The 72,089-nt window shown below is 41.5% G+C and overlaps 1 protein-coding gene and 2 long non-coding RNA genes across 7 annotated transcripts; 1 reads left to right on the top strand and 2 right to left on the bottom strand.

Moving 5' to 3' along the window:
• Positions 1-6,513: 6,513 nt before the first annotated feature.
• LOC148641872 (uncharacterized) lies at positions 6,514-7,975 on the bottom strand. Its single transcript, XR_015929541.1, has 3 exons — positions 7,837-7,975; positions 7,096-7,182; positions 6,514-6,614 (listed from the first exon to the last, which is right to left on the bottom strand). It is a non-coding gene; the product is annotated as an uncharacterized LOC148641872 (long non-coding RNA).
• A 155-nt stretch (positions 7,976-8,130) lies between these two features.
• LOC148641873 (uncharacterized) lies at positions 8,131-11,165 on the top strand. Of its 2 annotated transcripts, none has more exons than XR_015929539.1 (4): positions 8,131-8,196; positions 9,456-9,603; positions 9,691-9,804; positions 10,508-11,165. It is a non-coding gene; the product is annotated as an uncharacterized LOC148641873 (long non-coding RNA). The 2 variants fall into 2 exon arrangements; XR_015929540.1 differs by lacking the exon at positions 10,508-11,165 and adding an exon at positions 9,913-10,278.
• A 20,624-nt stretch (positions 11,166-31,789) lies between these two features.
• LOC148641874 (uncharacterized) lies at positions 31,790-57,331 on the bottom strand. Of its 4 annotated transcripts, none has more exons than XM_088616819.1 (5): positions 57,171-57,331; positions 55,498-55,739; positions 52,391-53,158; positions 51,355-51,526; positions 31,790-34,132 (listed from the first exon to the last, which is right to left on the bottom strand). In XM_088616819.1, exons 2-5 carry the CDS (start codon positions 55,724-55,726, stop codon positions 32,428-32,430), a joined length of 2,874 nt encoding a protein of 957 aa, XP_088472945.1. In that variant the 5' UTR covers positions 55,727-55,739; positions 57,171-57,331; the 3' UTR covers positions 31,790-32,427. The 4 variants fall into 4 exon arrangements, with proteins under 4 accessions (XP_088472945.1, XP_088472943.1, XP_088472944.1 ...); XM_088616817.1 differs by having other exon boundaries at positions 55,498-56,754; XM_088616818.1 differs by having other exon boundaries at positions 56,662-57,331.
• Between the last annotated feature and the right edge of the window lie 14,758 nt (positions 57,332-72,089).

The raw sequence follows: 72,089 nt of genomic DNA on the forward strand, positions 1-72,089 counted from the left end.
TAATGCTGAAGTATCTTCAGAAGTACTTTGGTGGAATGTCAGCTCAGGAGTGACTGTGAGTGAAACCTTGTTGTCAAGATGCACAGATCTGTTTATTCATCCAAACTTGCAATACAAAAGGTAAAGATGTAACAGATGTGAACACGGGGAAAGGGAAAAAAGACCCGCAGTGCTCTTCCAGGATTTCCTCGTAAGAGCCCGGGAGTCCTTCACCTTCCTTTGTTTGCTGGATTTCATTCAGGAGGGCAGGGCAACAGGATCAACTCTAATGCAGTAATTCATAAGGGCGTCCTCATCATCCCTGTGGCTGAGCGCTCAGATGAGGTGGAGTACATCTGCAAAGCACTGAACATTCACGGAGAGCACACAGCACAAGCTGCGCTTTATGTGAACAGTAGGTCTTTAGGGAACTGGAAAGAATAAAACAGAATTTGTGTTAGATAAGATAAGATCACTTTATTGGCCATAAACAATTTCTTTTATTAGGAATTTGGCATTTCACATACCCCAGCTCGCTCTCCATGAGACACACAGACAGGGAGAGAAGCGTGGGGTCAGAGCACAGGGTCAGCCATTTTTATACAGCACCCCTGGAGTAATTGGGGTTAAGGGCCTTGCTCAGGGGCCCAAATAGAGTAGAATTCCTCTGCCAGCCACGGGATACAAACCAGCAAACTTCCAGCCACAGGTGTAGATCTTTAGCCACAGAGCCACAGCACCAGCCGTTAGGGTAGAAGAGGCACAATCTAATAAGAAATAGGTTTTTTTAACTACAGTTAAAAAGGAGTAATTTTTGGTCAATATCATTATTCCAGTGAATTTCTTGGTCATTGGGTGTAAAATTATGACAAACTCTGGTTCAGTATTAATGCTTACAGGAGACTCAAATCAAGGCCATTAAAGGGATTCGTACTGAAATTCTCATGTGACCTCCCAGGACAAAATAAATATAAAAAAATAAAAGGAAACGAAAAATCCTTCTGTATTCACTAGTTTAGCCTTTATTCTATTGCTACAATATCGACAGAAGTGCAGTTACAAGGAACATGTTTTTCATTGACAAAAAGTAACACCACACTCTCTTGTTTAACCAAGTGTTTTGTTTCTGGACAGACTGTTAATCACTGTTAAACACAATGCGCCTAGAATAAAAAAATGCATTAGAAAGTTAATGAAATTAACTGAACTGAAAACCCAGGTGTGATTTTCTCTCCTAGCCACAGCAGCAGACAGAAGATAATTGTTTTCTTCCTTGATTTGCTGATCTGTAAGGTTGTTAAGTGCAGTGAATGTGAGATCTGTCTTGCATTGTCAGATTGTGAACAAATAAAAGTATTTTATGAAACATATGTTTGTGATTTTAATCAAGATGAGAGAGAGAGGGAGAGAGAATGCATTTCTGTACGGAATGCATGTTAAGTTTACAAAATTAGTGTTTCAAATGTTTAATTAAAAAGTAAAAAAAAAATTACAGCCTACACAAAGATTCTAAGATGATCACAAGGGAGTGTATTGCATGTCTAATGGTCTAACACCATTACCCCCATTATGATTAAAATCACAAACGCGCATTTAATTAAATGCTTTTATTGATTCACAATCTGACAATGCAATGTAAATCGTTATCTTTGTCTTCTAAGTCCCTTAATAAACTTTGAGCATAGCTTTCTCACCATTTAGATTTATTTTTCATACCATCATTAAACAAAGCAGGAGCATATTGTACTTCCTCATGGGATTGCATGTGGAAAGATTAGATTGTAATCATTTTTTATAAATTTAAGAAAAGTGTCATCTATACAGAAAAGTTGTCTTTATTTAATACCACTTGATAGTTATATTAATAGAGATAAGAATTCAAGTTGTATACTGTTTAGACTTTTAATCATTTTAAACTGTATAACAGTTCGAGGTGTATTTATATAGTTGGTAGTATTACTGTACTAAAATCTATACAATTGGAGTGAAGGCCGTCAAAACATTTGTCAGTTTGTCCATGGGGGGAAGGTGGACTGTCTTTCATTGGAAAGTTTGCCTATTCTGCTCTGAGAATGTAGAGGGGGAGAAAAAGTGCTTGCGGTCATTTTTTTCACTGACAAAGCTGTGTTGTGTTAACAAAAACTCCAGTATGCTTAACAGCTGACCTTCTAAAGCTACGAGACCAGGTAGATTCAGATTCCAAGCTGATCACGTGGAAGAATAATCACCCATTTTTCATGCATAAAACGTAACTTTTTTCTGTATTTTCTCACCCCCTGCGATTCTGGTTTTAATAAAACATGTTTACAAAGAAAGTGGAATACAGTAATACTGCCACCTATATAAATAGACATACAGTATTAAGATCCTTAAATTAATATAGTTATAACTTTAGATACTAGATTCCATACGTGATACTAGATCTTCTTTATGATAAAGTTATACCACTGGGCAGTGGCTAGCCTCAGAACAGGACAAGGACAAGCTGTAAGCGATTCGGGCACAGAAGGGTTAAAAAGAGATCAGACAGGCACAGGGGAGGGGGAAGAGCGAAACTGTTACTTGTCCTGGATAAAGCAGTTAGAAAATAGGTGGATTTACACCTGTGAAAAGCATTCCAATTTCAATGCAATATGGAAGACAATATTCATAATTGTTACGCATTCCACTCGCGCCGCTCTTCCTTCTTGCATTCCCACGCGCACACCCTGTAAAACAAGCTCACGCCGCAAGTAAACGCCAATCACCTTTCTCTCCCGTCTCTATTTTAGTTCTCCTTTTTCTTCACTTCCCCGCTCACTATTGCGGATTCTCTTCGAGCTCCCTAGTGTGCGTTTACCTCTTGCTTCTCTCCGGTTTTCGATCTCCTAGTCTGCTTCTCGTTTTCGGTTTCGCCTTGTGATTTGGATTGCTGCTTCCTCGTTTGTGCTTCCGTGTTCTGATCTACTCGCCTGCTTCCTGGATTCGATTTTGCCTAGTGTTTTTGGATTGTTGCTTCCTCCTTGTCTCTCTGTGTTCCGACCTACTCACCTGCCTCCTGGTTTTCGTTTTTGCCTAGCGTATCTGCTCAGTGTCATTCTCTAGTCCTGCATAGGATCCTATTGCCCTAGCAGCCCTATCTTACAATAATAAATGATCTTGGACTGTCTGTAAACAAAATTTATAGAGGAGACACGTTGTGTATCGCCTCTTTTTACACTTAGAAGAAATTTCAATGTTAATTCTACACTGAAGATATTATTAATAACCTTTTAAATCTGAAGCTGTTAACTCTACTTCAGATGTGGACACCTCCATGTCAAGATCATGGTTCCTCATGCGTGAATCAGTCAAATTATAAATTAGGTGGGTAGCTGCGTCAGCATGCGTAGGCTGCAAAGAAACAAGTAATAGGTTTATTCCATGCTGAAAAAAAGAAGAAAGAGAACACAACGTTTAGGCCGTGGAGCCTTCTTCAGGTGTGAGGGATTCTAAATTATAAATTAGATAGATAGATACTTTATTGATCCCGTGAGGGAAATTGCAGTGCAACAGCAGCTTTACACAGACAACACAGCCACAGTGTAATGAATGAATACAATCAGTACAGTGAGGGGTGCACTAAAAGAGCTACTCACAGTCCGGACTCACAAAGAACAAACTAGAACAGAACAGTACGCAGAAAAATTGTATCACACATATGAATATAAATATAGATGTAAATATAGATATAGATATAAATATAAATGTATTGCACGGGTCCCTGGCATATATTGCACAAAAAATGGCTGTAAATGGGAAAAGAAAAGAAAGAGAACAGATGTAGCAGTAGATGTGTAGATGCGTTCAGTCCAGAAACAGGTCACTGTCAATGTTGCCTCTGCCCAGACGCAAGGTGGATGCGTTGTACAGTCTTATGGCAGAAGGGAATAAATTAACATGTTTACAAAGAAAGTGGAATACAGTAATCAACTGAGGACTCGAACGTGGGCCTCTAACATCACTGCTAGCTGTGCAAGCCAGCTGAGATAAAGGGAGATCTCTCTTCAACCCTACTGCTAAGGTCCCTGCTAGCTATTCAGAAGGAAAGGCAGTGACGTCGCCACGCTGGCAAGCCAGCTCTTTAGTTACGAGAGAGAGCATATTCGCAGAAAAGGTTAAAACATTATCACTTTTCACAAAGTATATAAAGGTAATATGGTCAGATGGAGCACGTAAAAACGTTTCCAAAATAACCAAATGTAAGACTTTGATGCTTAAAATGTTTAGGAAGAAGGTGGAATACTGGTGTGTATTTTTTCTTTAAAATATAAATAACAGCCATATACAGTTTGTAATGTTTGTAATGGCCTTTATATGGCCAGCAGCCATATCACCCTGCAACTCACAACTGGCAACCCACTGAAGCTAAGCAGGTGTGAGCCTGGTCAGTACCTGGATAAGAGACCTCCTGGAAAAAACTAAGGTTGCTGCTGGAAGAGGTGTTGGTGGGGCCAGCAGGGGGCACTCACTGTGCTGTCCATGTGGGTCTTAATGCCCCAGTATGGTGATGGGGACACTGTACTGTAAACAGGCGCCGTCCTTTGGATGAGACGGAAAACCAAGGTCCTGACTCTCTGTGGTGTTTCTCCCAGGGTGTTTCTTGAAAAGAGTAGGGGTGTAACCCCGGCATCCTGGCCAAATTTCCCATTGGCCCTTACCAATCATGGCCTCCTAATAATCCCCATCTATGAATTGGCTTCATTACTCTGCTCTCCTCCCCACTGATAGCTGATGTATGGTGAGCGTACTGGCGCACTATGGCTGCCGTTGCATCATCCAGGTGAATGCTGCACATTAGTGGTGGTGGAGGGGAGTCCCCATTACCTGTAAAGCGCTTTGAGTGGAGTGTCCAGAAAAGCGCTATATAAGTGTAAGCAATTATTATTATTATTATTATTAATGTAGGGATTTATATATTCATGTCTTAATTTAGTGGTTACATTAATGACAAAGTCTAAACGTTTAGCTTCAGTAACGCATACGCTGTATGGCCGACATTACATACATGTTTGTAATGACAAAATAGTGTCAATAATATTTATTTTCAGTAATAATACCAGTAGCAGTTTGAAATGTTGCGTTGTTATTTCTAAATGACTTAGCTTTGAACATGTTGTGATATTTAGAAATATAAAAAATGTCAATATAGTGTCCATAATATTTGCTATTTTAGTTTTTCAATTAAATGTTTGTTAAAAGAAAACTCATGGCAACAACAAGACTTGACCCACAGACTTCAGGCTTATAATGCACCTGCTTAAGCAATCACGCCACAGACACATGGAAAGTAGTGAAGTTGAAGTACATATATCCATAGAAAGTGTTTTATACTACCGTTTGAGCTACAGTATAGGAAAACCCAACTCTTTGTGCATTCGTTTAACATTTCCCCATCGGTACAACCGTCATTCAACAAACCGTACACACACCCGGCGAAACACAGATTAACGCCCGTGTAATGTAAGTCGATAAGGTGCGCTTTTTTCTGAGCAATAACCCGGCTGTACAGAACGGAATTAAATCTTCGGCAGGCACCCCCCTGCATATTCCTAACTATCGTCACCACTAATCGGAGGCTGTCATCGGTGAGAACCTCTGTGTGGCTCTGTAAGAGGTCTGAGATGTGGCTTAAAAAATCGGCAGCATTTAATTCTGTGGGGTGTCTCCTACGTGAGAACAAGGGTTTGTTAAAACCAACCGCAGTCAAACGCAGCTGTACAAAATCATTCCCCCCGATGTTTGGAGAAAGTTCATCCAATATTCTCTGGACTGCACCATGCACAGCATCTATAGCCTGTACATTCTATAGCCTGAGGTTATTCTGTCGAGATTAACAAAACGAAATTCTTCATGGTGCTCTGTTGCTCTAAAATTATTATAAGACTGTTATAACTACGTATACGCTCCAGGAAAACTAAGGGGTCTCTATTCACCCCTGCACCGCCACCAACCTGATTCAGATCGTTCAGTACAACCGGTTCTCGGTTACCGACATCCTGTTCTGCTACAACACCCTCGGGCCTTAAGTTATTTTCTACCACTGCATTCTCATTGCTTGGTTCGGGCGGCCCTTGGGAAATCTGATGCCTCTCTCTGAATCTTTGACGACGCAACAAACATGCTTTTGCCAGTTTAATTCTTTTATTTATGTACAAACGCTTGATGGTGGCAAGCGGTCGGTCTTTGAAACACTTTTTAGACCGCATACTTAGTCATTTATCACCGGGGATTTGCACCAATGAAGCATGAAATATCATCATCATGGTCTGAAATCCAGAGCTTAGAGCGGCATCTTCTGTAGAAATTATATCTAAGAGGTTAACGGTGAAAACCTGGATCTGTTTTGGAAACAAGGTCTGTACACTGGCTAAAACAGCTCTTAGACGCTCTAAAGCTCGTTTTTTGGACACCTCATTAGTGATCGCCGTTGATAGTGACTGTGTAATACCGCGCACTGAATCTAGCACATCACCCAACACCAAGTCTTTAGGCGCGTTATGATTTCTTGACACGTCTGGCTTTGGTCACCGTCTTAACAGCCGTCTCCGATGCAGTCACCACCTTAGGGTCTGACGTTTCCGCCACATTTGTTTCGCCGCGTGTCGATACAGCTGCTGTGTGAAAAAATAAAAGACTTTTTATTACCATGCCAATGCTCCACATCTCAAAATCAGAAAACTACACTGTGATAAAAATAAAAGACTTTTCAACACAACAATCAATGAAATCTAAACTGTCAAAATCAGAAAACTACGATGACTATGATAAAAACGCCACACATGTGTGCGCATCCTTACACAAAGGGCTGCGGGTGAATGGAACAAGTTACCTGGACATGTTGTTACACCGGTTTCCTTTACGGCTGTGGTGGCGCTACTGGGTCAAGCGGCATGGTTAACGGCCTATAGACCCTCGCATAGACCAATCGCTTTTAACTTTAAAAGCTAAGCAGTTTTAAAATAAGATTTTTTAACACTCCCAAACAGAAAACTACGCGAAGTAGGATCTTTCAGTGAATTAACATCCTAACAAAAGAAGTAACGTTTGCCGTAAGTGGATCATAACACATCTTGACCACGCTTAAATTATATTAACCTTTGCTTGTTGATTTCAGACGTTTTGAGCTCGTTGACCCAGTTAATGTGTTGGCTCGTCGCAGTTTATTTTTTGAAGGTCCGGGGTCTGCACGGAGTAGGAAAATACCATTAGTGAAAGAACTCAACACCACAAATTACCAAAAAATAGAAAAACGGTGGGGATTTTTATTATAGACACGTTTAAATGGCCATGCTAAAAGAATGTTTTATATTGTAACGCAACGGGGGCTCAGGCGGGCGCCCTTGCCGCATCTGGTCGGCCCCATCCCGACTGGAGGCGTCTCTCTGCAGCGACCTAGCCCCGTGAGCTAAAGAGAGATCTCTCCACAGCCCAGTAGCTGTGGTCCTGCTATCACAGGGAAGGGCGGTGACATCACCTGCTCTGGTACGCTGGCTCTTACACAGTGCCTGTCGGCCGTAAGCGTTACACTCTCCCCCGCTTAAATCGCCGTCCCCGGCGAAGGGCTATCCCATCCCACTCTGACACCAATGTAACGCAACGGGGGCTCAGGCGGGCGCCCTTGCCGCATCTGATCGGCCCAAAGTATAGGTGGCTCGAACCCGGGACTTCCGCGTCTCTCTGCAGCGACCTAGCCCCGTGAGCTAAAGAGAGATCTCTCCACAGCCCAGTAGCTGTGGTCCTGCTATCACAGGGAAGGTCGGTGACGTCACCCGCTCTGGTACGCCGGCTCTTACACACAGTGCTTGTCGGCCGTAAGCGTTACAATATAATACCGACCTCTTCTCTCAGGCGATCTGATAATATGCCCCACACCCTCTGGTATGACGTGAACATCTGCATGTGTCTCCACAAGGTTTTGCGGTGGTATTGTAAGCCCCAAACGAGGTTTTTTAAATGTGTAGCGATTTGTCCCTTCTCCCGCATCTGCGGAATAGACACATACGAGTTTTGGTGTGGAGTATATACCCCGGTGTCTTTAAGACTCACATGGTCGTAAAGCGTTATTCAAAACATTGTCGTAATTACTCACCAGTGTTGGGCTGCGCGGTAACTGGCCTTTTTACAGTTGTGGTTTTCGTGGCTAATGGAAATGAATGGATACACACAGTCACGACCACATTACGGAACAACTCCCTGGTAATTCCACTATAATAATTCAATATTGTCTAGTATACAAATATTATACAACATTTTGTAACTATAGCAAACATGAGACATGCACCGTGACGTTGTAATTGTCTCACAAAAAGCCGGATATACATACCGCTGAAATTCGTGGAGTCCTGGTCTTCGTCTATCAAGTCGAGAAGTGTTAAGTCTGTAAATAGAATATCTTCAGACTTTTGTAATTGATCGGCGTGATCCATTCTGACGAGTTAGGCGATAACGTGAGACTGTAAGAATTGGAATCCAGCCAAAACTTCGCCTGTTAAACCGCTGGTACTTATACACAAACCGATAAACTCTTCTAAGAAACCCCCCCACATAAAACCATTAATCTTAGGTATCGTTGGGGGTGCACGTACTGGACTGTAGAAATTATTTTAAGAAACATTTTAGAAAACGTTTTAGACCGTTATAATGTTAAAATCTATATTATTTTAAGGCATACAACGGTGTCTAAATTTCATAGCTGTTAAAATGTGGTGAAAATGTGCCACGGTGTCTGTGTTTGATTCACCAACAGACCGCTAAGAATATTATCAAGCAAAATGTTTTTTATTAACGCTATAAGAAAATGTATCTGTTCTTTATAGGGACGTGTTCACAAACCAAGCTGACGTTTTGATGTTTTATTTTTTCGATGCGATGCGGTTAAGAACATTTGTGCATGAATTTGTGCATGAAATACATGGGGTGCTTGTAAATTAGAAAACTTTACATGAATTTAAAATGTTTGTAAACTTTCCCTGGGGTTCCCCCCCCCCCCCATTCTGCATTCCAGAGCCTTTAACTAACCCCCACACACCCCCCGTCTCCAACAACATCACAAATTATCTCTACTGGGTAATTTTAGAACTTTAGGACCAATCCGTTAAAGTATGAAAAACAACACCCCATCATTTGTTGTCTGTTAATACCTTAAAGACTTTTACGCTTGCGATGTGTGGAAATTTATCTCAAACTTTCGAAAAAGCTGTTGCGAATGTGTTATTAAAAATAAACTGTGTCTTATTACGTTATTTTAAAAACTTTAAGACCAACCCCGCGTGTTTAAAATTTCTTTTCTGGGGAAACACAACATTTGTGTTTGCGTTGTGTGTTAATACTTTAAAACGTATAAACTGATATGTGAATACTTTTCGCTCTCGATAAATCAGGGGGGTCATCACAACCAATGTTGTGATGCGTTTTAAAGCATCACAACCAATTGAAAAATGCCTTGTGTTATGTAGGCGTGTTACACCATTGGCGCATATTCTTAAACGCTCCAGCCTGACAGGGTCACAGTGCATGCTTGGAGCTGTCAGACACCGCGGAGCTGCTGAGATGGCTTCTTTGTGTGGAGAAACAACGGGGTCCGCTACTCTACAAAGTGAAGAGGTAGGCGGCTAAAATATTTTTTCTGATCGTGGAATTGTTGTATCGGTGCTTAGCGTATGTCATTTTAATACTTGGTCTTCTTTTTAGCAAAACCCGACCCCACCCTCTGCACCTTGCGACAGCGGCGGGGGTGTGAGTTCAGCTGGGGTACCAGATGTTGAAGAACTGCTGGGTGCTAGCGATGATACCACGCTACAAATGGTAAATATTAACGAAAAACCTTAGCTCAAAAGTGTGTTAAATGCTCGATATTTTAGGTACAAAGCATGTCTATTTTGTTAAGCCTTCCTTTTCTTTTTCCTTTAATAGAATAAAGAGGATGTGGACGGGTCAATCTTCAGCTTACCGGCACAAGTGAATGTCTCGTGTCTATGCTTGTGTGTTCGCCCAAATGTTAATAAAGCTGATGCCCATGTCCCTAATGAGCCCGATGTTATGCCCCAGATTGTGAAAGCAGTAGTTTATTGCATCTTCAAACACTGTTTAAAGGGAGTCCTGGTTGATGACTGCCTGGCCTGTTTGATTGACCATCCCGGGCAGCGGGGTCACACATGCCTGTCTGGCGGCTACACAGATGGGTCTGAAGACATGACGTTTGCCGCTTTAGAAATTTATAAGTCTCTCAGTTTAGCCCGAATTTTATTGGCTGTTCTGTACACCGCCCGGTGTCTGGGTTCGTACACCATTACAAATGACTTTGAGCGGTGCATAAAACAGTTGCTAAAAAATATAATTGAGGACCGCTCCCCATACGAGCATGTACACACCACACTTGAACAGCTGGATGAAAAATTAGTAGACGTGACTTTTGATGAGTTGCAAAAGAAACACTATTCTTATTTTTACAGACGCAAAAAAAAAGATCTATGTAAAATGTGAATACAGATTTCACTCTGTTTTACAGACCCGGGTGTGCCATCGTCCGAAGAATGAAGAATTTCGAATGTATACGTCTGAATTCTTACTAAGAGTGCTTTACACACTTCTCTCTACAAAGCTTGATGTACAAAACAAAGAGTCGAATGCTAATGTCCTTAAATTTGTTAGAGATAGATGTGTATGTCAAGAACTTGAGTGAAATTATTGCAGATCTGATGTTTTCAGATCAGAAAAGGAACCCTGGGGGGTTCTACAGTGTGTATTCCAAAATACAGCGTGTTTTGCACAGAACCTGTGGTAACACCATCCCGCTGATTACGCAGGCAATTTTTTTTGCCCTGCTAGATCAGATCGCCCAGTGTGGTTCGCATGGCTTTGGACACGGGGAGCGGAAGGGGGTTATGAATGCTTTTTCAGATGCCGCAAAGTTTCTCAGCAATGTTGGGGTGGTGGTTACGTGTACCGAACTAATTTTCCGCACCAACATTTAATTGTTGAATGCAAACAGGAGCCGGTAACGCATGTGTGCTGCGTTGTTTCAGTGTTTGAAAACCCCCTGTTGAAATAAAGCGGTTCACATTTCACATACTTGCAAACTGGAGTCTGTAACTTGTGTAAAAAGTGCTGCTGCGCTGTTTTTGTGTTTGAAAACCCACTGTTGAAATAAAGCGGTTCACATTTCACATGGTGTTTGTCCTGCGAATTCTTTCCGTGAGACTTTACGCAGTCAGTGTGTGTGTGTGCTTACACCCCTGCTGCTTTTGAGACACGGCTTGTGCAGCATATAAGCAGCCTGGCCGGACAACCACTCGGCCACCCAGCCGCGGCTGGCGCCGCTCACACCCCAGGATCTCGCGGCCCACACCAGACTCCCCGCGCCGCCTTAACTACCCGATTTCCTAGGGTTATAATAGAGCACACTCAACCCCACGGCAGACATGGTCCTCTTCCAAACCAATACACACTTTCAGACACCTAAAGCGCGGGATGCGCCGCCTTGGGGCTTTGGGACCCTGAGGATCCAGGACTGACCGGCCGGGGGTATTTTATGTAAACCATGTTTGCTATTAATTCATTTAGGGCTAGAATATGTTCATTGTCTTCCAATGAAAGAAGGGTTCCTTTCGCCGTAGTCCAGTTGACATTAGAAGCTTGCCACGACTGGACTGTTACACCAACGCATTAGCATGTTAAAGTGATTTCATTGAGGAGCCTAGCTTTCTTAACTAGTAAGTACTGTACTTCCTTGGTTTTGAAGGGGGGAGGTGTCTTTCGCTGGAAATCTCGCCCCCTTCTACTTTGAAAATACCTGTAAAACCGGTTTAATTCGTCACAGCCAGTACTCCTGCTGGCCGCCCACGTGTTATGCTCTTCATTAATGTCTAAGCCGGAACACATCATTATATCTCATTTTGTATTTCTTTAAAAAAAATCGTTTGCCCAGCCTAACAGTATTGTTGTTATTGTTTTTATCCTGTAAAGCGCTTTGAGGAGCCAGCTTTAAAGGCGCCATATACAATAAAGTTCATTATTATTACTATTGTTAATTTGCTGGACAGAGAGGTGAACATTATTACGCAGAAGACAAAGATAGCGATTTACGTTGCATTGTGCATTGTGCTGCTGTAATACAGTTTTAAATAATTAAAAGTCTAAACAGTATCAGCTTTATTTATGGGTTTTAAATAAAGGCGATTTAAACACGATTTAAATCAATATAAATGTTTATACTGTAATGCCTAGATGTCTATTCATTGTTATTAAAATGACTTAAATTCGATCATGTTGTGATATTTAGAAATATAAATTTGTTTGGTGCGAGTGAGGTTTTATTTAATCTCTGACCCAGGGAAACGTTTCATTTTTGTTAAAAAAAAAAAGTCATGGCTCCAGCGGGATTCAAACACAGTGTGACATGGGAGTCAGGAACCTAACCCACAGCACCACCGGCAAGGTCACATGCAGAGTGCTGAAAAAGCACTACAGAAACATTATCAACAGACAATGTACAGCGTGTACTATTCTTGTGTTGCGGTACATGAATATAATTATATCGTTATTAATTTCTTTAGATCCACAATTCCATATTATATTCCCTTTTAATCAAATTCTAAAAGTATGCTTGTTGACTCCGGTATTACATTAGTTAAAGACTTCGAAGCTTAAATTGTTTAGGGAGAAATGGAATACTTTTGTGTATGTTTTCTTTAAAGTAACGAGACCAGCCATATACTGTATGTTTATGTTCCAAAATTAATATCGTTTATGGCCTTCACACGCGTTACAGTATGCTCTTATTCTTTTTATGCTCAGCTACTAAGATTTCCCTTCAGTGGTAAAATTCCATATAAATATTCAATGCTAAAACGGGCACAGTAAAGACATTTACTTAAATTCGTATCACACATATGAATATAAATATAGATATAAATATAGATATAAATATAAATATAAATATAAATATAAATATAAATATAAATATAAATATAAATGTATTGCACAGGTCCCTGGCATATATTGCACAAAAAACGGTTGTAAACGGGAAAAGAAAAGAAAGAGAACAGATGTAGCAGTAGATGTGTAGATGCGTTCAGTCCAGAAACAGGTCACTGTCAATGTTGCCTCTGCCCAGACGCAAGGTGGATGCGTTGTACAGTCTTATGGCAGAAGGTAAGAATGACCTCCTGTAGCGCTCCCTGTCGCACCGTGGATGAATCAATCTATTGCTGAACATGCTCTTCATTTCTACAAGCCTGTCATAGAGGGGATGGGAGATGTTGTCCATGATGGCCTCTAGTTTGGACACCATTCTCCTCTCAGCCACTACCTCCAAGGGGGTAGTGGCATCATCTTCTGATGAGCTTGTTCACCCTTTTAGAATACACTGCTCTAATCCCAGGGCCCCAGCATACCACTGCATAGAAAATGGCGCTCGCTACCACTGACTGATAGAACATATGTAGCATCTTACTACATACAATGAAGGACCTGAGCCTCCTCAAGAAGCAAAGTCGGCTCTGTCCCTTCTTATAGATGGCCTCAATGTTCTTAGACCATTCCAGTCTATCGTCGATGTGCACTCCCAGGTACTTGTACGAGTCCACCATCTCCACGTCACTCCCATGGATGTAGACAGGAGTAGGTTTGACCTTTTTCCTCCTGAAATCTACCACCAGTTCCTTTGTCTTTGTTACATTCAGTTCCAAGTGGTTTACCCCACACCACTCCACAAAGCTGCTGACCAGTCCTCTGTACTCCTCCTCCTGCTCACCCTTGATACATCCCACAATTGCAGAGTCATCTGAGAACTTCTGCAGGTGGCATGACTTTGAATTGTACTTAATGTCCGAAGTATAGAGGGTGAAGAGGAATGGAGAAAGAACTGTCCCTTGAGGTGCCCCTGTGTTACTCACTACCTGTTCAGACACACAGCTCTGAAGTCTCACCGATTGTGGTCTGCCTGTCAGGTAGTCAGTGATCCACGAGGTCATGGAGGCATCAACTTGCATCTCATCCAGCTTCCTCCTTAGAAGTAAGGGCTGGATGGTATTGAAAGCACTGGAGAAGTCGAAAAACATGATCCTTACAGTGTTGCCATATATATAAGTCACTTGGCACAATAAAACTCTTCCCACACTGACTATAACAGAATGGTTTCTCTCCTGTGTGAAGGCGCTGGTGGACTCTTAAGGAATTTGAGAAACTAAAGCAATTCCCACAATGACTACAAATGAAAGGTCTTTCTCCTGTGTGAACACACTGGTGCCTTCTTAGGTCATTTGACCGAATAAAACTCTTCTCATATTGACTACAGCTGAATGGTCTCTCTCCTGTGTGAGTGCGAAGGTGTGATTTTAAGACACTTGACTGATTAAAACTCTTCCCACACTGACTGCAGCTGAATGGTCTTTCTCCTGTGTGAGTGCGCTGATGAGTTTCCAAGTTGCTTGAATTATAAAAACTTTTCCCACACTGACTGCAGGAAAACGGTTTCTCTCCGGTGTGCGTGTGCTTATGGCAATTTAAAGTGTCTAATCGACTAAAACTCTTCCCACACTGACTGCAGCTGAATGGTCTTTCTCCTGTGTGAGTGCGCTGATGAGTTTCCAAGTTGCTTGAATTATAAAAACTTTTCCCACACTGACTGCAGGAAAACGGTTTCTCTCCGGTGTGCGTGTGCTTATGGCAATTTAAAGTGTCTAATCGACTAAAACTCTTCCCACACTGACTGCAGCTGAATGGTCTTTCTCCTGTGTGAGTGCGCTGGTGGGTTATTAAGTTGCCTATGTATTTAAAACCTTTTCCACACTCCCTGCAAGGGAACGGTCTCTCTCCTGTGTGAAGGCTCTGGTAGGGTTTTGAAGTGCTAGATTTACAAAAATGCTGCTCTTGTCCATCCTGGAATGACAGTTTGTCCCTTCCATCTGAGTGAGGACTCAAGTGATTCTTCCTCATTATCTGGTCTCGCTGTGGTTTCTCACTCTGCAAATGTTCCCAGTAATGATCTTGCTCCATCTGCTGAAAATGAGCTGTGTTCTCTCCATCATGTCCCTCAGTGTGCTTCTCTGAAGGGTCAATCAATTGGGGCTCCATGTCCTGCTCTGTAAGATTAAACACAACCACTTCTTCTTTGAGCTCTTGTACAGAGACACAGTTAAGTTCATTACAATGTTCTTCAATATTCTTGGTGTCCAGATTATTCATCTTCTCTGTAAATGCTAAGAGTCCATGTGTCTCACTCCCAGGCTTTGTCTTTATCATGTGCACAGAGTCCAGATGCTCGCCACTCTGTCTGCTCTTTGTGTGCTGCTCTCTGAGTTTCTCTTTCCCTTCTGCAGCAGTGAGCTCTGTCTCCTGCATCAGATTGGAGGCCTTCTCCTCAACACTGTGTTGCTGTTCAAGGGGAGCCCTTTCCCCAACATCAGGGACAGCACTGGCCTCTGAGCCTGAAAACACAAGACAAGAGAACAAGACCTTAAACGTGGGCTTAGAGTAGTGCTCAAAAGGAAATAATACTCCCACAAAAGAAGCTTAAAATTTAAACCTGATATAGCAAAGAAATATCATCTAATACCTGTGTCTAAATTAAGTTGTTAAAGCTAATTTTCAAACTTAATGTATACCAAAGAGTCAAAAACACTTGAGCTGTCTGAACACATATAATGTGAAAAGGAACTGAAAATAATGATGATAAAACCACAACACTCAGAAGAGAGCAGATTTCATCCAAGTCTCTGTCCTGGTCTCTGATTGGGATGTGTTTAAAGAGGAAGCCACACAGAGATCACACACTGACATACAGGAATATGCATCATCAGTCACTAGCTACATCAGGAAATCTTCCGATGATGTTACACTCACAAAACAAATAAGAACTTTTCCTAACCAGAAACCATGGGTGAACCGTGAGATTCACATCTTAATCAAAGCAAGGGATGCAGCATTCAAATTGGGCAATAAATCAGAACTCAAGTCAGCCAGGATCAAATCTAAAGAACAGTTTTAAACATCCAAAAAGCACACTAAAACAGGAATTAGAGGAAAACTTCAGCACTAATGATCCACGGCACATGTGGCAAGGTATGCAGGCCCTCACAGACTACAAAAGGAAGAACATCTGTGCATCGGCCCATGATGCCTCCCTGCCTAACGAGCTCAACACCTTTTATGCTCGGTTTGAAGCCAGCAACACAGAACCAGTCAACAGAGCTGAACCCTCCACAGCTGAACAGGTGCTCTCGCTGTCTGCAAATGAGATGAGGAGATCTCTGCTAAAAGTGAACACACGCAAGGCTGTAGGACCCTGTCGCATCCTCAGAAACTGCACCAATCAACTAGCAGATGTATTCACAGACATTTTCAACATGGCCCAAGCTGTAGTCCCCACCTGCTTCAACACAACACCATCATCCCAATACCAAAGAAAACCACAGTGACATGCCCTCGGATCATCAACTCAATCAGGACCTCCTGGTCTCACAACCGCATTCCTTTGGTGCTTCCCTACCACTCTAACACAATTTCTACCCCCCGGACCATTATTAACAACTACTCCATTTTACAGCATGATCCCTCCATCGGTTCCTTTTTTTCTGACCACCCAATCATCTCTTACTGCCGAACACCCAATCTACATAAACGTCTTGTTCACAGCTTCCTTGACTACAATCGGCAATCATCCCCACCAGGCACCTTCCCCTGCAACAGAACTCGCTGCAAATACATATCTAACAACACGCTCATTCGGGGCCCCTCAGGTCAATTCCGGATCACTCAAGCAACATCCTGTACCTCCAGCAACCTCATTTACTGTATATCTTGCAACAAATGCCCAGCAATCTACGTTGGGGAAACCGGAAGGAGACTAGGAGACCGCTTCAGAGAACATATTAGGACTGTGAAGATGAAAGATTTCTCCAAGCCCATAGTTTCTCATTTCACCTCAGACAGCCATGATCACACTGATCTCTCTGTCTCTGTTCTCAAAGAAGGGTTTCTCAACTCCCATAGCAGAAAGACTACAGAAATTAAACTCATCCTGAAACTAGGTTCACACCTTCCCCCTTCTCTCAATAACCAACTTATTTTCATGTAATCTTCTCTATTCTCATGCCGGTTTTGACTTCATCACCTTTCTTCACCCCTCTCCACATTGCACTTCCTGAGTGGCCTCTCTGCTTCTCTCCCCCCCCTTCCCTCTCCCAGCTTTTGTTCTTATGTGCTATTTAATCTTTGCTGTCTGCTCTGTCTTTCTCACACCTGAAGAAGGCTTCACAGCTGAAACGTTGAGTTTTCTCTCTTCTCTTTTCAGCATGGAATAAACCTTTTACTTGTTCCTTTGCAGACTATGCATGCTGACGCAGCTACTCACCTGAATGCCTTAATGACTACTGCCCAATGGCATGAACACACTGCCTTATCCCATCTGGATAAAAAGAAAACATACGCAAGACTACTATTCATTGACTTCAGCTCAACTTTTAACACCATCTTCCAGGAGAAACTAGTCAAGAAACGCAGTGCACTGCGTCTTGACACCACCCTCTGCAACTGGATTCTGGACTTTCTGACAATCAGTCCCCAGGCTGTCAGGCTTGGAAACCACACCTCCGGCACACTAATTCTGAAAACTGGGGTCCCCCAGGGTTGTGTGCTTAGTCCAATGCTCTATTCCCTCTACAACCATGACTGCAAGGCCAAACATAACACCAAATCCGTCATCAAGTTTGCCAATGACACCACAATTGTAGGTCTGATCACAGACAATGATGAGAGGACCTACAGGGAGGAGGTCAATCTCCTTACAACGTGGTGTAAAGACAACAACCTCAGCCTCGGCAAAACCAAGGAGCTGACCATTGATTTTAGAAAACTGCAAAACAGGCAGGCCCCTATCCACATCAATGGGACTGAAGTGGAAAGGGTCAGTAATATCAAATTCCTTGCCGTCCATATCACAGAGGACCTCACATGGTCTCTCAACACCACTTGTCTGATTAAGAAAAAGCATAATAGGGTCTGTACTTCCTAAGATGATTGAAGAAAGATATCTCCCCAGATCCTCACAAAGTTTTAAAGATGCACTACAGAAAGCATACTGACAGGTTGCATCACAGTGTGGTATGGCAACTGCAGTATTGCTGACCGCAAGATCTACAGCTGGTGGTCAAAACTGTCTAGTCCATCACTGGGGTTGCTCTCCCATGACATTTATGACAGACGGTACTTGAGCAAAAGCTCTAAGCATCATCAAAGATCCCACACACCCCAGCTACAGACTGTTTGACCTTCTACCATCTGGAAAACAGAAAACAGCATTCAAGCCCGGACTACCAGAGACAGTTTTTACCCCCCGCACTATCAAACTTTTAAACTCCCAGCCTCTCTCACCTACGATCTGAACCCTTCTCTCTTAAGCAAAACTAAAACGCACATGGAAACCTAACTCCACCTCACATGTCAAGATGTCCACTCCCCATAATTTTGTACCTTTTATTTTATTCTGTGATGTAGGATTTTGTCCAACTGTTGTTGTTTTGCACATTTCCAGTTACCTTTTCTTGTTTTTCACATTGCTGTGGTTGTTTTGCACATTGTCTGTCTCCGTCTTTCTTTTCTTACACAATCGTATCGTTGGGTTTTTTTTGTACTACTATCTGAGAGCTAGCTAAATAGCGTATAATGAGTATAATGACAATAAAATTGAATTTGAACTTGGTGAGGTTCTGAATCCAACAGCAAAAAAAGGAAGAATTCAGCCACAGACAACAGAAAAGCGGATATGGAACTGCAGTTTCTGTAGTCAACTCTTTAGTACAAATCATTCTACAGGAAGAACAGAAAACACTTCAGGCACAGAGCAGCACAAAAACAACAGAAACCGGGCAGAACACTTTGTCCTTAAACTTTCCTGCAAATTTAGACAGAATAAGCCTTTTTCTAAAAGCAGGAAGTGAAAGCAGCAGAAACCTTTCACCTCAATCCACAGAGATTTTATAGACAGAGCAGCACAGAGGACTAGACGATATTCACACACTGATTAAACACTACAGTAAATTAACACTACACTGAAAGACAGGTGTTAATAGAGACACACTGACTGGACACTACAGGACACTAACACTGCACTGAGTGGGTGGGGTGTTAATATAGACACTGACTGACTGGACACTACAGCACATTATAACTACAGTGAGAGAGAGGGGTTTGCAAACACACTGACTGTACACTATAGTATCTAAACGCTGCACTGAGAGAGAAAGTTTAATACAGCCACAATCAATGACTGGAGACTAAAGTACATTAACCCAGCAAGGGGTTAATACAGACTGGACTCTACAGTACATTTACACTACAATGACAGAGAGAGCGGTTAATATAGACACACTGTCTGACTGAACACTACAGTACATTAACACTGCACTGAGAGAGATAGTTTAATACATAAACACTTACTGGACAGTACATTAACACTGCATTTAGAGAGATGGGTTTCATATAGACATTAGGGGTGGGAAAAAAATCAATTCTTTGATGCATAAAGATTCTCCCTTGTACGACTCTGCATCGATGCACTCCATAATCAATGTTTTATTTTATTTTTTAATATGCACAGTACTAAACATTTCAAATTAAAAACAATACAACGTAAAGTAAAGGACAGATAGAGCAAATAATAACGGTTTAATTTTGGGGGCTTAAGACTAAACTAACTGTGTGGTGAAACGTAAAGATGTATAGGTTAACAAGTGCGCCATGCTTACATTTAAACTAAGCTAAGCTACCAGGTTTGTGAAGATGGACAAACTCTAGCCTGCACCTTCCACTTGGAAAGCCACCTTATGGGCACATTTTGGATTTCATGAAGTAAAAGGTAAAAATGAACTGGATAAGAGCCATGCAGTGTGCAAGCTGTGTCATACTAAGATAAAATATTTCAGGAACAAAACGAACATGCGAAATCACCTATGACCAAATGTCAAAGCTTCCACATAGTTCAGAAAGGGTGAAACAACTCAACAGGTCTATAGCAAGTTTTACCGTAAAAGATTTGCACCCTTTACTCCACTGTTGAAAACACAGGCTTTCACTTAATGTTGCAAACACTGGAGTTGAGGTAAAACATACCGTCTCAGCAAGAGTGTTTTCTCCACTGCAGGGGATATAGTTACAACACAGTACAGCAGAGTTACACCAGAGCATGCAGACCAGCTCCTGTTCTTACACAATAACTTACACATTCCAGCAGTCACCAACTAAACATATTGCAATGATGCACTTCCATGCAATATTATTATTGTATTGTGGCCTTTAATTTCATTTCTCAATTATTTATTTTTTTATATGATGTTTTACAGAAAATCTTGTTTTGTATGAGAGGTTCTAGAGATTTTTATATATTTTGTATGAAAGCCATTCTTGATTTTGATACACTACAGAACAGAATGTTTTGATACAAAACATATTTTTGTTGGGGGGGGGGGGGGTCTATATAACAGGAAGATCTGGTTTGAAAAGAAATGTATAAATAGGAGCACCTTTATGTTAAGTGAATTGGGACACGCTGAAGTCCATGTTATTTTAAACCAAGGATGCTACTACAGGCACACATTTCTTTCTCTTGTTGACTCTTTACAATACTGGAAAATATGATGACACGTGTAACCTGCCTGTTGGCTCATTTGTTACTATATTGAGTCAATAAAAGATCATGGAAATAAACTCAGCCGAGTGTTTTGCATTTTCTATGTTTCTATGTTTCTAAAGCAGCAAGTAGTCACACAGTAAGAAAAACAAAACAGCATGTATAGAGAAAAAAATCCAGATGCATCGAGAATCGCATCGTGGGGCAGCGTAGCGGTCAGCTCTTGTTTTCCCGTCTATGCCGATGCACTGCAAGTACAACCCCCCCTCCATCTCTTGAGTGATGGGTAACAGTTGGATATCTGGGAGAATTATTCGTCCCACTGGCGTCTGTGAATTCCGCTCTGTAAACGGTGCTTCCTATATTTTTGTATTATATTCCCTATTAATCAAACTCTAAGAGAATGTATCGGCTTGTCCCCTCCTCCCGCCCCTCTCTGTGCACAGTAGAGCCTCCTGTCCAGCCAGCACATGTCCACAGACATTCACAACAGCGACATATCATAAAACGTTTGCACATATAGTTAAATTATTAGTTGTTTTTCAGGAAGTTAAAAAAAACACTTGAATTACTTATCCAGTCTCTCAAAATCAAGTTATTTTTCAAGCAATGCAACAAACGTTGGGCAATGTGTTTTTTTTAATCCAACATTGACAGCCACATCTTAAATCTTGTTAGTCAGCTCTTTTTTCTCTATTTGAATTTTGGCTTACACATCGCACGACTTTAAAAGCTAGAAAGACAGTTTTCGACAGCACAAAAAAACAGACAATACACAGGGAGGGGGAGGTTTTGTTACGTTATACGTTTTAGGAACGTTTTGTTACGTTATACGTTTATAATAATGTAATCTAAGTGGTGAGAAAGCTGTGCTCAATGTATTTAAGGGACTTATAAGTAAAAGGAGATGCTTCATATTGCTTGACTAATTTTAAAAACTAAGTTATAAATGCAGACGCTCCCTCGGTTCCGTGCCAGGTGTAAATATCTAAATATACATTCGTCCCGGGCAGAGGCCAAAGAGCGCCCGGCTGGGGTGCGCGGGGAAGAACAGGACAGGAGTGAAAGTGGTCAGGGCGGGGTTTAGGAAGGCGTACAGTCTGGGCAGGTATAGATTACACTTTTCTAAAACGTATTTGAAAAATATAAAAGATTACAATCTAATCCTTCCACGTTTGAAAAATAAATCTAAATGGGTAGAAAGCTGTGCTGAAAGTTTATTAAAATAATCTAATCCTTCCACATTTGATCCCAAAATCCCAAGAAAAATAAATCTAAATGGGTAGAAAGCTGTGCTGAAAGTTTATTAAAATAATCTAATCCTTCCACGTTTGATCCCAAAATCCCAAGAAAAATAAATCTAAACGGGTAGAAAGCTATGCTGAAAGTTTATTAAGTTACTTAGAAGACAAAGATACTGTATCAATTTATGTTGCATTAGTCTGATTATGATTAAAAAAAACACATATAATTAAACACGCGTTTGCAATTTAAATCAAAACACGATTTAAATCAATATAAATGTTTATATTGTAACGCATACTGTCCAGCCTCCATTTCTCTATAAAAATTTACTCTATTACAAATTTACAATTTGTTGATAATAGAAATGTTAGGTTCTCTAAAGCTTTGTGATAGTTGACCCACCCAGGCAGCAAAAGATCAGCTGCACTGGTAAGATGCGACACCGAAGATATGATTAATAACCTTTTAAATCTGAAGGGAGATCTGAAGGGATCCCCCCCACACACACACACATTAGAAGCAGGAAGCGGACACAGGGACCGTTGTCAGAAGGGAAGAAGGCGACTATTCATTGCTATCAAAAATGACTTAGAATCGATCATGTTGTGATATTTTGAAATATAAAAGTCAATTGATTGTCCATAATATTGCTACTCTATTTTTTCGAAGAAATGTTTGTTAAAAGAAAAGTCCAGCACCAGCTGGATTTGAACACACAGCCCATGAGTTGATAATCGGGCACATAGACCAGTAGGCTACAAGGGAAGACGCATGAAGAGAGAGGCGAAACAGCCCTACACAGCCCTGTCGCAGTACACGAATATAATCATATCGTTATTAATTTCTTTAGATACGCGATTCCATATTATATTCCCTTTTAATCAAATTCTAAAAGTATGCTTGTTGACTCTGGTATCACGTTAGTTAAAGACTTCAATGCCTAAAATGTTTAGGGAGAAATTGAATACTGGTGTGTATGTTTTCTTTAAAGTACCGAAACCAGCCATATACTGTATGTTTAAGTTCCAAAATTAATATCGTTTATGGCCTTCACACGCGTTGCAGTATGCTCCTATTCTTTTTATGCTCAGGCACTAAGATTTCCCTTCAGTGGTAAAATTCCATATAAATATTCAATACTTAAACTGGCACAGTTAAGACATTAAATATACTATACATACTGTATACAGTACAGTTTGCATACGGTAATATGTTTATGTTCCTAAATCAATCTCTTTTATGAGCATGTGAAAGGCATGGTGAATCGATTCTCAAAAATTACTGTACTTTGCATGATTGGAAACAAATGCGTGATTGCGAAATGCTGTGGTGTTACTTTTACAAAGACGGTCAATGAAAAAAAGAATGTGGACCAGGGCAATACTTTGAGTTTACACTTACAGCTTGTCCAAGGTCATTCATTATTAATACTATTAGTAATATCTTCGTTAAAGACTTTGATGGTGACAGCTCAAACATGAGAGGTTGAGCTTTATTAGCTCCACCTTGCGGAAATTCTGGATACTATTATTTTGCTTGCCGTATTATAGGAGAATTTACGGTAACTAGCGGTATTTACCGGTAACTCGCGGTAGACTGCGTACAGCGCACCGGAAAATAATGCGGTATCGCCCGCACATTTTGAATGGCTGCATCTGTACCTTCAAATGGAAATGGAGAATACTTCAAAGAAATTCTTAACCATAAACACACATAAAGGGCACTACCAGTACAACCGTCTTGTTTTCGGAATTGCTTCTGCCCCTGCCCTCTGGAAGAGGGCAATGGACCGAGTGCTGCAAAGCATTCCTGGAGCACAGTGTTACCTTGGTGACATAATTGTGACGGGGAAAAACAACAAGGACCACCTAAATAACTTACAGCAAGTCCTGGCTAGGCTGCAGGAGTATGGACTCAGCCAATAAAGACAAGTGTGAGTTCTTCAAAACGGAGATCTCTTGCTGTGGACACATGATAGACAAGGATGGTCTCCACAAGTCACAAGATAAAATTGAAGCTGTACGTAAGGCACCACAGCCACAGAATGTGTCTCAAATCCATTCATACCTAGAACTTGTGAACTACTACCAAAAAGTCCTACCCAACCTTTCTAATGTGCTGCATTCTCTAAATGCACTGTTGCAGACAGGGTCACAGTGGAAGTGGATAAACAGCTGTGAACAAGCCAAGAGACTCATAACTTCAATACATCCTTACCCATCAGACAGGTGTGTGATGCATCATTATATGGAATTGGCACTGTGCTGTCACACATGTTTCCAGATGGCTCAGAAAGACCAGTAGCCTTCGCCTCCAGATCACTGATGACTGCCGAGCACAACTATGCTCAAATAGACCAGGAAGCCCTTAGTCTTGTATGGGGTGTAAAAAAGTTCTTAAAAATTCCATCACTACCTATATGGTCAAAAGTTCACAGTGGTTACAGACCATCCGCCCCTGGTCTCAATATTCAACCCCAGGAAAGGTGTCTCAGTGATGACGTCGGCACTACTACAGCAGTGGTCACTCTTCCTGGGTGCCCACCAGCATTACATTGAATACAAAGTGACCAAACTACATGGTAATAAAGATGGCTTGTTGCGCTTGCCATTAAGAACTACAGAGGAGTCAAATGTTGTTGATCCAGCTGATGTTCATTCAGAGAGAAACCTGTAATGACCCGACATTATCTAAAGTCTATGACATTACTGTGAGAGGATGGCCTACAGATGGAGACTCGTTGTATCCGACATTCTCAGCGAGGAGAGACCAGCTGATTGTATGCCAAGGAACACTGATGTCTGGCTCAAGAGTGGCTATCCCCTCTAAATTGCACAGAGAATGCTAGACGCACTACATGAAGGACATTTAGGCACCATAAAGATGAACAACCTTGACCATAGTTACATGTGGTGGCCAGGAATCGATAAGCAAACTGAGGATCTCACAAAGGCTTGCTCTGGATGTCAGAAGGTTCAGAACACATCGCCTTTAGCTCCCCTTCACCCGTGGGAGTGGCCTTTGGCACTGTGGCAGAGAGTGCCTGTTGACCGTTTAAAGACTCAATGTTCCTAATTGCAGTTGACACTCACCCTAAGTGGTCTGAAGTCATCCCAATGAAAACAATTACATCTGAAAGAACTGTTTCTGTGTTGAGAACTATATTCTGTCATGGATGTCGGAAGGGCAAGCCGTGGAAAGGCCGTGGAAAGTAGAGACCCTATGCGAAGCGCTAAAAGGGGGCAACAAGGAGGTTAGCCCAGGTTCAAGGGGTCAGACGATGTCAGTAAAGAACCCTATGCCCTCAGGGCACGGACGTGGGGCAACCTGGCAAAATGCGGGTCTCACGACATCCTCAATGCTGAGCCAGGAGCAGAGCAGACACAGGAAGTAGATAGGCTACACAACAAGACACACCGGAAAGACATGAATAATCACAACGAACTAGGAACAGGACAGACGTAGAGCTTCTGTACAGGGTATGATAATACCCCCGTTCAAGAGCACCCAAAAAATAGCTGCACAGCACTGGGGGGAGGAAAAACCTAATTTAACTGAAAGGAAACCTCCGGGAGTCCACGGCTGAGAACTACCCCCTCCTCTGGGGTAAAAAACCTTTATTGAGTAGAGGAAGGGGTGCTTGACCGGGCTCTGGAGGAGCAAGACAAAAAACCAGACTGAACACGTAAAAAAATCACGCACAACAAAAAATAAACCCTGATGGAACAGGGGAACAAACATCAGATAAAAAATGACTGACAGCAGATAGGAGACCAGAGGGCGTGGGAGCCCGGAACACGGAGACCAGAGGGCATGGAAGCCCAGAACACGGAGGCCAGAGGGCGTGGGAGCCCAGAACACGGAGACCAGAGGGCGTGGGAGCCTGGGACAGAGACATCAGCGGGCGTGGGAGCCCGGGCAGACAAAGCAGTAACACACTTCCTGTAGGAAGTAACACACAACATAAATAAACCTGGGAGACCAGGCAACAAGCCACACAAAAAAGACTCACAACACATAGGAACCAAGAGTTCAGAGAAACAGGAATCAGGGAGACCAGGGAACATGGAAACCAGGGAACATGGAAGCCAGGAGTAAAAAACAGAGTAAAGGGATTTAAAAAAAAAACAACCCAGGAACAAATTTAAAAAACACTGCTTTGTGAGGGCAAAAAAATAAGCTCAACATTCTATCACGACTGTCATTCTTTCATGACCTAATCACTGGCACGGATGTCGGAAGTGGCATTCCGCGATTAGAATAGGAGAAGTGAAAAAATAAGACCCAAAGGGATGGGGGAAAACAAAAACAGAGAAAAAAAATGTTGCGGGGTCAAAGTATGTTGTCTCAGCATTCTGTCACGGATGTCAGAAGGGCAAGCTGTGGAAAGGCCAGGAGAGCAGTAGAGACCCTATGCAAAGTGGTAACAGGGGGCAACATGGAGGTTAGCTCAGGCTCAGGGGGTCAGACGATGTTGGTAAAAAAACCTATGCCCTCAGGGCATGGACATGGCAGGTCTCATGACATCCATATGCTCAATGCTGAGCCAGGAGCAGAGCAGACACAGGAAGTTAATACCAGCAGCCATATCACCCTGCAACTCACAACTAGCAACCCACTGAAGCTAAGCAGGTGTGAGTCTGCTCAGTAGCTGGATAGGAGGTATCATTGCATAATTAAAGTATTTTTAATGAAGGTGGAAGGTTGTGTACTTTTGTCCAACTGAGCAATCTTGCTTTTATAAAATATACCAACTTTTTAATATTTAATGATTAACATGCTGTAATACACAGTTTAAACTTAAAAGTCTAAAGAGTATACAACTTAAATTCTTAATTGAATAAAGATTGTCCCTCAGCAGTGATCAGGATTTGAAACCAGGTGTTTTCTGGCGACAGCTCAAATATTGTACATGAGAGGTTAAGCTTAATTAGCTCCACCTGGCAGTGATTCCAGATACTATTATCATAATAGTGGTATTATGTGGTATGACGTGTTGTGATGCGACACACCCACCGTGATGTACCGCAGCGTGCCTCGATCATTTTGAATAGCTGCATCTTTAAGTGTATTCTGCAGTTTTGTCTGTTTATTTTTGTCAAGTTTTATTGTGCTTTTTATATAAACAAGATAATTCAAGTAGGTAGCTGCGTCAGCATGCGTAGGCTGCAAAGGAACAGGTAACCCTTCTTCATGAAAGCTCCACAGCTGAAACGTTGTGTTTTCTTTTCAGCATGGAATAAACCCATTACCTGTTCCTAAACAAGATAATGTTGGATGCTGAAAATACAGCCGCAGATTCTGCTGAAAATTCTGTGAGGCAATGCAGGCTTTCCAGCAGCCATATCACCCTGCAACTCACCACTGGCAACCCACTGAAACTATGCAGGTCTGAGCCTGGTCAGTACCTGGAAAAAACTAAGGTTGCTGCTGGAAGAGGTGTTAGTGGGGCCAGCAGGGGGCGCTCACCCTGCGGTCCATGTGGGTCCTAATGCCCCAGTATAGTGACGGGGACACTATACTGTAAACAGGCGCCGTCCTTCGGATGAGACGTAAAACCGAGGTCCTGACTCTCTGTGGTCATTAAAAATCCCAGGGCGCTTCTCAAAAAGAGTAGGGGTGTAACCCCGGTGTCCTGGCCAAATTTCCAATTGGCCCTTACCAATCATGGCCTCCTAATAATCCCCCTCTATGAATTGGCTACGTTACCCTGCTCTCCTCCCCACTGATAGCTGATGTGTGGTGAGTGTTCTGGCGCACTATGGCTGCCGTCGCATCATCCAGGTGGATGCTGCACATTGGTGGTTGTGGAGGGGAGTCCCCATTACCTGTAAAGCGCTTTGAGTGGAGTGTCCAGAAAAGCGCTATATAAGTGTAAGCAATTATTATTATTATTATTATTATTATTATTATTATTAATAGGCTTCACAACAAGACACACCAGAAAGACATGAATAATCACTGGGAACTAGAAACAGGACAGAAGTAGAGCGCCCTCTAGGTGTACAGGGCATGACATATTCTCCAGGAATGGGTTACCAGAACAAATCTGCACTGACAACGGACATCAATCAGTTTGTCTCAGATGAGTTCCAGATTCATTAAGAAAAATGGTATAAAGCACATTACCTCTGCCCCATACCATCCTGGCATCAATGGCTTAGCAGAGAGCATTTATACAGACTTTCAAGAAAGCAATCAAAGCAATGGACAATGACAATGACAACCACTGCAGCACAAAATAGACAACTTCTTATTTGTGTACAGGAATGCAGTGCATGCCAACTCTGGCCAAACTCCAGCGATGATGTTCCTCAAGAGAAACTTGAGATCACACATGGACCTCATCAAACCAGATGTCAGGCGAGATGTTGAAAAGAAACAAGTTTGCATACATGAACGATAAACATAAAAGAAGTTTTCATGTGGATCAGGAAGTCTGTGCACCGGATTATCAGACTGACAAGTGGCAATCAGGAACAATAGCCACCACAACAGGCCCTCTGACATACACAGTGGATGTTGAAGAAACTATTTGGATGCGTCATGCAGACCAAATAGTGGATGCTCAGATGAAATCCATTCCACCATCTGTCTCTGATTCAAGTGGCTATGATAAGGATGCTCTTGAAATCACCACTCCAGTCTCAGCCAGTGTTGAGGACACTGTCCAGCATGATAGCACACCTGATTTGACTGTTCCCAACCAATCTGAGGCACCAAGTCCACAGAGCTTGCAAAGATGTGTATAAAAACCTCCACAAAGAAAAAGTCCACAGAGCTTGCAAAGATGTGTATAAAAACCTCCACAAAGAAAAAGGAAAAAGTGAAAGTTTAATGTTCTGATACGTATTGTTTATTTACTTTTCTTTAAGGTTAGTTTAAGTTTAATTTGATATAACGTGTGTTCACTTTTTTTTGTATGGTTAATTTAAGAGGGGAGGAAGTGTAATGTATGTAGATTTGTTTGCTGGATCTATTTCCTTTGGTGGATGTATACCTTCTTGGAGGCTATATTACAGTGGTTCTCAAACTTTTTGGACCAAGTACCACCCCTAATCCAACCAAAGCATCCAAGTACCACCTACAAGTCATCATCTCATAGGAACCCCAGAAATTCTCAATGACCAACATGAGCGCGCGTGCACACACACTCACACATACATATAATAAATATTATAACAATAAACTTTATTTGATATAGTGCCTTTAAAGGTGGCTTCTCAAAGTGTTTTACAAAACGAAAACAGTAACAACAACAACTAATAAAAAAGCACCATTTCAGTGAGAAGGGTGAGCCTGTTTAGTCGAGCAAAGCAGATGTGAATTAATTTTTCGAGCCCTGATACAATTCACAACAGAGTCTAACAGATTTTAAATCGTCAGGCATTTTCTTGACGGCAAAGATCTCGCGGTGGATGTTGCAATGCGTCCACTTCATATCTGGAGCAACCTCTCTAATTCGTGCAACTACACCGTTATGTGATTGTCATTGCTCTAGCACCATCTGTACAAACTCTGACACATTTTATCCAGTCGATGCCATTCTCTTCGATAAATTAATTCAGAAGCTGAAATATGTGCTCTCCTGTAGTTCCTGTTGGTAGCGGTTTCCAGAACAGAAAGTCCTCATGGGACGTACCCTCAAACTCGTATCTAACGTAAACGAGCAAATTGGCCAAATTCGACTACAGACTCATCTAATTGCAGTGAAAAACATCTGCTCATCTTAACGCGCTCTATCAGTGTACTTTTGATATAATCCTTCATTTCAATAATTCTATGAGTGACTGGCTTTCGGGGGGGGGCAGCAGGTCGAGCTGCTTAGCAGCTTTTTCTCCACACATAATATGTGTCAGCTCTTTTGCCAACGGTAAAAAAGGTTATTCAAAAATAGTGTGGGGCTTACCTGGTTTAGCAATCCGCAAGCTTGCATTTTTCCCCATTTCCATTTTTATTTCCGTACTTATTTAAAGTTTTTATTTCATGCGCATGGGAGCGAAACAGACACGCTCTGTGTATTTGTCTCAAATTAACTTAGAACAGTTCTTAAATATTGCTCTATCTATCACGCTTTCCTGTGCTCACAAGATTACCAGCGTTCGTAACACGTATTTCTATGCATTCCTGTGTTTACAACGGCATTATTCCAAAATCCCGTACATTCTCCTTCCTCCCTATTTGCTGGAGATACAGTAGCTTTTGTTAAATACAATTGGTCACTTGCATCTGTAACACACATTCCTATAGAGTGGTATAGAATTACAGAGAATCTCTTGTGTCCACTGAAGTATTAGCGCGCACTGTATCGTAGTACGTAGGCTGCATATTCGAAACGTATTAAAATACAAAATATGAAAACCCGTCCCGATTTTTCAGCACACACAACACAGTTCCAGGGTCACTTGGCGTACCACCTGGCGGCACTCCGCATACCACTGCTGGTACGCATACCACAGTTTGAGAACCACTGCTTTATTATATGTAATGTGTAATTGGAAAGAAGTTCAGTAAATGAGAAGAGCAGCCAGCAACATAGTCCTTGCCTCCCATTATTTTGTTTCTTTTAGTAGTTCGTGTTATAGCACATACACGACAAAGCTATTTGTGGGGAATCAAACAGAATAATCTTTAAGAGAGAAGAACTTCTCAGCATCAGAGATTCCATTCCACATAATGTAAGTTTTTTTTCCCTTCAATCGAGATTTTTGATGTGTTAATCAGGGCCGCAGTTCTGTCTCAAGTTGCACGACCTAGGAGTAGGGGCAAGTGAGGGGGGCCCAGGTACGGTTTCGTCGGAGAGGAACGCAAACACCTCTCCCCGGGATCATCCTCTGAAACTTCTGCTTTCTGAATAAAAAGCTGGATGAATTGAGGCTCCTCATCAAGAAAAAAAGGATTTTTCCCTTTCATCTATTTTCTGTTTTTCTGAGACATGGCTCAATGAGCTGATCCTGGACAATGTGCTGCAACTGCCAGGTTTTCAATTCTATAGAGCGGACTGGGAATCGGAGTCATCAGGGAAATCTAGGGGAGGGAGAATTTGCTTCTATATAAACAAAGGCTGGTTTAAGGATGAAACAGTGTTATTAAAATCATGCTCTTGTGACCTTGAATCACTTATTATTAACTGCAAACCTTTTTATTCCCCTCGTGAATTCACCTCTTTAATTCTGATCAGCGTATATATTCCACCACAAACTTGTGTGCGCAAGGCGCAGCAAAAACTTGAAGATCAGAAAATCAGGATGGAACAAACACATCTAATTCTCCTTCTATAATTTTGGGGGACTTTAACAAAGCAAACATGACTCAGGAACCCCCCAAACACAGACAGCACATTATGTGCGCTATTAGGGATAAGAGTACATTAGATCATTGCTACACAACAATAAAAGACTCATACCGCTCCATTCCACGAGCAGCTCTGGGACATTCCAATCACATGTTGGTCCACCTTATACCGTCATATAAACAAAAACTAAGATCTGCTAAACCTACTGCTATTACGGTTAAGCGAAACCATAGTAGAGCTACAGAGCTGTTAAGAATGCACAGACTAGGACATTTATAAATATGCAACGAACAGGCTGGATGAATATATGGACACTGTGATGTCATTCATCAGTTTTTGTGAGAACAGTTGTATCCCCACAAAGACTCGTTTTAGATATAATAATGGCAAACCCTGGTTTACATTGGAACGTAGCCCTTTCCACCTCCGCCCCCAAATGGAGGGTTTAGGTCAATGACCTCCTGGAATGGATGTACTCTTTAATATTTTGAAATATCTTGGAAAGCATAAACAGCAAAGACTTGGTTAGGGCCTTGAATTAAAGAGAACACCCTAGAGATACTTCGAGTATCTCTTACTCAGAACACACACCAGAGATAAATAGCAAAAAGAAAAAACAGGAAAAAATAGCAAACACATTTTATTGTCCTTCTTCAAAAGGCAATATCTCAAGAGACCACTTAGAATTTCCAATATGATTCTCACAAATTCAGTTTTGCAGTGCTTTATTCCTTTCAGAAGGTCTTTTATTGGTGCTGTTGTAGTAGAGAATTTACATAATCACACATGTGACCAATTGTGATGGATGTTTCTGGTTAATAATAATAAATCAAGAGCAACCAACGCGCTCGCTTGTTGGTTTGAGTATTTTTCATAGTGCTCTTCCTCAGCTTCAGTTATTTGATGATAAAGGAGACCTGAGAATGAGTCTGAATAAAACAAGAACACAGTTACTCTAATATTGCACTGTCCTCTTGTGTACAAGAAATCTATTAAGAGCAGTTCTATTTCTTCCTTATTCAGTTTTTCAGTTTAATGAGACGCTTCCTACATCGCAAGTAGACAACAGCAATTTTGTCCCTGACAAAATCACAAAGAAAAACACAGGTGCCTTTTCATATTAGTTTTTACTAAAAAAAAGGTGAAAAAATGATCATGAACTGTACAAAATAAAATTCTATTTACATAAAAACAAAACATAACACGGAACAAACAGAAGACAAAGTACACCAGAGCAATGCAGTTTGTATAAAAATAAGTACTACTTTTTAATCCGCAGGTGCCATTCCTTAAAACAGTTTCTGTCTACAATAAGACACAAGGAAATGTTGCATTTCTCACACCTCCAGGGGGTTTTCACTTTCTGTTTCTTCTCCATGCACAGAGCACACACCCGGCGCCCTGTCGAGGCCTTCCTAGAGGGGTCTAACACCAGCCCCTCTGTGATGGCAGAAGGCAGACACATCTCTGTAGGGCTCACTGTCCCCCCTTGCTGCTCCTCAGCCCCCAGGCTGGCAAGTTGTCTGCACAGCTGCTCCCTGAAAGCTTTGTGAGTCAGAGCCTGAAAGCTCTGCAGCCCCGCCATCTCTTTGTGCAGCAAGAAGCTGTTCACAACAGCAATGTCTATGAAGTGAAAGAACACCTTTTTGTACCACTTTCTGGTCTTGTGTGCTAAACTGTAGTACTTGATCAGGGCATCTGACAGATCCACCCCTGCCATGTGCTGATTGTAGGCCTTGACGGGAGCAGGGACAGGCACAGCCTGCATATGCCAAGTCCCATCAGGCCTCCTCACCTTGCGCTGGACCGTGTCTCCTGTGTGCGCCTTGTGGATGGTGCTACACATCGTCACCTCGTGGGTGTCCATCCACTTGGTAAACAGCAGCTCGTCACATCTGATCCAGCGCAGGCACCCTGTCTCAGCCTTTTTTGGGAGAGTGTTCTCCTTTGTGCTGGGGAACCCTGGACGGTTCTCCCTAATTGTGCCACAGGCGCCAAATTTCAGTCTGTAGAGGTCACGGAAAAGGGCTGAGCCGGAGTAAAAACTGTCAACATAAACATGATACCCCATGCCCAGGTACGAAACCTTGAGGAGGTTCATGACGGAGTCATAGCTCAGCCCTTTTCCTGAGGCAGACTGGGATTTGCCTGTGTAAATGGTGAAATCACAAGTGTAGCCAGTGGAGGCATCAGCCAGTACAAACAGCTTGAAGCCCCATTTTGTGGGCTTCCTCTTCATGTACTGCCTGAAGCCGATTCTGGACTTTGAGGCCACCATCCTCTCATCAACTGCAAGATTCTGCCGGGGCTGATAGAAAGACTGACAGGCCAGCAGCAGGGAGTCTAAGAGGGGTCTGAGCCGGGAAAGGGGGTCATATTTTGGGGTGCCTTTTTTCTTATCGTTTTCCCTGTCCTCCTCTGGGTCACTAATGTGCAGTGTCCAGGAAATGGCCTCAAATCTTTTCCGGGTCATGATGGAGCGACAAAAAGGAACATTGTAGGGCACCTGACGACTCCAGTAGTCTCTCATGTTGTGAGATGTTAGAAGCCCCATAAAAATCAAAATTCCCATAAACTGGTACATGTCCTTTATAGACACTGGATTCCACTCATATTTTATACCTTGGGCCCTTCGCTTTTTAGCATTTTTGTTGGTGTTTGTACAAATGCTCTGTACAACATTCACACTAAAAAAGAGCTGAAACAGATCGAGGGGGGAGTATTTCTTGGAGGTGTCCAGTTGGGCCCCAGGTATCCGTGCTGGACAGAAGTGAAACTGGACAGGTTCCACGTCCTCTTCTTTCTCAGTTTTCCACCTGCCCTCAGGCTCAGAGGCTGTGGGGGGTACTGTTCTGGCAGGCTGAGGGGGCAGGGTGGGAATCAGGCATCCTCTCTTTGTCTGAGGACTGTCAGTACTCTGAGTACACTGACTTGTTGAGGGGATGGGGAGTTCTTCAATGTCCTCACTAAAATAATAGAATGTAAAAACAAAATTTGAAAATAAGAATAACAATTTCATTACACTGAACAACTGGCAATGAGCTTTTAGACAATCTGTCTGGCAGAATAGCACCAGTTTCTTTTTTAGCCCCCCTACACCCCCACTTAATTATTAGGTGACAAAGTGTCGGCAATAGTACAACACTCTGAATATGTAATCATCCAACTACAGACCAAGGCCCCAGAGAAAGAGCTAAATCTGCCTGCCTGTAATTGCAAGTATCAATGGTCTGCTCTCTGCACTTTATTGTCAGCTTCCCAAGGAACATGAAATACACAACAATTTTTTCTTATTTTTTTAAACCCAACTCCACCCACCCATCAACTTTGGAGGACTACTTTATTTTTATTTTTTATTTTTAGACAATAACAAAAAAGTTACATTCACAAAAAAAGATCATTTAAAAAACGTCCTACTATTCTTAACATCCAGTGCCAGTCTCTAATGGGCCCTAAACATTCCTATACTCATTACGTTTCCCCAGTAAATTATATACTTCCTACTATTCTTAACATCCAGTGCCATTCAAGTATGTCTCTAATGGGCCCTAAACATTCCTATACTCATTACGTTTCCCCAGTAAATTATATGAAGACTTTTCAAATTTAACTTGTGATACAACCTCCTAAATCTATTCTTTGTACGATGGTCCTGTACCGTTCAATATTATTTTTTAGCAATAATACAGAGAGTCAAAAAAGTATTTTTATATTGAATTGTTGATAAATCACCAAGGATACATGTAATGGAAGTAAGTGGAATTGAGATATTTAGGTGCTTGAGAGCTTTCCCCACTGTGGAGGTCCAGAATGACTGTATGTGCTGACAATACCATAATAAGTATAATAATATCCTTTATGTGTGTTACATTTGGAACACATTCCTGTATTATGCTACTTCATCTTTTTCAATTTTTCTAGGGTATAATAGAGTCTATTTAAAATTTTGTACATAAGCAGTTTTTTATGTATAGCTCTAAATGGATAACTAACATTATGCCACACAGTGTCCCAGTTTATTTCCTCTGACCCTACACAGAGATCAGCTATCCACTGAGATGCACACCTATCAAAAGACTTGTCTGACCTTGCATTAAGAAGGTTATAAAATGTTCGAGCCTCTACTTGTATATTAGTTTGCAATAGTTTATTGCTGTAATTATCCAGTTCTTGTTTAAATTCACTTAATGGAAAGGTTTTAGACTTTTTAAGTAAACTTTTAAGTTTTTTAAGTACTTTAAAAATTATTTTACTGTAAGAGATGTTTGATGAGATAATTCAGAAAAGGACAACAATTTGTTATCTCTAATCATATGACCCAATTTACTAACACCTACTTGAATCCATACTGACCAATTAATTGATCAGTATAGTTAGTCTTGGTGATCTAAACAATGGTTGATGTACAGATAGTAAAGCATCATAAGATAAAATTATTATTTTAATATTTTAAAAGAAGAACCAATTGTTGTTTCAATTAAAGATTAAGGACACGCCTTGCTATAATACAAACTTTCTAAGGAGATACCTAGCTCCGATGCTGTATCATGCTCAATTTGTACCCAATCCTTTTCTATTTCTAATTTTAACCACTCCTTTGCTTGTACTGAGCCAAATGCCAAGTAATAATTGTAAAAATTAGGTAGGTCTCGCCCACCTTTATTTTCTGCTGTCTTTCAAAAGAACAATGAGCTTTTTTCCCTTTCCAGACCAAAGATGTAATCATTTTATGCAGTACTTCAAACCATTTCTGGTCAATCTCTACTGGTAGCATTCTCAGTGTATAATTTACTTTAGGTAGTATTGACATCTTGACTATTAATTCTATCTCACATGGACATTGGTAAACATTTCCATCTGAATATGTCCCCATTTATTTTATTGAACAAGTCTACTTGTTGCTGAGATTGATTTGTGCACATCTGTTAAAAACAGTATAACATCATCAGCATATAGAGCAATCTTATAGACATATTTATGAACACCTATACCTTTTATCTGTAATGATGCTCTTATTTTGCAGGCTAAAGGTTCAAGTGCTAAATTAAATAGTAGAGGTGAAAGAGGACACCCTTGTGTGGTGCCTCTACTGTATATAAACAAAAAGGTTTGGATACAGCTTTTAGTAACTATAGATGCCCGTGGACTGCGATATGAGATTCCAACCCATTTAATAAAATATGGGCCATAACCAAACAATTACAGCACATTAAATAGGTACTTCCATTTAACTCTGTCAAAGGCCTTCTCAGCATCCAGTGTGCATATAGCTGATGTTGATTTACTGAGTTTAGCATGATAAATCAAATTAAACAGCTTTCTTTTATTATCTGAAGAATATCTATTTTTCATAAATCCTGTTTGATCTGGATGTATGATTTTTGGTAGCACCTTATATAACTGATTAGCAAGTACTTTAGCTAGAATCTTATTGTCCAAGTTCATAAAGCTTATTGGGTGGTAACTACTGCACAATGATGGATCTTCTTATATACAAGGGTTATTAGAGACTCCCTAAATGATAGTGAAGTCGTGTCTGTTAACCACATATTATTAAATGTTTGCAGTAAGATTGGAATAAGTATGGACTGAAATGTCTGGCAGAACTCAGCTGAAATCCATCGGGTCCAGGTGATTTATTATGAGAAAAGGAAGCAATGGCTTCTCTAACTTCTGTGTCACGATTGTAATCCCTCCCCTTTAAAGGCGCTTCGGCTCTTTCACATTTTAACTGATCGTGTGCACCTGCCTCCTATCCAGCCCCCCCCTTCTGCTGTCTGCGCAGGGTCCTGAAAAACGCTTTGTGACATTCTGATACAGTGAGAGATGACTCAAGAATGTTTCTATCTTCTGTACTAAGTTTTGGGAACTCTGTATCTTCAAGAAAGCACTGCATATCTTCCAACGTGCTAGAGGCTTCAGATTAATATAGTTTTTCAAAGTAACAAAGGTTGAACTTATTTCTTTCTGATCTTGGGTATTTGACTCATTCATTTTCTTGATGCTGCTAGTAGTATTGGGCATACAGTGCTTTTTTAACCTGGCTACAAGCGTTTTCCCTGATTTTTCCCCCTCTTCACAGAAGATAAGTTGTGCTCTACTTAACGCAAACTCTTTTTTTTACTCTTAATAACTCATTATATTGTAGCTGTACTTGCATCAGATTAGCCCAGTCTTGTTCGTAACATTTTTTGATAATTTTGAGCTGTATAGCCTTCATTTTGGTGAGTAGGCAACCTTCTTTTGACTCCCTTTGCTTTTTATGAAAAGTAGGAATTCTAATGAGTTCTCCCCTTAAACAACACATAAGTGATTCACAAATAATATTGGGGTCAGAGACAGAATTTAGATTGGTTTCCATAAAATTTTGAACTAACTGCTCTACTTGCCTTTTAAAATCAGCCTCTTGTAGTAGGGAGTTATTAATTTTCCATATTCCTAAAAGTGTTATTATGTCAGGTAGTGAAAGTATTAACTGTATATGACTATGATCAGAGATGGTTCTAGGATGAATAACTGCATCCCTAGTGTGTTGCATGATATTTTGAGAAATAAAGAAATAATCAATTTTGGAAAAGGATCTATCAGTGAAGAAAGTAGTCTCTTTCTGAGGGATGGAAGACTCTCCATACATCTGATAACTTATGTATATTGATCAATTTGTGAAGTGCTAGGGCTGCTTTGGAAGGTTTTTTCACTTGTTTCCCATTTTTTCTATGCTAGGATTCATTACTACAGATGCAGGCATTCAAAGTGCGCGGTACAGACACGTACCGGAGGTAATTGGCTACGGCGTCGTGCATCGTGACGTGCGATGACGCAAAATACCGCGGTGCGTGATTGGTGGACCGACAGGGGCACTCGTGGTCCGTTGGTCTGTCCTAGAAAGACTTACTGTAAACGTCTTTACTGTGCCCGTTGTAGATATTAAATTTTACCACTGAAGGGAAATCTTAGTAGCTGAGCATAAAAATAATAGGAGCATACTGTAACGTGTGTGAAGGCCATAAACGATATTAATTTTGGAACATAAACATACAGTATATAGCTGGTCTTGGTACTTTAAAGAAAACATACACACCAGTATTCCATTTCTCCCTAAACATTTTAAGCATCGAAGTCTTTAACTAACGCGATACCGGAGTCAACAAGCATACTTTAAGAATTTGATTAAAAGGGAATATAATATGGAATCGCGTATCTCAAGAAATTAATAACGATATAATTATATTCATGTTGCAAAAGAACTGCAACGGACATAAAAACTCCCTTGCTTTTAACAGAGCGTTCCATAATTTCTAACTACGAAAATGCCAGGTGAAAGGATTTGTAAACATATTTTGTTAAAGCAAGTCAGTTTTTTCCGCAACACATAAAAGACATTTTCCCAAGAAAGTTTAGCCTTTGTCACTAATGAAACCACTAAATAAAGACATAAATATAGAAATCTTAAGATTTGTTTTATTTAATGTTGGTAGCAGGATGAACTGTCAGAGTGTATATTTTGTCGCAGAGTTGCTGCAAGATGTTAACAGTGAAAAAGGTATTTAGAAATGAGTTATTTCAAGATGAAAATTTTCAGAATAATTGCAAATCTAGCAGGATAGAGAAAGCACAGAAAACTGCCAGTTAGATTGATCAGATTAGTATGAAAAGTCATTTAGCAAAGGGAATGAGAAGAGTGACAAACTAGTATACTTTAGATCTTTTTTTCTGAACCAGGGAAAATCTGATCATGTTTCCCTATAACAATAATAAAAAACTTTATTTGATATATCACCATTAAAGGTGGCATCTCAAAGCAATACAGAAGATGTAAAAACAGATAAAAGGACCACAGATTACAAAGTAAATGCATATAAGAAAGACAAGCAGTTAGAGGTGCTACCAAAATTAGAAAATGAAGCAGATACAGACACTAAGTCTTCTGAAAAGAAAGGTTCTGAGGTTAGATTTAAACTGGCCCTGGTGTGTGTGTGTTTGTGTCTGTCTGTCCTGTGATGGACTGGCGCTATGTCCAGGGTGTATTCTGCCTTGTGTCCGTCGCTTACTGGGATAGGCTCCAAATCCTCTGTACTGGATAAAGAGATTAGAAATGGATGGAAGTAAAGGCACTGTGTGGATGGAACTATACACAGTGTTAGAAACCCACTATGAAATGGCAGCATCTCACTGAGAATAAAACATTTTATAGTGCTGGCTTAAGGAAACAGCCTTTCCACCTCTCTTGCACATCAGTATCCATACCTAGTTATTTAAACAAATTGCCTCTAATTATAAACATCTTAATATGCTGGCTCTGTGGATCCGCATCAGCTATGTTTGCCCATTCCTTCAATTCATGTGCATCCAACACACAGTTCAACGCTAGCAACTACACAAAATCTAAAATATGAGCTCTGCTTGCCACTTACAATACCAACAGTACCAGCTAACTTTAGTAGTGACATTTTCATGGATCTTTTTAACAATAAAATTTACAACATCAGACTTCAGACACAATTAAACAGGCCTCAAAAAAGTCTGTTACAAACATTTTCAGCATGGAATAAACCGTTACTTTAATGGTATAAACCTTAAATGGATTCATATTCTCAATAAGATTTGGTGCTCAGTAACATGACTTAGAAAATGACAGAAGACATACGTATCATGCTTATCCTTCTATTTTTCATAATCGTAAACTCCTTAAGGCAGTTACATTTTCTCTGTTCTGACCTGGAGTTACAGAGAAATTTAAATTCTAATAAGAGATTTGTAATGAGGAAAGTCATACCAATCACTCATACAGTACCAGGATTTGCAATTACAATACAAATACTTTCTTTCTGTATGTGTTTATTTTGCAGTTTGAGTCTATGGCATTCCTTTGGGGGTCTATACTCCAAGGCATGACTTTTTTATGGGAACATGACATTTTTTTAAACATATATTTTTGTGGTAGGAGGGCGCAAAACATCAGTATTTACTGCTATTAATTACTGTACGATTTATAGTTGAAATCTGAGCCTAGATATAAAGTTAGATATAAAGTTAAAATCTCGACAAAGCAATGTAGGAAATACAGAGAAAATAAATCCTTTCTGACATCTAAAATCAGTTTCGATCAAGGTCTCTAAAACGAACAAGAAAAAGAGGATTTTCGGAGGGCAATTACGCTGTGTTTATATAGAATAAGTGATTTATGAGCAATCTAATTTCTTGTTCGTTTAAAACAGTGAAATGTCAGCTGCAAAAGATCGCACCAGAAACAGCACTCTCTCTGCCTGTCATAGACGTTCAGGAAAGGCTGAATGAAGTCATGTCAAGTACAATAATTCGGTGATCAATAATAACAGTTGTAGGACAGTATATAAGGAGGATAAGGATTTTGAAGTTGACTCGAAATCTGATAGGTAACCAGTGCAAGGACTTGAAAACAGGTGTAATGCATCCCTGATAGGATTCTTGCTGTCATATTCTGAACATATTGAAGATTGCTCAGTGTGGATTTAATTTCCCCAGTGAACAGGATGTGCATTTATTAATTCTAGAAAAAAAGCCTTTCTTGATTTCTCTAGTTCTTAGTTTCTGCACATGAATTGAAGGAATGGGCAAACATAGCTGATGCGGATCCACAGAGCCAGCATATTAAGATGTTTATAATTAGAGGCAATTTGTTTAAATAACTAGGTATGGATACTGATGTGCAAGAGAGGTGGAAAGGCTGTTTCCTTAAGCCAGCACTATAAAATATTTTATTCTCAGTGAGATGCTGCCATTTCATAGTGGGTTTCTAACACTGTGTATAGTTCCATCCACACAGTGCCTTTACTTCCATTTCTAATCTCTTTATCCAGTACAGAGGATTTGGAGCCTATCCCAGTAAGCAACGGACACAAGGCAGAATACACCCTGGACATAGCGCCAGTCCATCACAGGACAGACAGACACAAACACACACACACCAGGGCCAGTTTTCCCATAAACCAATTAACTTACCAGTATGTTTTGGAGTGCGAGAGGGAGTCATATCACACATATGGAGAAAAACCATGTAACCCAGAGAGAACATGTAAACCCCACACACACAGGATGGCAGGAATTGAAGCTAGGACCCCAGTGCTGCAAGATAGCAATGCTAACCACTTTGCCACCATTATAAATGGATGGATATCTTAGTTATCTTTCTAGTTCACAGGTTTGCATGCATAATTTAATTTTGAAAGCCACTGAGACATCAGGTACTACTGTTGTATTTATGAAAAAGAAACAAAACAAAAAACATACTAACAACTGTGCCATCCTACTCCTTAGTTAATACATTTTATTATTCATAAACAGTTAACATTGTTAGCAAAATATTTTGAATTATATTTAACCCTATTTTTTCTTTAGTTTTGTATTTAACGTATTATATGATAGTCAGACTTAATGTATATTTGAACAATGAAAATATATTTTTACAAGATTTTACATTAAGCACTTAAAATTAATATGGTTAATAATAGTAAACTGTAACATGCTGTAACAAGATCGGTTAAACTGCGAAGAAAATGCTTTCAGAGAAAATGTTTCAGGTGTGAAGAACATAGATCTCCAATGCAATTTCAACCAAACCTGTTCCCACACACCCTGCCCCCACTACCATTAGAATATACACAAAGCACTCAAATCTTTCGAGCTAATGATCAGGTGACCCGAGAGAGAGCGAGAGAAACACCAAGGGGTGCGGAACCAGGGAACTATTTACATGGGAAACGGGCGATCTCCCCAGACTGTCCGCCTGTTTCACTGTTACCTGGATACCTCTTTATTTAGAACTCACTAACACTGATTTTTAGTTTAGAAGGATTCAAGTAGGGTTTTAGATGAAAGGCAGCGACCTTAATCAAGCCCAAATCATAATTGAACCCATTCAGAGCCTACATTACATTTTAGCATTTCATTCTGAGCAGAAGACCCTCACACCTGAAGAAGGGGGGGTGTTTTTCGCTGGAAATCTCGCCTGCTTCTACTTTACAACCGGAGTGCTGGCTGTGACGAATTAAACCGGTTTTACAGGTTTCAATCACAGACCATGTGACATGGGAGTCAGGAAACTAACACACAGCGCCACCGGATTTGATAACGCTATAAAAACGCTATAAAATAATGTGACTTGGCACAGAACAAGTTTACAGCACAGTACAATAATAAATGCTGACCATGACTTTAGAAGCATAAATTGCCTTACACTCAATTTAAACACAAGCTGTCTTTAGCCCTCTAAGCTGGTTCATATAGAAATGTAGAGATCCAGGCTTAGAACACACAGCTTCATTAGTGAATACATATGCAGGACAACTAGAGAAGACGTTTTACAGAGGATGGATTTTTAGAAACATCCCATCAGTGACATCACTGAAGTCAACTCCTAGGTACTGTAACTGTCGTGTGGATAGTTTCACAAGAATCAGACAAAGGTTTAAGCATCGCTTGTTCTAGATAAAACTGCCAAAAAAACCCAACAACCCATAATGTACTTCTTTGCGGCTCTGTTTGCCCAAATCATATATTCACAACGTGAAATTTAGAAAATGATATTACGTAACCAAAATCCGCAATATGGAAACAGAACCTGTTTAATTGTTGATAGATGATGTACTCGTAACATTTTTACAAGACAAACTACAACATTTAAAAAATGACTTGTATGTACTTGATATCTCTAATCAATCCACGGCGACATTGTTAAAGCAGAGTCCCAGCACAAAACGAAACTAAAACGCCCTGGGCATACCGTTTCGCGCTTCTTATTAGTTGCTCAAAAGTAATTTGACCGTATGAAATGCATAATATAAACCTAGAAACATATACGTGAGCAGTATTTACGTACTGTAGTATCGGTGTTAAGACATACCTCTCAAATACTGTAAATCAAGTTAAAAATATCTCAAGACCGAATCTGGTCATAATGAAACCATGTTTCGTGTATGTTTTCTTTAAAGTACCGAGACCAGCCATATACTGTATGTTTATGTTCCAAAATTAATATAGTTTATGGCCTTCACACGCGTTGCAGTATGCTCCTATTCTTTTTATGCTCAGCTACTAAGATTTCCCTTCAGTGGTAAAATTAGATATGAATATTCAATACTTAAACGGGCACAGTTAAGACATTAAATATACATATACATACTGTATACAGTACAGTTTGCATACGGTAATATGTTAATGTTACGCGATTAAAAAATAAATAAATAAAAATGAAAAGTCCAGCACCAGCTGGATTCGAACACACAACCTGCCAGTTGGTAGTCACGCACCTAGACCAGTAGGCTACAAGACAGCTCGCATGAACAGGCAGGCGAAACAGCCCTACACAGCCCTGTCGCAGCACACGAATTCTTTAGATACGCGATTCCATATTATATTAGCAGAAAAGCTTAAAACTACCACTTTTTCACACGCTATTTCACATGCTAGTTAAATACTTCGATGCTTAAAATCGTTAGGGAGAAATGGAATACCGGTGTGTATTTTTCCTTTAAAGTGCCGATTCCTGGAATCTGACTGGCTGACACCCCTCTGAAGTGGTTCCATAAAATCTGGTATACGGAAAAGAAAGCGTTGATAAATACAAGTCTCTTTTAATACACTCTTTGCTGTGCTCTTGAGGATCCTTGTGATATTTTAAGCTCTAGTTGAATGATAGGTGTCGCATTTTAAATCATTTTCGTAGTTAGAAATTATGAAACGCCCTGTTAAAAGCAAGGAAGTTTTTACGCCCGTTGAAGTAAAACAAAATGCCTGACAAAGTATGGCTTGGACAGATTCCAAGTGCTTGTACAAATGTGCTAAAGAAATTATACTTTGAGTATACAGCTTGTCCAAAGTCATCCATTATTAATACTATTAGTAATATCTTCAGTAAAGGCTTTGATGCATAAATATTTCTGATAAAGGTAGGTTGTGTACTTTTGTCCAACTGAGCAATCTTGCTTTCATAAAATATACCAACATTTTAATGACTGATTATTAACATGCTGTAATACACTGTTCAAAATTAAAGGCTCAAATGCTGTACATGAGAGGTTAAGCTCCCCCTGGCGGTTTTACAAGGCGACGCCGGATAGTTAGCCACGTGACACACGTGAACTGCGTGATACCGCGACATGCCCACCGGGGTATGCCGCGAAATACCTCACCCATTTTTAATGGCTGCATCTGTATACATTACTATTACATTACTTGAGGTCTCCTCCAAGAATAATATACATGTTTGCAAACCTTACTAATTCAGTTTCTATCTTTGTAATAAATATTGGGTCATCTAAATTAGGACCATATACATTAACAAAAATCACTAACTTGGAGCTCCATTTACCAGTTAAACAAATCTACCATCTTGATCCTCTATTTTGCTTTTGAGTGAAAAGGGAGCAAGTTTATGAATAAGAATGGCAACCCCACCCTTTTTTGATAAAACTCCAGATCCAAAAGCCTGTCCAACCCAATTTCTACAGATGTGATGCACATCCTCAATTTTCAAATGAGTTTCTTGGAGGAATGCGACTTGTTTTTAACCTCTTCAAACTATTCAATATCTTAAAGCGTTTGGTTATATTATTGGCACCTTTAACATTCCATGTCAGAATGTTAAGACAATTATCCATTAAGCATAAAAAAATACAGTGTACGAGTGAGAGTATGTTAAAATGTTGTATATACAGACCTCCAAAGTGTTGCCTCCAAAATGCTGTCTCAAGCTCCCTTCCCCCACCTATCCCTTTATGATCATGAAGCTCTCTCAACGCCATTATTATATTTTTCCTCATGCTCTGACACTGTAAATTTAAAACCGATTCCTTTAGATGTGTATTTTCATTTAGCAATTTTTGCAATGTCTCAACGAGTGCAACCACTTTCTTTTGAAGTTTAGAGTTTTCATTTCGAAGTTCCTCAACCAATGTATTACTTTAAGTTACCGCTTCCTTCTAACTTTTGTAGCAGATCCAATTTCTGGAGCTTTTCAGAAATTGAGGCAACTTTTTCAAGAAGAAAGTTCACATCACGTTCAGACACCATTTTAACTTCCTCGGCTTCACTTGAGCTTAAAATCTCTCGATATGATCGCTTATTTTTACACTCGGATTTACTTATATATGAATACTTATCAATATAGTTCTCCAGACTTTCAATATACCCAATAGTTGCTCCTGGTTAGGTTTAACCTCCTACCTAAGTCCTAAGTTCTGCTCTATGATGACTTGTTGCAACAAAAACAATTAAACTTTTAAACTTATAATAAACATATTGATGGTGGAGATGACACAATTATAGTTATGAGAAAAAGTCTGTGAACCATTTGGAATTATCTGGATTTCTGCATTAATGGCTCCTAAAATGTGATGTGAACTTCATCCAAGTCATAATAGATAAAGACATATCTTATTTAACAAGCACACACAACATTTTACAATGTTATATCTTTATTGAACAAATGGCTGAAACAATCAAGGTCATTGATGAAAAAGTATGTGAACCTCTAGGATAATGACCTCTTGAAAGGAGGGTAATTGGAGTCAGGTATTCCAATGAATTCACGTGTGGGTTTGACCTGCCCTGCCACAAAACAAAAAAAAAGATTTTTGGTTACCTGCTCTTCATAACAGAATTCTGCTGAAGTGCAATATGGGTTGATTAAAAGAGATTTCAGAGGACCTCAGAAGAAGAGTTGTTCCCCCGTACAATCCTCAAACAGATGACAAAGAACCCTAGAGTGACAGCTAAGGATCTGCTGGAATCTTGAATTTTATAATATCCGTGTTCATGAGTCTACCATAAGAAAAACACTGAACAACAGTGGTGTTGATAGGAGGTTACAATGGAGGAAACCACTGCTCTCCAAAAAAAACAATGCTGGCCATCTTAAGTTTGCTAAGACTACTTTGATGTTCAACTGCACTACTGGAACAATGTTCTGTGGACAGATGAGACAAAAGTTGAACTTTTTGGTAAAGGTATACAGCGTTATGTTTTGAGAAAACAAAATACTGCATACCAACACCAAAACCTCATCCAACTGTGAAGCACAGTGGAGGGAATATAGAGGTGTGGGACTGCTTTGCTGCCTCAGGGCCTGGACGACTTGCAATCATTGAGGGACCAATGTATTTCAAGTTATATCAGGAAATTCTACAAATAGATGTCAGGGTATTTGTCTGTGATCTAAAACTCAAAAGAAGTTGAGCAATGCAACATGACAATGATCCAAAACACAGGAGTAAACCAACAACAGAGTGGCTCAAACAGAAGAAATTCTGTATTTTAGAATGGCCAAGTCAGAGTCCTGACCTCAATCCCATTGAGATGGTGTGGCGTGTTCTGAAGCTAGACATCCCAAAAATATACTGAAACAGTTTTGTATACGGAATGGGCCAAAATACCTGATCAGCAGCTACAAAAAGCATTTGGTTGAGGTTATTGCCAATAAAGGAGGTTCCACTAGTTACTAAATTTAAGGGTTCACATACTTTTTCCGTCTATGACCTTGATTGTACTGTCACGGGATCTACAAGGTTAATTTCCACCTGGAAGCAGGTACCCCCTATATATCTTGCATTTAATTGGAAAACATGTATAGAACAGGCCTTGTAGAGAGTCTGAATTCAAGGTAACCCATTGGGTATCAAGTCTGATCCATCAAAACCTTTATATCCCTGACCCAGTAAACACCCTAGAGTTGAAAATGCAGAAGAAAACCAAAAACACAAAACGCTTTTGTTTTTTTTATTTTCCATAGTCAAATTTTGAAGTTATAGCATTTGTAGGTAACTATACCTTTGTTCAGGCCTTCTCCAATACGTCTACAACTTTGCATAAAAATCTGAGACTTGTGATAAACAGTCAAAAATCTCTGCGTGGGTTTTTACACAACCAAACCCTCTCCAAACTGAATTTGTGCCAATATTGGTGGCCAACCATACCTGGGTTTTATGAACAAACTTTAGTAGGGATGTCATTTTCTGTTATTTCAGATATTGTACTTTGCATAAACATTACAATTCTCAATCACCTTATTTTCCTTTACAATCCAAAGTGAAAACATATCAAAAGGAAAGACATGGAGACCCTTTTATATGATGGTTTTTACTACATTCTCAAAACAAAAAGTGTAAAAAAAACAAGAAATGTAAAAAATGAAAAACAAACATTTACATACAAATACAACAAAAAATGTGCCCTATTTCCTCTTTTTCTGGTGCCACTCCCTGAAGCAATTCCTCTCAACAATTAGACACAATGCCACATCACACCTTGCACATTTCCATGGAGTTTTTCTCTTATGTTTTTTTTTGCGCAGACAACACATCTTCCACCCTATCACTGCCTTCCTTGAAAGGTCCACCACCCGCCCTTGGGAGATTGCATTAGGAAAACAGGCTGCAGCTGTGCTTGTTGATGCCTCCTGTTTTCCTATCGCAATATCCTCAACCCCCACACTACCAAGCTCCTCTCTGAATTTTTTGAGTCAGAGCCTGAGAGCTCTGACTCTGCCAATTCTTTGTGTAGCAAAAAACCATTCACCACTGCAACGTCAATGAAATGGAAGTACAGTTTTTTGTACCATTTTCTAGTTTTGTAGGTCAAATTATAGTATTTTATGAGAGCATCAGACAAATCCACCCCCCCCCATGTGCCGACTGTAGTCCTTGACGGTGTCAGGGATAGGAATGGCTTGAACCCATCAAGACCCGTTGGGTTTTCTTACCCTGCGCTGGACTGTATCTCCACTGTATGCCTTGTGGATGGTACTACACATGGTCACCTCACATGTGTCCATCCACTTGGTGGTTCTTGGTAGCTCACCACACCTTATCCAGTGCAAGGTGCCCCTTTCAACCTTTTTAGGGAGGGTGTTTTGTTTTCTGCGGGGGAAACCCACATGGTTCTCTCTCATAATGCCACACACGCCAAAATTAATTTTGAATAGGTCTCGGAAAAGGGCTGAGCTGGTGAAGTAATTATCTACATAAACATTATAACCTGTACCCAGGTATGAAACTCTGACTGAGTCATAGCTCAGCCCTTTTCCTGTGGCAGAGGGTGATTTTCCTGTGTAAATTGAGAAATCACAGGTATATAGCAGCCATATCACCCTGCAACTCACAACTGGCAACCCACTGAAGCTAAGCAGGTGTGAGCCTGGTCAGTACCTGGATGGGAGACCTCCTGGGAAAAACTAAGGTTGCTGCTGGAAGAGGTGTTAGTGGGGCCAGCAGGGGGCGCTCACCCTGCGGTTCATGTGGGTCCTAATGCCCCCAGTATAGTGACGGGGACACTATACTGTAAACAGGCACCATCCTTCGGATGAGACGTAAAACTGAGGTCCTGACTCTCTGTGGTCATTAAAAATCCCAGGGTGTTTCTCGAAAAGAGTAGGGGTGTAACCTTGGCCCTTACCAATCATGGCCTCCTAATAATCCCCATCTATGAATTGGCTTCATTACTCTGCTCTCCTCCCCACCGATATCTGATGTGGGTTGAGTGTTCTGGCGCACTATGGCTGCTGTCGCATCATCCAGGTGGATGCTGCACACTGGTGGTGGTGGAGGGGAGTTCCCATGCCCTGTAAAGTGCTTTGAGTGGAGTGTCCAGAAAAGCGCTATATAAGTGTAAGCAATTATTATTATAACCTGTGGAAGCATCAGCAAGCACAAACAGCTTGAAGCCCAACTTAGTGGGCTTCCCCTTCATATACTGCCTAAAGCCTATTCTTGTCTTTGAGGCCACCATTCTTTCATCAACAGACAGATTCCGTCGTGGCTGATAAAACGATTGACGGGCAGTTAGGATGGAGTCTAACAGAGGTCTAAAGCAGAAATGGGGATCATAGTCTGGGGTCCCTTTTTTAAGGCAAGTTTCCCTGTCCTCCTCTGGATCACTAAGGTGTAGTGTCCAGGAAATGGTCTCAAATCTTGTTTGGGTCATAATCGACTGGCAGAAAGGAACATTATAGGGCACCCGAGGACTCCAATAATCTCTCATATTATGAGAAGTGAGGAGCCCCATAAAAATCATAATCCCTATATAATTATACAAGTCCACTATGGACACCGGCTGCCACTCTGATTTTATACCCCATGCCTTTCGTTTGATTGCATTGTGTGTGTTATTACACAGTGTGCACATAACCGTCATGCTAAAAAACAGCTGGAACAAATCTAGTGGGGAGTATGTCTTCAGGTGTGGGGGGGGGGGGCTTCTGCTCTTCCTGCCCCAAACAGGTCTTGTGGGCTGGGGTGGAGTGCTTCTGGAAGGAGGAGTGGGAATCTTGCACCCTCTCTTTGGCTGAGGAACCTCAGCACTTGTTGAGGGGGCAGGTGGTTCTTTGATGTCCTCACTGGAAAAAAAAGGAAATTAGAGATAAATACTGAAACTACGAATGAGTTTCATTATTTTTTTACTGACCAACAGCCTTTGTTGCTAGGTGACAAGGCAATAGGATAGCACTCCACATGTGTAATGATTGAGCTGCAGACCAAGGTCTTGGAGAATGAGCAAATTTTGCCTGGTGAGGCAAATTTTGCAGATGAGTCTGTTTATTCACACTTAAGTGCTAGGAATGACCAAGGAACCCCTTCGATCTTCTAAAAAAAACTCAAATATGCAATATAAAAACTCACAGAGAATAGTGATTTATAAATTTAATATGTCTAAAAACTTTATGAAGACCGAGACGCAAGAAGCAGCAATTTCAGATGTTTACAAATAGTCAACAAGGAAACATAAAAGATTATTTACTTGAAACTATAATAGCCAAACTTTAGGTCTTGTCTGTGTTGTCCAAGAGACTCTGAAGGATCACCTTCCAATATTTGCAGTAAAAAAAACCATGCAAAGACTTTTTTTCTTTGCAGACAATATTTGCAAACCTTATACTTCTTTGTTTCCAATGAGACTCAAAAAGACAATTTTCTCATATTTACAATATACATTTCTCATTCTCATATATACAGATAACTTTTGATATAAACATCAATAACAACTTTAGAACTAATAATAGCAAAGGTCTGGATTATATAAATAAAAATACTCACAAATCCAGCAGTGGATCCAGTCCTTCATCAAAGGCATCTTCAGAAAAGGAATTCGCGCTGACCAGACCTGACTGCATATCCGACTCTTCTCCCGACTCTTTTCCCAGATACATTTCTTCAAGTACCTGAGCAACCGTAGTCTTTTTCGCTTTTTTCGGTGCCCTGCTTGCCATTTTTTACTTTTTTTGGCTAAACCCAAAAAAGAAAAGGGAAGATGCGCTCCTTTTTGTCTGGTTTCAGACTGCTCCAACTTATCATTGGGCAGCTTAAGACCCACCCTAAATTTCTAGTGGTCAAAATTCACTGATTGACAACCTTTTCCACAAATTAAAGCAGCAAAAAGACAGAGAAACTGTTGCGTTATTTGAAAGCTACAAGATTTGACAGCTCTTGAGGGATGTATTTTTTACAAAAACTTGGCTGGATGGTCAAGTCATGGATTCCTTCGTTTTTTAACAGTAAGAATAATGGTTTTGATATTTTGGCAAGATTCAGCTTTCTAATTATGTTTTCATTGTAAAAAAGTAGAATGCGCAACAAGTTTATTTATTTGAGCACATTTTGTACGGTGTGGCACTGAGGAAAATATTTTTTTTTATGTACATATTCCACAGTCACATTTGGATTTGAAATACATCTGAAATTTGAATTTTAGATTGTCCTTTTTCATATGCTATAAGTTTTGTTTCGATTTTGCAGGTAAAAATGTATGATATTGACATGCTGTGCTGGCCGGGTGTTTTTATTGGGGTGTTTTTATTGGGGTTCGTGCTAGTTCATTAATTTACTGGTTTATTGCACAATAGTGTCACAGCTGTGGAAACAAACTTTATGGTTTTGTTGTGATGATATTGGAGAATACTTGCATGTAAGAAAATATGTGGAGAGGTTTAAAAACAATGTTGTTTATCTTAAGGAAACTAACTTAAGGCTGGTAGGGGGTGGTCGCAAGGCACTAACAGTTTGTTCAATAAATATATGGCAATGTAAAATGTTGTTTGATAAATAAAACTGACTTTATTATGACTAAAATGAAGATCAGATCACATTTTAGGAGCCATTCATGCATAAATCCAGATAATTCCAAAGTGTTCAAAAGCCTTTTCTCTAAACTGCATACTTACAAATCCAGCAGTGGGTCCAGTCCATCATTGAATACATCTTCCGAGAACGAATCCGCACTCTCCAGTCCTGAGAGCCCGTCATCCGACTCTGCTCCTGAATCCCCTTGAGAAATTCCTTCTATGACTTCTGGAACACTAAACATTTTTCTCTTCTGCCCCTTCTGGGCTTTACCTGTGTGATGTCAAAGGGGGAAGGTCAAGTCAATAATGACATATTGAAAAGATGTAAACAATAAAACAGAGTTCTCAAAAGATAGAGAAAACAAGCTCTCACCTTTTAGTACCAACACCACAGCAGTACCCGAGCTCCTTTAGTCATTTAACTAACCAAAAGTATTCCCATGTTAGTCTAAAGCTTATGGTTTTTATCTCCAAATGATCCCAAACGATCAAAAAATAATACACAATCCAATATTCATTCTTGTCAGATTGTCCACAAAGTTCAAAAGCACAAGGGTTCTTTCCTTTGTTTTCATACGGTTGTTGTGCCAAAAAAAGGCATCAGCTGAGAGCTTGTGTGTTGAAAGTCGTCTTTATTTCATATGCATATGGAAGTCTTGTGTCCCAACGCAAGACTTCCATATGCATATGAAATAAAGACGACTTTCAACACACATACTCTCAGCTGCTGCCCTTTATTTTTGCACAACAATTTTGGCCCTGCTTGCAGCAAACGTTTTGACTAAAATGTGACAAAACCTAATTTTATTTTAGTCCACTGAAAGTAAGACTAATTATAGTCCAAATTCATTCAGTCAACTAGAATACATTAAATGTGTTCAAGTAGGTAGCTGTGTCAGTATGCGTAGGCTACAAAGGAACAAGTTTGATTAAATGAAGGTGATTAGAAAGTGACTATGACCAATAAGTCTCTATAATTGACATAACTAAGACTATGACTAAATCAAAAACTGCGGACTAGATTAACACTGAAAGACAGTCTCTGCATTTTCATAGAACATGGTCTTAGTATTACCACTACCGGGCTGTAATGTTTGCTGTTGTCTTTCCTTTACCAGTTCCTAGCAGTACTGACCTTTCTTTGTGTGCTGTAACCAAGTACTGTTGTCTTCACCAGATTCATCATTCTCATTCTCTGTATGGTTAATCAACTGGAGCTCCATGTTCTGCTCTGTTACTTTAAACTCATTCACTTCTTCTTTGATCTCTTGTGCAGAGGCAGAGGTCAGTTCATTACAATTTTCAGCAATATTTACAGAGTCCAGATTATCAATCTTCTCTGTAAATTTCTTAGATACGAAGGGATTATTCAATTGTTTAAACCACTTCTGCGATGACAGTCTCTTCACTTTAACAGAACATGGCCTTGATATTATCAAACCTTGTAGTTGTCGCTGTTGTTCCTCCCTGTACTGACTCTTCTCTGTGTGCTGCTCAGTGATGTTCTCTTCACCAGTCTGCTGCTCTTCTGTATATACCAACTGGAGCTTCATATTCTGCTCTGTAAGATCAATGTCATTCGGTTCTGCTTTAAGCTCTTGTACAGACACAGACTCCATTTTATCACAACTTTCAGTAATGTTGTTAGAGACCAGATTAATCTTCTCTGTAAAGTCATCAGACACTAAGAGCTCAGGTGTCTCACTCTCAGGCTCTGTCTTTAGCATATGCACAGAGTCCAGATCCTCGACACTCTGTCTGCTCTCTGTTTGCTGTTCACCGAGTTTCTCTTTCCCTTTTGCAGCAGTGAGCTCTGTCAGAATGGAGCCCCACTCCTCCTCACTGTGCTGCTGTTCAAGAGGAGCCCCTTCCCAAGCATCAGGGAGATCACTGGCCTCTGACCCTGCAAACACAGGACAAGAGAACATGACTTTTAACATGGGCTGAGAGTAGTGCTCAGAAGGAAATAATACTCACACAAAAGAAGATTAAAATTTAAATTAGAGAGCAAAGAAATCAAAGCTCATTTTCAGACATGGTATATGCCACAAAGTCAAACACACTTAAGCTGTCTGAACACAGATAATGTGAAAGGAACTGAAAGTAATAATTATAAAATAAAAAAAACAGATTTAATCCAAGTCTCTGTCCTGGTAGGTTCTGAATCCAATAGATCCAATAGAGAGAGAGGGTTAACACAAACACACTGACTAGACACTACATTACATTAACACTGCACTGAGAGAGAGGTTAAACACACAATATTCGATCACATTAAGAGCACAAAGCGGAAAGAAAGGAGGAAAAAACAAGGAGAAGCAGAGAGAAAAGAGAGGAGTCAGGAGGAGTTGGGACTTGAAGTTTGTGCCAAGCGAGAGCTCCTACTTCATGATCATCCAAAACAAACCTGACTGGAGCCAAGTATTTGAATCTTGCTAGAGAGAGCATGTTATTCTGTGTTTTTAGGGAACTTCAGGTTTCTGGCTAAAGGATACCTCAGTTAGAAAGATCTTTCCTGTTTAGGGTGCATTTTTATGGAAAGGGATATAGGCTCCCATAAGGGCTGGGCGATAATTCTATAACGATAATTATTGCAATATAATTTTCCTTGATATAATTTTAACAAAAGTTTGATAAATGTTAGATATATATATTTATGCTTTGCGCATGATATGCACATACGCACAAAATACTGTGCGAGTGCGTGTGCGTGTTGCAGACCGGGCAACTAACATGGTGTTGTTTACCCACACGGTGGTGGCTGACAGGACTGTAGTTAGAGTGAAGAAATGAGCGACACTGAAGCAAATGTAGTGTTGCCAACGACATCGTCGACAGAAAAGGTCATTCAACTTCGTTAATTTGGAGATATTTTGGCTTTTTGCGATCAGACATAAAACAGAGCACTTTAAACTTTGCAGTCTGTCTGAGCCATCTTCTATGTTTGTTTTATCACACTGCAGTATTTAATTTTTCTATTAAGATATTTAGTAAATTTTACTCATGCATATTTTGACATAAAAAAAAGACTTGAATACCCTCTAACCTCAGATTTGTTTAATGTTTCTGCTGTTTGGCAAGTTTTTGTTGTGTTCTTAAAATAAAGAGTTGTTGAATTTACCAATTAACTGTCTGGTTTCTTCAACTTTCACTCAGGAGAAAAAATCTGCCTTTAAACTTGAAAGAAATAATGATTTGACATTTATCGTGATAATTATCGATATCTACTGATATGAAAATCTTTATCGTGATAATGTTTTTGGCCATATCGCCCAGCCCTAGCTCCCATTTCTTGTGGCATCCAGGGTGCAGGGGAGATTTAACTGCAGGTCGCATCGCATTTAGTTAGAAGGCAGCTTCTCTCTTGTGTGGCCTCCGTATGCATATTAAGAGCATTTAATATTAAGCATATTAAATGCTTAGTTGCAGTCAGGTGTTTTCAAGTGTGACCAGAATGTTAGGCTTCTGAAACGCCTTGTTTGTAAATACTGTAGATACTGTAACTTGCATGTTGCATGTTTTGTTGTGTGTAGTTTGTGGCTTGTCATTGTTATGAATATTTGTTTAAATACACGTGTGGATTATGACTCCTCTCACCAAAGCTGGCACAGAAGAAAATAGAGAAAATATTCACGTGCCTCTAATCATACCAGCTGCTCAGGTATATTGCCAGAAAATACTTACTAGTTGTGGGTTTTGAACGTTTATTTTACTTATTGACTTAACTGCTCGGTTAATTCCTGATTTTCACTATTTTTGTAACAATACAGACACACTTACTGGACGCTACAATACAATAACACTGCACTGAGAGAAAGGGATTAATACAGACACTGTACAGACTGATTGGACACTACAGTATATTTACACTACACAGAGAGAGGGGGGGTTAAATGCAGGACTGTACTCTTTAAACCGATTTATATAAATGTTATATGCATAATCACAAGTAAAAATATAAAAATCTAAACAAATATAACGTAAATACCATATATATATATAATATATATAGTCTAATGACGTCGGATTATACACTGATTCTCCAACTGTTGAATCTGAACGAGTTGTTTCTAGCACCATAACCGGACAACAACAGTTCAGTTTTCAGTAAAGAATCCTGTTGCTACATCACACAAGTCTTTCTCACTTCACTCTGCATCTCTCGACTATATTCTCACCTGTGACGAAGTTAAAGACCTTTTTAAACACACACACTGACTTCACACAAGTCACTTCACTGACCTGACAGCTTCCGTTTCGTCTCCGTTTCTTTTATTTCTGCAGCGACTTCACGGGGAAGCGTGTGTCCAGCATGATCTGTCTGTCCCAGATCTCCTCCTGCTCCCGACTCCTTCTCCCACAACTGTAATCTCCACTTCAGGCTCTCGTTTTCCTTCTTCAGAAGCGCCATTTCACTCCCGAAACTGTCCTCCACACACTGTGTGATTTTAAATACGGCCCGCCTCACCATAATCTGGGAGATGCTGTGGAGTTTGATTTGAAACTCGTCCTCAGACTCACACATTTTGTTTCGGAAAACTTCTGAAACTTCATACACGATCGATTTGAGTAAAATCTCGATGAAAGAATGAAGCTGGGTTTGCAGATTTAACAAGCACTCCGCCATCCTTCTTCAGAGTCGGTCAGAAGCAAACGCTTGCGGAGTTTAAACACAAGAACTTTCTTCTTTTTTTATCAACACAACCGGCTAGACGTCATTACGTCAAGTTCACGAGGAAAAGGGATTTATTTTAGTAATTCAGGCTTTTTCTTTATGATTTGGCTAAGGCAACAGATTCAATTACTACCATGTGGGTAAAATATCCGCGCAGCATGATGACGTAATTCGTTAGCGCTGCAGCGGCTTCTAAAAGAGGAGTTTCTGCAACAAGATATAAACCTCACTGCACCTGCTCTGCTAGTGCCACCTAACCAAGAAGACTGAATCACCTGTGAGTTACGTTGATCGTGTGTGTGAATTTCGTGCAATTGACAATTAATTTCCACGTTTTACTTACAGGACATACTAACTGATTAATGCAAGAGTTCATGTAAAACTATTCTTAAATCGGAGCACGCATCTCTCATTATCTGCTGCCCTCAATTTTGTGATAATAAAACGTCAAATACAATCTCTTGAATAAACGTTACTGAGCGCAGTTCGGGATCAGACAAGACACCAAAATTAGAACCATACGTGGCCGGTGTCGTATCGAATTCACTATATTGTGGAAATCGCTATCCCCTTTGAAAATGCGCATGTGCGTGCAGTGGAAATCAGAGGTATAATTTGTCTGCCTGCTCGTGTACATTTCGTATGGTCTGTAGGAAACGCAATTCTAAATTTTAAGGTTTAGGTAAGTATTACAATTATTTGCATTCCTCGAACAAAAACAAAAGACTCACAAAAGCATTGTTTGTGTAGCGCCCCTGAAGAGGAAAATGATTAAATAAGTCACTCAACTCGTTGTTTCCTCATCAGTGGCTTTTAGTGCGAATCTATATAGAATGAAGTTTACAGTAATACATTATGAACAAAGAAAATAAGTTGAAAGTTAAAAATGCTTCTTAATTTTTTTAAACGTAACGTTCACTGGCAATATAAATGCGATATCACTTTGCTTATTAATATACAAAAAACACTAGTAAATATAGAAAACCAGGAACAGCGAGATAAAACTAATGCTATTACCGAACATGAACTAATTTGCTAATCGCTAAAACATTCACATTTAACGTACCAAATACATTGCCTTTATGCTAACCACGAGGATTCGCGCTCCTAACTTTGTTCTAATAACTCAGTATGACTTAACAAATACACTCAAATATGACCGGAAAATACTTTTGCCATAATAACAAATAATTGATAACTGTTTTCTGAAAATAACAGTCGTGTTTTATACACTTTTTACCTGAAGAGGGAAATGATTAAATAAACTCAACTCGTTTTTCCTCATCAGTGGCTTTTGGTGCGAATGAGGAAAGGCAAAGGGAGCTCCCTCTCGCTGTATTTCACAGACAAAAGTAGTAAGTTACCTATCAAAACTGAATGTAGACTCTACGGGTAGATAACATATAAACAGATTGAACAAAATAACATCTCAGTGAAAACGATTTGAAATAACAACGTCCATTACATCCCATTACATTTGCGCCTAGTAAACACGCAATTCTGAATTTCAATTTTACTAAAGTATTACAATTATAATAAATGAGGTGATAATCAGCAATTACGTCTTCCTATGAATTTTGTCTTCATGTGCATTACACAAACTAACTCATGGAGAGGAACTGAAATAAACATAAAAATACAGTTTGCTTTGTTTTTTTCATTACCTAAAATATTTTATAGGTAGGCAGAAAAATTCACCTTAGCCATGTTACCTGCACACAATAGTATCCCCTTTTACATACGTCTGTGTCCCCAGGAGATACCCCAGGGATATGCTTCTCCACAGTGTGCTAGTGTGGAATCTGGAATCCCCTGCACATTTAGTGGCTGCTGCATCCCAAAAAGCTGCAATCTGTAACAGAAAAATGAAAATGGAGAATATTTTTTGTTCAACCACCATTCAAGATGTCGATTCAAGATCTGATCTTGACAGACTGTCAGATAGAGATAGCAGTCATGTTACATTTTGTGAAAATACCATTATATATTTGGAGTCTTGCACTACAGCACCTTATTAGGTGTTATTATAATTGTTAATACAATTGTTATTACAAGCCTTGAGTGAAGAAAATCTCTATAGTTGGCTCTGAACAGGAAAGAAAATCACTTTTCACCAAGGATATGCTGCGCAGAGTAGAGAGGCTCAGAAGAATGTTGAGGATGACACCAGTAAAATTAAAGTAAATGGTAGCATCCCATCATGCGCTGCATCGTATGCTATCAAGTCAGTGGTGGGAATCCATAAGAATTGTGGCCGAAACACACAGTTGAAAAATCATAAAAGGTTCCAAAGTAGTACAATGAAGTTCTGGCCAAACTAGTTACAGTTAGATGTAAAATAGTGCACAGAAGAGTTTATTAGAGCTAAAAATTATGTTTTGTGGCATGAAGCACATTTTTAATAATATCCGACTCTATATGAAGTTATGGCCACACTAGTTACAGTGGCATGAAAAACAGTGCAGAGGAGCATTTATTTGAGCTGGAAATGATGTTTTGTGGCATTAAGCAAAATTGTGATAATATCCGACTCTGTATGAAGTTCTGGCCTCACTAGTTACAGTGGCATGTAAAACTGTGCAAAGAGCGTTTTTTTAAGCTGAAAATGACATTTTGTGGCATTCTGCACTTTGTCGATAATATCTGATTCTGTATGAAGGTGAAGCCACACTAGGTACATTTATATGTAAAACCATGGACAGCAGTGTTTATTTGAGCTACAAATGACGCTTTGTGGCATTCTGCGCACTGTTGTTAATATCTGACTATGTAAGAAGTTTTGACAGAATCTAGTTATAGTGGCATGTAAAATGGTACACAGGAGCGTTTATTTGAGCTGGAAATGACGTTTTGTGGCATTCTGAGCATTGTTGATAATATCTGACTCTGTATGAGGTGTAGCTATACTAGGTACATTTAGATGTAAAACGGTGCACAGAAATGTTTATTTGAGCTGGAAATTACATTTTGTGGCATTTTTAACATTGTTGATAATATCAGACTCTGTTTGAAGTTCTGGCCGGGCGGAGCGGTGGCTCTGTGGCTAAGGATCTGCCCCTGTGACTGGAAGGTTGCCGGTTCAAATCCCGTGGCTGGCAGAGGAATCCTACTCCGTTGGGCCCCTGAGCAAGGCCCTTAACCCCAACTGCTCCAGGGGCGCCGTACAATGGCAAACCCTGTGCTCTGACCCCAAGCTTCTCTCCCTGTCTGTGTGTCTGTGTCTCCATGGAGAAAAGCTGGGGTATGCGAAAAGACGAATTCCTAATGCAAGAAATTGTACAGGGCTAATAAAGAAACATTACATTATTACACATTATTAGTTATAGTGGCATGGAAAACAGTGCAAAGGAGCATTTAGTTGAGCACAGGAGTGTTTATTTTAGCTGTGTAGTGTCCTCTCACGAGGCACCAGTAATTTAGGGTTTGTGCATTTACTGGGACAATTCTTAATTGTAGCAGTAAGTCACAAAATGATTCTTTTCATGGTCTAAGAATCCAGCCTTGCGGGATAATTCAAACAACGCACATACACGGGTACTAATACATGAGATACATTTATTAATACATAAAAGGTGCATATAAACATAACAGATCTTATCATGAGGGTTAGCAGAATACAACAGGTATATATTCAATCACGAAGAGTTACCAATACCAAGAGGACATACATTCAGTATATAATTCATTTAGACCGTTTCTTAAATGAACTTGGTTACAACTTCTACACTAGATACTCAAAACAAGTACATCACTAATAGGAATTAAATTGATATAAACTCTGGTTTGGATAACAATTGAATTCTCGAGCAGTAATGCAGAATGTTGAATACTCATCCAATCTGTGTGGATTCAGATCTCCTGCACGCACAAAGGAGCAGTGACAGGTTTGTTGCTGTGTCCCATCGGCGCTCTCTGGCTCGGTGCCAGGCAGTGCTGTGCAGCTTGCGACGTGGTGGAAGAGATTCCTGCGCTGTTAAAACTCTCTGAAAACCAGCTAGTTAGTGTTGGCTGAAACTAGCAAGCGTTTGTGCACAAGAGAAAAGTGACTGTGGGTCCCAGCAGGCCAGGAGGAGGACCGGTTCGTTCCTGATGAAGCGCTAGTCCTGAATACTGATTCAGCTGTCCACAGTTCCGACCTGTCAACGAGGCTTGCTGCTGATGCTAACCTCGGGTGGATCCTTTGGGTACAAGCTGGCAACCTCCGCTCTCCGCTGGCACCATCTAGAGATAGTGGTATGTAAAACGGTGCACAGGAGCATTTATTTGAGCTGAAAATGACGTTTTGTGGCATTCTGCACATTGTCGATAATATCTGACTCTGTATGAAGGTGTAGCCACACTTAGTACATTTGGATGTATATATTGGATGTCGTATATATTACCAAAAATGTGCAGACTTTTCAGCTCAAATAAATGCTCTTTTGCACTGTTTTAGATGCGACAACTAGATGCTGCCTGAACTTCTTACAGAGTCAAATATTATCGACAATGTGCAGAATGCCACAAAACGTCTTTTTTAGCTCAAATAAATGCTCCTGTGCACCGTTTTACATACCATTATCTCTAGATGGTGCCAGAGCTTCATACAGAGTCTGATATTATCAACAATGTTAAAAATGCCACAAAACGTCATTTCCAGCTCACATAAACACTCCTGTGCACTGTTTTACATCTAAATGTACTTAATATGGCTACACCTTCATACAGAATCAGATATTATTGTAGCGCATTCACCCTGGGCAGAGGCCGATGAGCGCCCAGCTGGGGTACGCGGTGAGGGGCAGGACAGGAGTGGAAGTGGTCAGGGCGGGGTTTAGGAAGGCCGCTGACCAGTGCAGCTGTCCCACAGTGAAGTGGGTGTACAGTCTGGGGAGGTGTCCGTTTTCCTTGTAAATAGTTCCCTGCTTCTGCACCCCTGGGTGTTACAGATGCAGCCATTCAAAGTGAGCGGTACAGACACGTACCGGAGGTAATTGGCTGCGGGGTCGCGCATCATGACACAAGATGACGCGGGGTACCGCGGTACATGATTGGTTGACCGACAGGGGCACTCGTGGTCCGTTGGTCTGTCGTAGAAAGATTTACAGTACAGTAAACGTCTTTACTGTGCCCGTTGTAGATATTGAATTTTACCACTGAAGGGAAATCTTAGTAGCTGAGCATCCCCTGCTTCTCTCTCCCTGTCTGTGTGTCTGTGTCTCCATGGAGAAAAAGCTGGGGTATGCGAAAAGATGAATTCCTAATGCAAGAAATTGTATAGGGCTAATAAAGAAACATTAATTAACATTAAAAAGAATAGGAGCATACTGTAACGCGTGTGAAGGCCATAAACGATATTAATTTTGGAACACACCAGTATTCCATTTCTCCCTAAACATTTTAAGCATCGAAGTCTTTAACTAAAGAGATACCGGAGTCAACAAGCATACTTTTAGAATTTGATTAATAGGGAATATAATATGGAATCGCGTATCTAAAGAATTTAATAATGATATGATTATATTCGTGTACTGCAACAGGGCTGTGTAGGGCTGTTTCACCTCTCTCTTCATGCGACTGTAGCAGGAAGAGGATTTCTTTCTATTCGAAACGTGTATTTTAAAAGTTTAAGAAGTAAAATCCTTACAGCGTACACAGATTTCTAAACTGATCAGGATCGTTATCTTTGTCTTATGCATAATAATGTTCACCGCTCTGTCCAGCAAATTAATAATAAACTTTATTTTATATAGTGTTTTAAACGAATAAGTAATTAGATTGCTCATAAACCTAATCACTTGCTTTTTCTTTTTATTTAGGCTCAGATTTCAACTATAGATCGTATTATTAATAACCATAATAACAACCAACCAACAAAAACAACCATATAAACATAATACCAACCAAAAACATAGATAACGACCACAATACAAAATCAAATATATCAAACCATTATACTCTCGCAAATTCCTCCAATTATCATAATCCCGCCCCTTATGCAAAACCAAACCCTCCTCCCATCCCAGTTTATCCTCTTTATCATAAACAAAATCCACCTCAATTTTCAACATAAAGCATTACTGCTTACTGGGTTTTTGAGGGGGGGGGGGAGGTGTCTTTTGCTGGAAATCTCGCCTGCTTCTACTTTACGAGTACAACCCCCTCTCTGCCGGAGTGCTGGCTGTGACGAATTAAACCGGTTTCACAGGTATTTTCAAAGTAGGAAGTACAGTGTTAACTGGTAGCTGGGCTCCTCAATGAAATCGCTTTAACATGCTAATGCGTTGGTGTAACAGTCCGGGAGTGGCAAGCTTCCAATGTCAACTCGACTCGATTGGAAGACAATGAACGTATTTTAGCCCTAAATGAATTAATAGCAAACATGGTTTACATAAAATACATTTTCCAAGAAAGTTTATAATAATACGATCTATAGCTGAAATCTGAGCATACTTTAAAAATAAAGGAAAAGCATTTTCAGAGAGCAATCACGCTGTGTTTATGTAGAAAAAGTGATTAGGTTTATGAGCAATCTAATTACCTATTCGCTTAAAACGCTATATAAAATAAAGTTCATTTAGAGATGAATGATCAGTGTCGCAGTTTAAATAATTTTTGTAGGAGGGCTTGGACAGATTCCAAGTGCATTTTTGCAATTTACGTTGCATTGTCCAATGTGCTGTTGTAATACAGTTTAGAATACAGTTAGTCTAAGCTTTATCAGCTTTAATTATGGGTTGCAATTTAGAAAAAGTCAAAAACCGCACTCAAAATGCAATTTAGAGCTTTCTGGCAAGAGGAGACACCCAAATTATAATGTAACATGCCACTGTTTGTGCATGAACAAAGTTATACTGCAATTTTCCTTAGATACGCGATTAAAAAAAATAAATTTTTTGAATCCCCGGCAGAACACACTCCATAAGAATCAGTGCTTTTATACAGTATATTGCCTTTAAACACATATATTTAAACACGCGTTTACGATTTAAATCAAAACGCGATTCAAATCAATATAAATGTTTATTTTGTAACGCATAGGTGACTATTCATTGTTATTAAAAAGACTTAAATTCGATCATGTTGTGATATTTAGAAATATAAGTTTGGTGTGAGTGAGGTTTTATTTAATCTCTGACCAAGGGAAACGTTTCATTTTTTCAAAGAAATGTTTGTTAAAAAATAAAGTCATAGTTCCATGGGATTCAATCACAGACCATGTGACATGGGAGTCAGGAAAATAACACACAGCACCACCAGATTTGATAACGCTATAAAAACGCTATAAAGTAATGTGACTAGGCACAGAACAAGTTTACAGCACAGTACAATAATAAATGCTGACCATGACTTTAGAAGCATAAATTACCTTACACTCAATTTAAACACAAGCTGTCTTTAGCCCTCTAAGCTGGTTCATACAGAAATGTAGAGATCCAGGCTCAGAACACACAGCTTCATTAGCGAATACATATGCAGGACAACTAGAGAAGACGTTTTACAGAGGATGGATTTTTAGAAACATCCCATCAGTGATCACTGAAGTCAACTCCTAGGTACTGTAACTGTCGTGTGGATAGTTTCACAAGAATCAGACAAAGGTTTAAGCATCGCTTGTTCTAGATAAAACTGCAAAAAAAACCCAACAACCCATAATGTACTTCTTAGCGGCTCTTTTTGCCCAAACCATATATTCACAACGTGAAATTTAGAAAATAATATTACGTAACCAAAATCCGCAATATGGAAACAGAACCTGTGTAATTGTTGATAGATGATGTACTCGTAACATTTTTACAAGACGAACTACAACATTTAAAAAATGACTTGTATGTACTTGATATCTCTAATCAATCCACGGCGACATTGTTAAAGCAGAGTCCCAGCACAAAACGAAACTAAAACGCCCTGGGCATATCGTTTCGCGCTTCTTATTAGTTGCTCAAAAGTAATTTGACCGTATGAAATGCATAATATAAACCTAGAAACATATACGTGAGCAGTATTTACGTACTGTAGTATCGGTGTTAAGACATACCTCTCAAATACTGTAAATCAAGTTAAAAATATCTCAAGACCGATTCTGGTCATAATGAAACCATGTTTCGTGTATGTTTTCTTTAAAGTCCCGAGACCAGCCATATACTGTATGTTTATGTTCCAAAATTAATATCGTTTATGGCCTTCACACGCGTTGCAGTATGCCCCTATTCTTTTTATGCTCAGCTACTAAGATTTCCCTTCAGTGGTAAAATTAGATATGAATATTCAATACTTAAACGGGCACAGTTAAGACATTAAATATACATATACATACTGTATACAGTACAGTTTTCATACGGTAATATGTTTATGTTCCTAAATCAATCTCTTTTATGAGCATGTGAAAGGCATGGTGAATCGATTCTCAAAAATTACTGTACTTTGCATGATTGGAAACACATGCGTGATTGCGAAATGCTGTGGTGTTACTTTTACAAAGACGGTCAATGAAAAAAAGAATGTTGACCAGGGCAATACTTTGAATTTACACTTACAGCTTGTCCAAGGTCATTCATTATTAATACTATTAGTAATATCTTCGTTAAAGACTTTGATGGCCACAGCTCAAACATGAGAGGTTGAGCTTTATTAGCTCCAACTTGCGGAAATTCCGGATACTATTATTTTGCTTGTCGTATTATAGGAGAATTTACTGTATCTAGCGGTATTTACCGGTAACTCGCGGTATTTACCGGTAACTTGTGGTAGACTGCGTACAGCGTACCGGAAAATAATGTGGTATCGCATTTTGAATGGCTGCATCTGTACTCTTTCTCTTTTCTCTCTCTCGCTCTCTCTCGGGCGCGGGCAGTGTGGTGGCTCGCGCTGTTGGCGGGCTGCGTGTCTGTCTCTCTCTGGAGGGCGCAGGAGAGCTGCACTGGCTCTGGCTGAACAGGCTGATGCCGTGTTCGAGGAGACTGGTGGGCACCAACGGAGGGGCACTCCCTGCCTGGCAGTGGAGGCGGCGCACAGGGAATCAGATGGGGAGGAGGAGTCGGCCAGCTGGCGACGTCGAGGGAGCGACGACGGCGTGTCATCTGCCACTGCTGTGGGGAGAGGGGGCACATCGCCTGGGAGTGTTAGGCGCCGGAGCCCCGAGGACTCTGGAGACCGTCGGGAAACGGGAGTGGGACGGCCTAAAGGGGGGAAGACCGGCCTTGACCAATGCTGCCTCTGCTCCGGCTTCACCCCATCTGCTGCTGTGGGAAGGGATGGCCACACCCTGGGCTTATTTCTTCCCTGTTTCATCGAGGGCAGACCCTGCCAGGCCCTCATCGACACCGGTTTGACCATCACCCTGCTGCGGCCTGGTGTCCTGCCGGGCACCGAGGCAGCCGGAACCCCAGGATGGGAAACCACCAGCCTGCGGCTGAGGACGGTGACGGGGCAGTGCACCGAGGTCCTCCGCAAGGGGGCGTTCACCGTGCAGTTTGGGGCTGCGAGGGTGAAACACCCCTTCTACCTCGCCCCAATCCGCGAGGACTGTATCCTGGGGTTGGACTGGTTGCAGCAGGTGGATGGTTGCCTTGAGAGTTGGTGGGGCAGGGGGAACGAATCTGTCTCACGGAGGGCGGGGTGGGAGGTGTCCGGGGCGCGCGGGCTGACCGGAGCGGGAAGTGGAGGCGGCAGCGGCGGGGGTTGCCGGGGCCTGTCGGAGCCGCGGGTGTCGAGGCGAGCGTGCCAGAGCTGACTCCCGGGCCACCCGGTTGGGTACTCGATGGGGCGGCTGCTGGGGGGAATGCGGGGACCAAGCACAACGGTGAGATAGGGCGTGCTGTGGGAGAGCTGTTGCGGCATACCTCGAGGTCAGCACGGGCAGCTGCGGTCTCTCCTTGCCGAGAACGAGGACCTGTTCGCGGCGAGGGACGAGGACTGCACCTGCTCGGCTCTCACACAGCACGGGATCGACACTGGGGATGCGCGGCCCATTCGCGTTCCGCCCCAGCAGTTGGCCTACGTCAAGTGGGCAGCCGCGGAGGAGAAGGTTCGGGGGATGGCTGCAGTGAGAGTGATCAAGCACTCCGCAAGTCCATTGTCTTCCCTGGTTGTTTTAGTCCGGAAGAAGGACGGCTCCTGGAGGTTTTGTGTGGACCACAAGAAGGTGAACCAGGTCACCCAGAAAGACTCCTATCCGCTGCCTCGAATGGATGATGCGTTGGACTACATTTCCGGGTCGACCTGGTTCAGCTCACTCGATCTCCGTTGCGGTTACTGGCAGGTTCCGCTCACCCCCGATGCTCGCCCCGAAGACGGCCTTCTCCATCGGCCAGGGGCTCTGGCAATTCACGGTCATGCCTTTCGGACTGTGTAATGCCCCGGCGACGTTTGAGCGGTTGATGGAGTGAGTGCTGGCGTCGGTTCCCCAGAGCAAGTGTATGGTGTACTTGGACGATTTGTTCGTGCATGCCCAGGATTTCGAGCAGGCCTTGGCAAACCTCCAGTTAGTGTTGGCTTGCATCCGACAGGCCGGGTTGAGGCTCAACCCCGAAAAATGCGGGCTCCTGCGGCGGGTGGTCACTTTCCTGGGGCATGTGGTCGGGCCGCGAGGGGTGGCCACGGACCCAGGGAAGGTTGCCGCGGTGCACAACTGGCCAGTGCCTCGCACCGTGACGGAGCTCCGCAGTTTCCTGGGGTTGGCATCTTATTACCGGTGGTTTGTCCGGGACTTCACCAGCCTCGCTGCCCTGCTGCACCGCCTCACAGAGAAGGGGCGGCGTTTCGTGTTGGATGCGGACTGTTAGGCGGCCTTCCAGGGGCTGCGGGAGGCACTGGTGGGGGCCTCTGTCCTGGCCTTCCCAGATCAGACGCTGCCCTGTTTGCTGGATACGGACGCCAGTGCTACGGGGGTGGGCGCCGTGTTAGCACAGGAGGGGCCAGACGGAGAGAGGGTTGTCACGTACTTTAGCCAGCGCTCAATAAGGCAGAGAGAAATTATTGCGTCACCTGGAGGGAGTTGCTGGCTGTAGTCTCGGCGGTCCACCACTTCAAGCCCTATCTGTTCGGGACTCGGTTCAAACTGCGGATGGACCAATGCGTCTCTCACCTGATGCAGCAGCAGGAGGCAGACCCCGACATCGGGCTGGTGCTCCACTGGAAGGCAGCTGGACCCAGCCTGTGCGGGAGGGGCTTGACCCTCACCCCAAGTCCGTGAAGGCGCTTTGCGCATTGTGGGAGGCCTTGGAGGTGAGGGACGGGGTGCTGTGCCGGGGGTGGCAGGTGCCCTCCAACGGCGAGGTAAGGTGGCAGTTTGTGGTGCCGCGGTCGCTCCGCGGGGTGGTTCTCCAAGCGGTGCATGGCCAGCCGGGCACGGGGCACTTCGGCTCTGCGAAAACCCTGCGGCGACTCCAGGGCCACTTCTATTGGGGTCTCTGTCACCAGGACGTGGAGCGGTTCTGCCAGACGTGCGCGGTTTGCGTGGCACAGAAGGGTCCGCCTGGGTGTTCAAGGGCGCCCCTCCAGCAACATCAGGTGAGGGCACCCATGGAGTGGGTGGGGGTGGACGTGCTGGGCCCATTTCTGCGCACTGAGGTGGGCAACCGCTACGTCCTGGTGGCGATAGATTATTTCATGAAGTGGCCAAGGCGTATGCCCTCCCCGATCAAAGCGCATCCACCGTAGCCAACGCCCTGTTGGAGGGGATGTTTGTCAGGCTGGGGGTGCCGGAAGAGCTCCACAGCAACGAGGGGCAGAATTTTGAGTCCCGGGTGTTCGCGGGGGTGTGCCAGCGCCTGGGGATTAAGAAAACGCGGACCACCCCACTGCATCCCCAGAGCAACGGGTTGGTGGAACGTTTTAACCGGACTGGCCACCCTGGTTTCGCTGCACCGGTGGGACTGGAACCACCACTTTCCCCTCGCCCTCTGGGCGTACCGGACCGCTGTGCAGGAGTCCACAGGGTGCATCCCGGCCTCGCTCATGCTGGGCCTGGAGCTGCGCACCCCGGTGGATTTGGCATGTGGTTCGCCGCCGGGAGGAGTGCTGGCACAGCCAGCCGGGACGGATTATGAGTAGGACCTGCAGCAGTGGATGCTGCGAGTACACGACTTTGCCCAAAGCCGCCTGACTCAGGCGGGGGTACAGCAGAGGCGCAACTACGATCTGCGCTGCAGGGGGACCCCTTTTAGACCGGGGGATCTTGTCTGGGTCTACAACCCGCGGCGCCACAAGGGCCTCAGCCTGAAGCGTGCACCGGCATGGGAGGGACCTGGGGAGGTCATGGGGGAGGTTTGCTACAGTGTCCGGTTCAGAAAGCGAGGGAGGGTGGTGGTCCTGCACCAAGACCGCCTGGCCCCCTTCAGGGCTCGCGAGGGGGCTCTTGAACGTGAGGGCGCAGAAGAGCAGCCAGATCCAGATTTCACCGGGCCGGGGGGGGCTGAGGTGGCGGACCGCCAGACTCTACCGCGACGCAGCAGGCGCACTTGCCGGGTGCCGCAGAGGCTGCAAGATTCTGTGCTGGATGTAAGCAGGCTATTCAACGTCAGCGGGATGCCAGGCGTCTTAGGTGGAGGCAGTGTAGCGCATTCGCCCCAGGCAGAGGCCGAAGAGCGCCCGGCTGGGGTACACGGTGAGGGGCGGGGCAGGACAGGAGTGGAAGTGGTCGGGGCAGGGTTTAGGAAGGCCGCTGACCAGTGCAGCTGTCCCACAGTGAAGGGGGCGTACAGTCTGGGGAGGTGTCTGTTTTCCTTGTAAATAGTTCCCCTGGGTGTTACTCTCTCTCGCTCTCTCTCGCTCTCTCTCTCTCAGGTGCAAGTGCAGTGTGGTGGCTCGCGCTGTTGGTGGGCTGTGTGTCTGTCTCTCTCTGGTTGGGGGCGCGGGAGAGCCAGCTGGCAGGTGGTGACGGAGAAGAAAAATGAAGGCAGCTTTTATCTCCAAAACAAAAGGTCATTTTCAGCTCAAATAAACACTCCTTTGCACCGTTCTACATGCCACTATCACTAGATGGTGCCAGAACTTCATACAGAGTCAGATATTATCAACAATGTACAACTGCCACAATATGTCATTTCCAGCTCAAATAAACACTCCTGTGCACTGTTTTACATGTCACTTTCACTAGATGGTTTCAGAACTTACAGAGTCAGATTTTATCAACAATGTTAAAAATGGCACAAAACGTCATTTCATGCTAAAAAAATGCTCCTGTGTACCGTTTTACATCCAAATGTATCAAGTGTGGCTACACCTTCATACAGAGTCAGATATTCTCAACAATGCGCAGAATGCCACAAAACGTCATTTTCAGCTCAAATAACGCTCCTTTGCAGCGTTTTACATACTACTATCACTAGATGGTGCCAGAACTTCATACAGAGTCAGATATTATCAACAATGTTAAAAATGTCATGAAAAGTCATTTCCAGCTAAAATAAACACTCCTGTGCTCAACTAAATGCTCCTTTGCACTGTTTTACATGCCACTATAACTAGATTCTGCCAGAACTTCATACAGAGTCAGATATTACCAACAATGTAGAGGATGCCACAAAATGTCATTTTCAGCTCAGATAAACACTCTTTTGCACCATTTTACATGCCACTATCACCCTGCAACTCACAACTGGCAACCCACTGAAGCTAAGTGGGTGTGAGCCTGGTCAGTACCTGGATGGGAGACCTCCTGGGAAAAACTAAGGTTGCTGCTGGAAGAGGCGTTAGTGGGGCCAGCAGGGGGCGTTCACCCTGCGGTCCATGTGGGACCTAATGCCCCAGAGGCATCCCTCTGTAACTGCTGTGGCCAGAAGTGCATACTGACTCAGCTCTTAGGAGTAGCATTGAGATCTTGTCAAAACATCGTTTTCAGCTCAAACAAACGCATTCTGGCAACCTTGTGCATCCCACTGTAAATGCTGTGGGCAGAAGTGCATACTGACTCAGCTCTTAGCAGCAGTGTTGAGATTTTTTCAAAACGTCATTTAAAGCTTAAACAAAAGCGTTTTGGCAACCTTGGGCATCCCACTGTAAATGCTGTTGCCAGAAGTGCATACTGAATCAGCTCTTAGCTGCAGTCTTGAGATTTTGTCAAAACGTAATTTAATGCTCAAACAAACACGATTTGGGAACCCCACTGTAACTGCTGAGGCCAGAAGTGCATACTGAGTCAGGTCTTAGCAGTAGTGTTGAGATCTTGTTAAAACGTCGTTTTCAAATCAAACAAACGCATTTTGCCAGTAAAATGTTCTGTTCTATAAAATATCAGTGTAAGATATTTGTTTTAAAGGCTCCCCTTTACAGCCCCAATTGCTCTGACCAGTTATTAAATCTCAGTAACAAAATAAAGTAATTGACAGTTTTTGTAAATTTGTAAAATGTTGGATTAAGGGCAAACAGTGAAAGTGTACTGCATGATTGCCATGTTGTCGGAGGCAGATAAGGTTTTGCTGGTCTCACCATGGGCGAGAGCAAGGGTTTGCCCAAATTGTGATGAGAAAGCAGCCCTTACTGTTCACTTGCTGCTGTAAGCAAATGAGGAACATGATCTCCAAAAAATGTTAATTGCTTTTTGTTTTTTTGAACAAATATATTTTAAATGATATCTCACTATTTGGCTGTTCACAACATAGCAATACCACACAAAACAATGGATAGGATCAGCAGAAAGTCAAACTGGATATACAGTATAACCAACCAAGAGATAGGTAATATACACGTGTACTAATGTTGGTTCCATCGACAAGTTTCTTGATGAGATTCAGCATGATGTAGAATTGAATAAGTATAGGTTGTGCAGCAGGCATTTCACCCCATACTGCATGCTGAGTTAACAAATAGAAAGGTGTTGGCAGAACCTTTTCGAAATCGATAAGTTGAGTTCAATTTAATTGCACCCATCTGAATCTTTGAATCAGCAGTTCAGGCAATGGCATCAACTGTAGTGCAACAGGTCCTCCCAAAATATATTATCATATACTGTATAAATAGAGAACTTTTGCAAAACTTAAAAATGAAGGAGTGTATTTTATTTGGTAGGCAGGTTGCATTCTTTTGCGATTCTTAAAGTGTCTAAGAAACATGGCAGGTTCCTAACTCCCACATCAGAAAGACTACAGATACTAAAATTATCCTGCAGCTAGGATCACACCTTTCCCCTTTTCTCAATGACAGACTTATTTTCTTCTAAATTCACTCTATTCATTGTTGGTTTGATCTCACACCTCTCTTCACCTATCCTGACTTTACACTACCTGACTGGCCACTCTGTCTGTCCCCTGCTCCTGCCTCCCATTCCTCCTCTCTCCCAGCTTTTGTTCTCTTATGCTACATTACCTTTTGCTTACAGCCCTGTCTTTCTCATACCTGAAGAAGGCTCCACAGCCAAAACATTGTGTTTTCTTTCTTCTCTTTTCAGCATGGAATAAATCTATTACTTGTAAAATTAATATATTAGCAAAATTTGCTTGGTGTAAAGAATGGTTACAGTGCAATAAGGGCACTTTCGTTTCACTGGAAGTTCTATTTCCTTGTTCTGAATTGCAGACAATGACAGCAATATGGTGCCATGCATACATTTGCCAGCAGCCATATCACCCTGCAACTCACAACTGGCAACCCACTGAAGCTAAGCAGGTGTGAGCCTGGTCAGTACCTGGATGGGAGACCTCCTGGGAAAAACTAAGGTTGCTGCTGGAAGAGGTGTTAGTGGGGCCAGCAGGGGGCGCTCACCCTGCGGTCCATGTGGGTCCTAATGCCCCAGTATAGTGAGGGGGACACTATACTGTAAACAGGCGCCGTCCTTCGGATGAGATGTAAAACTGAGGTCCTGACTCTCTGTGGTCATTAAAAATCCCAGGGCGCTTCTCGAAAAGAGTAGGGGTGTAACCCTGGTGTCCTGGCCAAATTTCCAATTGGCCCTTACCAATCATGGCCTCCTAATAATCCCCCTCTATGAATTGGCTACATTACTCTGCTCTCCTCCCCACTGATAGCTGATGTGGGGTGAGTTTTCTGGCGCACTATGGCTGCCGTCGCATCATCCAGGTGGATGCTGCACATTGGTGGTGGTGTAAAGCGCTTTGAGTGGAGTGTCCAGAAAAGCGCTATATAAGTGTAAGCAATTATTAATTATTGAAACTTCATCTCTTCTGTAATGTAACTAGGAAGTTGTACACGTTACCATGTATATGATAGTTTCCTTGTGGTT

Source organism: Lepisosteus platostomus, chromosome 23 (genome assembly GCF_059453375.1).
Source record: "Lepisosteus platostomus isolate fLepPlt1 chromosome 23, fLepPlt1.hap1, whole genome shotgun sequence".
Taxonomy (NCBI): domain Eukaryota; kingdom Metazoa; phylum Chordata; class Actinopteri; order Semionotiformes; family Lepisosteidae; genus Lepisosteus; species Lepisosteus platostomus.

What these genes read in the sequence shown, in the direction of transcription:
- LOC148641874 (XM_088616817.1), bottom strand. Translation starts at nt 55,882, where the DNA reads ATGGCGGAGTGCTTGTTAAATCTGCAAACCCAGCTTCATTCTTTCATC. An exon ending in GACGAAACGGAAGCTGTCAG is followed by an intron (nt 53,159 to 55,497) that starts GTCAGTGAAGTG and finishes CTGTGTTTGCAG; the next exon opens with GGTCAGAGGCCAGTGATCTC. An exon ending in GTTACAGCACACAAAGAAAG is followed by an intron (nt 51,527 to 52,390) that starts GTCAGTACTGCT and finishes GACATCACACAG; the next exon opens with GTAAAGCCCAGAAGGGGCAG.